This window comes from Nothoprocta perdicaria, unplaced genomic scaffold, assembly GCF_003342845.1.
Source record: "Nothoprocta perdicaria isolate Ctin4 unplaced genomic scaffold, notPer1 scaffold_51, whole genome shotgun sequence".
In the NCBI taxonomy this organism is placed as follows: Eukaryota; Metazoa; Chordata; class Aves; order Tinamiformes; family Tinamidae; genus Nothoprocta; species Nothoprocta perdicaria.
This window is the reverse complement of record NW_020455766.1, coordinates 839,752-911,840: the sequence shown is the minus strand read 5'-3', so window position 1 is coordinate 911,840 and position 72,089 is coordinate 839,752.

Here is a 72,089-nt window from a genome sequence, read left to right as displayed (position 1 = left end):
TTCTTTTTTAGTTGAAGCTTGCCTTAACTTCTCTCAGAAACAAAACTGCCTAGGTGCTCCAGAAAAGTTTAAGGGGAAAAATATATGGATTTTAGGTAGCATAGAGTTTAGTTTGCATTGCACTGCAGTGTAGCCTATACACCAGGGGAGAGGAGAAAAGGAGAAAGAGAGTTAAGACTTCTCAGGTGGGAACCACCCACAACTGAGAAACTAAAAAGCACTTTTTCTTCATCGGAATTTAATAACTAACCTGTGACCAGCCCCTGCCAAGGGAACAGCATGGCATTAAATACAAAATGGGAAAACAGTGAATGATACATACATTTTGCAGGAGTCGGTCTCACAGTTGTTGCCTACTATTTATTGGCTTATTGTGTGCATGCTTTGCTTCCAAACAATAAGTCTAATTCTACATTCGGCCTCACGAGGACATCCGGAAAATGTGGCACATTTTCTGCCTCTCAGAGCAGTCTCGCAGGGAGCCTTAATGGCAGTGTCTGTGTAGGCTCTGGCACAGACCGTGTCTGGGAAGCTTTAATGACACAAGCACTGTTTTGCTTGCTGCTAGTGCTGCTGCGAATGAGGAAAAACAAATTTAACAGGTTTCAATTACATATATTAGGCCTCAAAAGTTGGTGATTTATTTGGTGCAAACTCTTATTTCCCGACAAAATTACGTTGCAAAGCATCCTTATTATGACAGCTTGCAGCCCAGAACTGCCACATAATTATAGCCACGTCTGCAGTATATCTTTTGACACAGCCCTATACGATAATTTTGCTTTCTCTACGACCACTTTCTCCCAGGACATTTTGATTACATTCACTGGGACAGCTGCCTTTTGAATAATTTGACAGGCTCACAGCCAAGCCAACGCGTAGCTCTCAACACTGAAGTCTTCCAAGGAATCTAGTGCTCCAGCTACCTTAGCTGGAGGTGGTCGTTTTTTTCTTTACTAAAGAGCCCTGAGAGATGAGAAGAGTAAATTACCCTTCTAGATTACGGTGAATCTGAATAGCACATGGGTCTCTCCCTTACCACATTCCTCAGCATTTCCATACCAGGAATCACTTTTTTGCTTTGGGGTTACAAAACTCTTCCTATTAAATCTGGTCCTAGTTAGATACCAATCCAGAAACTCATGTATTTCAGAGATGCTCTGGACAAGCCCTGGGAAGGCCCTCGTGGGAGATTTTATTGGCCATACATAGAATATCAACTGTACTACCTATCAAACATAGGATTTTTTGTCCTACCTTTTGCAGGGGCATCTCTGTGCTTTCCTCAAAGCCACATGGCATCACTGAAAGCAAATTCACTTTCCTGAAGAAAGGCTCCTTTCTCTTTTATAAAAAGCAAAGAGAAAGTGTCATTAAACAGAAGCTCATTCTCCTGTGGATAAGGGAGAAGGGAACCAGGCGCAAGGACTGAAAGCAGCACCTGAGCTATATAGCACATATACCACAGACAGGAGTCCAAACCACAGGGAGATGCTATTTAACTTGAGCAGAATGCCTTGTCAACACTGAATAAATACTGCACAGCTGCCAACCTCTGCTATTGACATACTAACAGACACAACCAGTTTTTCCAGAAGATGATCCCAAGCAGTGCTGAAGAGCTGCCTTCACAATCCTGCACGTTCCTTCAGCAGAGCACAAGTTCCAAGAGGGAGGTAACGACTGCTAATTTAAGAGGAGGCGAGGAGAACGACACAGGAGGTTTAACACCACTCTGAGGCTCTGCACTGACCAGCTCTTCAGCACCCTTTGGGCCCTGCTCAATGACTGCAGCAAGACCTGGCTCTGGTGGACCCTGCATACCCAGTTGCTGCCTTCCTCCAAGCAAAGCTTCTTTTATGGAAAGCTACTTATTCTGAAGAGAAAGAAAGGGAGAGGAGGCGGAGGAGAACATGTCTGGATCAACACATCCGGTCTCCCCAGGAAATCTGCATCACAATAAACCAGAGTTGGCACCTGTTGTTAAAAACAGGCAGACAAAGCAGATGTTATTCCCTACAATGTAATCAAATGTAGATTTTCCAGATTCTCACCCAAAGAAATTTTTAACAACTTCTACATCCATCATAAATGTTGGCATATCCTGTCACTACCACTGAGGATGTCAATTAAGAGCCAACTATATGAGGAACCATCTGGCTTTTTCTACTACATAATTTAAAACATTTGAACTAAGATCATCATTATCTGGTTTTTAAACCAGAAGGCTCAAGCTGACCAATTTTGTTCAGTACACGAGCCTGAGGTATATCTTTGTCACCATTGAATTTACAAAATAGCTCAAACAGTTTTTATCTGCCAACTAATACTACATGAGAAATGTAGGTGCAGTGCTTCTCTAAGCAGACATTTACATTACTGTTTTAAGTAGTACCCTCACCAGAACAGCTGCCCTGGAGATGAAACACAATGGCAGAGAAGTTCTTTGGCTTATGATGAATGCATATCATAGCCTAAGTATGGGTATTTCACCAAATTGTCCATCTTGATGGCAAAAGGGAACACCAGCAGTTCTGTATTCACAAGCTAAGAACGGCAGCACGCGATACAAACACAAACAGCACAACAGATCTTTCCACAATAAGGTTATATACTCGTAACCTGCTTCATATGTACCTGCAGGCAGAAGTAACCTCAGGAAGAAGAGCCAGTGAGGAAGCCCTTTTCCATTCCTCCCTTGAGAAAAAGGCCAGTGCAAGCAAAATGAAGAAGTTGTTTTCACCTCCAGGTCCATCATAGATGTTTCGAGGGCTTTTGCCTCACCTCTGAGCCACATCTCAATGGTGCAGAGGTACATTTGCCCCCTACAGCCTGACCACACACATAGTTCTGTCTCGAAAGCCCTTCCTATGGTGCCAAGGCCTCCTGCCCCTGGTACACGCTGCCCCCTCAGCCCCTGTGCCAGGCTCTACCCTGTGTCCCAACACATGCAGCGAGTGGAACAGGTAGGGATTTTCTGAATGCTCTTATATGAAAGCACTCCCATTTTATACCCAATATGGGTCTTTTATAATTAAATTACCACCACAGCATTTGAAAGGCAGTAACTGATATTTCCTGCTTTTTAATATTTCAAAGTCACTGGCATTTTATCAAAGCATTTTCTAACATGCCTATAGGAGCTCAAAAGAGCTGCAGGAAATTTGACATATGTGAAGTTTTCTCCATAAAATTCTTTCCTCAATAATCCAGCAATGATCCTAAATGTTTACTTCATACAGCCTACTACTGTCATTGTTAGTTCATGACCTAAAAAAGGACAACACATCCAAGGATAAAATACAATCCTTCTCAATCAAGTTCATCCCTATATATTGAGAAGGAAGGAAACACATTACTGAAAAATTCCAACTCACTCTGACATATTCAATAGCAGATATTCATCTTCTCCAGAATATATCAGGAGATGCCACACTGCCATAGTGCCAGAGGAAAAGCAGCACATCTTCCCATGCAGGCTGCTTTCATCTCAAACCATTTGCTCTGCTGTTATGAAAGAGATGGTATGTGTGTCCAAAGGTAGCAGGGCTTGAAAAGCTGCACTGGAATAAAAATGCCACTCACAAACTGAACCTTATACAAAAAAGGAAGGGAAAAAGGGAAGAGGAAAGAAGGAACAGGAAAATAAAAGAGTTTAATTAAAGCTATTTTTGTTTTTGTTCACAGTGAGTACCTATTCTTTATACAAGCTGCCCTTCATTTCAGAAATTCCTACTGTGACCTTCTGTACTTCCCGTACATCATTCAGTACCAGTGAGATGCTATTAGACATACTGAGGTACATCTAATGCAGCTCTAACGTGGATGCACTGACAATAGCTATCTATCTATTCCACAAGCTTATAATTCCAGAAGAGAGACCTTCTGGCATGAAGTCAACAAATGTATTTTTACTTTAAAACAGGCTGTACGACTCTCCTGCACCAGATTGTCTTGGCTTGGGACCTAAAACTGCACATATTCATGGGCTCAGACCTTTCTAGCTCCACCATCAGAGGGACAGAGATATCTACAGCTTGTGTTTTGCTTGCATGGCATAAAGGCTAGTGGGTCTCAGCAGTAGGTTTGAAGTATCTGCTAAGAGTTGAGCCCCTGGCCCATTTTTACAGCACCTGCAAGTTCAGTGCGAGAACCCAGCACCCATTTCTGCAACCTGCTCTCTAAAGCAGCACTACTGAAGCGTGTTCATGGTGAATGAAAGTCACCATCAGTGAGCACACTGGAGCAACAGGCCTCGATTTGCACACAAAATATTCATGTGCACACAATTTTGCACAACCACCCTTAAAGTCGCCTTTTATTTCCTGTTGCAAATACTACAGCGCTTAATCAGCACTCACACAGATGGAGCTTTCACATTAGTGATGCCCTGTTATTACTTCTCTAAAATCCTTTTTAACATGTAGTAGGATCCATTAAAGCAAAAGTGAATTCTTGAAATAGTCTATCTAGTCCAAGTCAGCTTTCCCAGCTAGCTGCCACTTTCAAAATAAATTAGTCCCCGCAGGGATTACCACCAGCACAGGCAACAGGCAGCTGCCCACACAACACAGTCAGCTGTTACAATTTTAATTCATTAGTCTCTTCAGCTAGGTTAGAAGTTATTACAACTTCTTCAGGGGGAAAAAAAAAAAGGAAAAAAAAGGCTAGATGACCTCCTAACCCATTTTAAAAACTGTAACTCAGCCTTTAAAAACACAACAACTATTTCTTAACAATAGGGATTAGAAACAATTTATATGAGCATAACATTCAAACCAGCCTTAAAGTCTTTGAAAGAGCTATTTGAATAGCGGCTCGAATGCATAATAAATCTGAAAACTGCAAACTATTTAGATTCTTCAAAGCTAGCCTCAAAACAAGTTACAATGATGCTTGTAAAAATTGCCAGTAAATGAAAATTAACAGTGCCTGAAATGTCTTAAATTACATTCTGCTTCAGTGTGATGTTCAAACTGAGATGATATTAATTACTACTGCTGCTGCTGTATTTTCAGTTTCTACAATTAAAAGAACTATTTTTGGAATAGTCTCTCTCAGTGAGAGAACGCTCCTTAATAAACGTTGAGTTTTCTAAGTCTACCATTCTTAATCTAAGACAGGAGAAATTTATTTTGGACAAAATTAGACAAGGCAAGATTTGGAGTGCTTCATTTACCTAAATCATAATAACGGCCTTATTAAGTTAGAGCTCAAATCTGTCATTTTAATCCAATATTTTTCATCTTTCTCTTGAAAAAGCTAGTAGTAGATGCACTGAAGGAAAAAAAAACACAAATCAAAACCAAAACTCATCCTAAGAATGGGAATCAGTACAAGGCAATCCTTCCCTCCGGATACTCTCCCAGTCTAGGAGAAGGCCTCCCATATGGTAATTTAACTTCTTTAACAGCTTCTAGGGAGTTCAAACATTTTAAAAATACTAAGTTTATCAGATTTCAAGAATTATCTTCTTACCAAAGAAAACCCAAGACACATGGGAGGCATCATTCCAAAAGCTGCTCTGATTCCTTCCCGTTCTATATTTGCTCACTGCATACAAATTTTACCCTTGGTCAAACTCCACAGCCACGTTGGGTAGAGAAGTCACACTGAGAACTCCAGAGCTCCCGGCCACCTTGGAGCCCTGGTGGCAGCACAACCTGGCTACCTTCTCATGGTCCCTTGAGCTTCTCGGCCACTCAAAGCAAGGAGCTGCCCTCCAGCGACCTCCTCGTGGGGCAGGCATCAAAGGGCTGAAGGGCTCCTCATTTCACTGAAACGATTAACCTCAACTCTGACTACCTCTAACCAAGAGACTAGCTCCTGACATTGAGGGCAAGGAATGGGATACAAGAGGACTAGCTAGGGATAGCGATAGGACTAGCACCAATCTCTCAGTCCTCTAGAGGAAGACACACCAAGCAGAGCCCAGGCTGTAAAACTCCTGGCTCGGTTTCATGCAACTTGAACAACTTGTTCTTTTTTTTTTTCCTCCCACAGGGCCTGCTGCCTTTAGAGTCCCTCTCCTCACTCATGGTACCACCTTCCCCTTACATCAGCAGTGCCCATCTTCTCCCCTTTTTTACAGGGTGGGTGAGTTGGCACGAGGGCAGTCAAGTACTGGAGATTTGGCTCAACAGCTACCGGAGCCAGTACGACGCTCTGCTCACTTCCTTTGAAATGAAGCTCATTTTAGGCAGAGCTTCTCCATCCAGAATCCAGACACAGAGTTAAAGTATTTCCTCCCTGAAGCACACTGACATCACACCAAGGTAATAAAAGTTTAAGTGCTGCAAACCATACAATAAAGGCATAAAAGAAGGTCAGTCAGAATCTAACTCTTTCCAGCCCTTAAATCAAGGCTTAAGGAAAAACAGAGCAATCTTTGTCAAAGCGTCTATTTTCTACCATTGGACCATACAGCTTCACTCAAAACCTGTTCGTCGTTGAATTAAAATCAGCTGCAGAAAAAGATAAATCTGACAGCAGTTGTCTGATCCTCACAAAGGAATTTGACTGTGACAAGAAAAGCCAGAAAGAGAAATAAAACGCTGCAGCAACAAAGGAAGGAAAAAAAAAAAAAAAAAAAGAAATAAACAGGGAGCCCATGCAGTAAATTCAGAAAATGGGATGCTTCCGAAGCATAAACTATCCAAGTGCTTTTAGCTGTTGGCAGTGTGCTGGCATTAATGCCTTTCCTGCTCAGACCTGTCTGAGACCTAAGCAATCTTCTCTGTTTGCAGGGCCTGTCCCATATGGCAGAACCAAACAGGGAGCTGAAAGCTCCCGCTGTAAACAAAGCTTCAGTGGAGGGTCAATAGAAATCTCAACATGAAACAAATGTGCTGATGATGAGACAGTTACTGCAGATCATATCTTGCAGGATATGATCTGCAGGAAAGGAGGTAAATGCATTCCCCTCCAATGCACTTCTTCTGTGTGCCTGATCTTCGGCTATGCGGGAATGTATGAAAAATGTGTGTTTGAAAATTGAAAAACTTGAAAAATGTCAAAGCAGCAAAAATTAAATTTCTCACTAATGGATAAGTTAGTTCTCAAAAGTAAGCTTAACTAAGTCAAATGGCACATCAGGAAATCAGCCCTCATCTATCATCTCCTAAAAATATGATCATCAGAATGCAAGAAAATCAGCTAGCTCCACAAGACTAAATTTGCTCACTTTGCGAGTAAGCAGAAGTCATTCACCAATTCCAAATTCCATACTTGTCTATATATCTGCATGCACAGGCTCACGGGCAAATAGAAACATCTAAAAAGAGATCAAACTTACCTACTCAAGTCAAATTGTTGAGCATCTTGCTAGCTCTGCAGTTGGTGCAATTCTACTAGTTCTACTGTGGTTGAAACAATAAAATCTCTTTCTGGTACTTGAAATCTATGTTCAAAAAGCTTTCTGTAGGCTACACAGTGCTGCAAAAGCAGAGGCCAAGGCACACCAGGCAGAGATCAGCTTTGTAGCTTTGAAAGACCAGGAAGCACTTCTGTCTCAACTGTGATCAGTTACAACACAACTGAAAACTTACTGGAATCAGCCTTTGTTTTGGGCCCTGGTGCCTGTTCCTGTCACCTGTTTGTCACTCTCACATCAGCAGCGACCTACACATGCAACTGAACACCGTCTGCAGGTGCAATATGCTTTTATGGGGTCATCACTTAAATATATCATTCAGTTCTTATATAAGGGGCAGAAAATGTATTGCTGAATGACGTGCTACTCTGAACTTCCAAACATAATACTGAATTACGTGGCCTGAATCGACTGGGAATGATTAAGACTTAACTGCATGCTCAGCACCTGGATAAGGAAATTCAGGAATCTCTTAATTAGGAGATTCCCATTAGATGCATAATAGACAATAGCAATGAATGCTTACTTGATATACTGCAAAGAAATATTTCATTGCTTTAAATTAAAGCTACTCAGTTACTTGCATTACCACATACCTCTTTAATAATCATCTTAAGCCCTAATTTTTCCAATCTATCAGAAAGCCCCAAAGAGGAAACCTGATGGACACATCCCGTTGGCTCTGACTGGTCAGCTGTGGTCAGCAAATGCCAAAAGGGGCTCAGGATCCCGAGAATGCCTTAAATACCAAGATTTCCATGAACGTCCTCTGACCTGTCTTGAGCATCTGTGGTGAGACAGCATCAGCCTTGGAGACTTGCCTGTTTCTCCACACTGCCAGAAAAATTAACACACATTTAGGCATCTTTCCGATACCTAGGGTAGACTAAATGAATGCCAAGCTCTTGATAAGGTCACTACTTACCCTTCAAGCTTCAAATGAACATCATCATGTAATATCAACATCAATATCTTTTTAAATACTCAATCCCCATCAGCATCATATGTAGCCACACTGACTGATTACCAGAAGGATATTTTTCACAGTCCTCATTCACATGGTCTCTCTCTCTCTGCCCGTCTCTCTCTCTCTTTTTCCAGTACATTCCTAAGATTTGACTTCAACTGAAGAGACAGACAAATTTAAAACTCATTAGTCAACCCTTTTTGATTGACAGCCTGATCAGTCTTTGGCTATGCTGACTTTCACATCACTGCAGTATGTAATACTATCTATAAACTGATACCCGTATTTCCAGTAGCTATATATTAATGAAACCAGAACTGAAATTTGTGATTTTGTACATCTGTGATTCTTTCTATTCAAATTTTAAATAGGGCAAAACTTCACAATGGATAAATTATGGGGTTTAATTTGAAGTTTTAAATCTTTATACGATTTGATAATTTAACTTGCATAAAACAAGTAGAAACTAATGACATAATAACTAAACTAAAAGAAAGGGAAAATAAAAGAATGAAATAGGCCCTAATGAAAAACAATTAAATATATAACAATATCAAAGAAAAAAATCCAGTGCTAATTTTGAACAACATTAGCCTGCTCTAGAGATGAAGACAGAGAATAAATAATTGTTTTTACTGACAAGGCTATGCAGCCATGGCTGTGTGTGTGTATATATATATTATATAAAAATGATTTAATTATTAGCACAATACCATTTGCAGATATCTGACATTTCAATCTAAGTGAGAAATAAAAATACAAAAGTGTCAAAGGGATCATACACTTTTCCCTATAACCATTTTCGTGACAAACACATCAGCAATCAACAGGAAAACTGAAAGTAGTGGTGTTCATTCCCTGGGAAACTTATTTCATTCCTTTTCATGAGAAAATCTGTAATGTAGTAAGAAGAAAGGACAGACAAACTGAAAAGAATCCCCTGACCTAAGCGCTATCTGTTTGTGAAAAGGAACAGAAAGATGGTCTAGCTTCATATCTAAATCCACATACCCTGTTATACCTCAGCAGGGCTGCAGAAAAGATTCTCTCCTTCCAAAATTTTTATAGGGTTTAGTTTTGGGTGGAAATGATGGAAGGGACAGGTTTCAGGGAAACATCAGTAAAGCAGAAGCAGGGCAAGCAAAGATATTTGTTTATGGACTTAGAAAATATATTTACTGGATTTTTAGTACTTGGAAACAAAAATCAATCACATTAGTAATTCATAAATAGAGTTTTTCTGTGACGAGGGACCGACTAACTATTTCACATTTACATATTCTATAGAGATGCAATCGCTGGTGCTAAATCTCTTCTTCCTCCTGGTGGTTACAAGAGTTATAGTGAAAATTGCTATGAGAGATCAATTATTGTCGGACTACGTTCATCTTCACAGCAATTTCAGGTATTTCTCATTTGGATTACAATTATTCTATGACTTTAACTGTGAGTTTCTCATACTACAAAATACAGCCAATGAATCCTGTAATGTTTTATTTCAATTGTCTTGGCAAACACATGTATGCAAACTTCTGCTCAAAATATTCTCAAAGAATTCAGGATGCCTCCGCACCCCCTCATCCACACACAGTCTTCAACATCCCAAACAGAATTACACTTTTTTCATTCAAAGAACAGAATTACAATGACACAGTAACATTCCCCTACAAATTTCACTTAAACTGTGGATAAATTTTATTTCTATACCACAATTTAAATGAAGATTATAAGCTAAAATGCTGGTAGTGTAGAAAACTTTAAATACGAATATATTTGAAAATCACTTTGTTTCCCTTATACTTTAAAAAGGTGGAAAAATTCTTTATTATCTCTGATGAAAATGTATGAAGTGTCAGAGATTTTATTTAAGCAAATTTAGCAGTCCTTTCACATTCATTTGTACTATGAGTTATAAATTAAATTTGAGTTCCTTAACTATGTTTCCTATATAAATAAGTATGGATTAGTCAATTCAGTCAGGATAAGCTTTTTCTATTATAGCTGTATTTGTCTGATATTGTAGCTGCATTCTTTATTTCCCTACAATAAATTTCATTTTTTACTTAATTGTTCATTTCAGAGTTTATGCATGTAGTCAGGGCTGACTGCAATATTTTGTAGCTGATTTTTTCTTCATTTTTAATACAACTTTATTTATAAGTTACTGAAAAATATTCTAAATATTTGTAATTCAAATGGACTCAAAATAATTTGTTTGGAAGAAAACTGAGATGAAAATAATAAAAACTGGTGTTTAAAATCCCAGCAATTGCTTATTTTCCTGCACTAGTGAAGAACTCACTCGTTCCATTAAGCAGATGGCTGTGCGAGCGTCACGCCCACTTCCTTCAGCCCTGTTATTTGGGAATACCATCCATTTGTGCTCATAAATGCCTCCTACTGAACAGGAAGCTGCAGATGCATTTACAGATTGTACCTTCAAGTGATAGCTTTGCAGGCAAACAACACATTTGGGGATCAACAGATACTTAGGGCTGCACCACCAACTCAAATCTCACCACCTCCACTGCTGCAAGCACACGAGCATCTTGCCTTCGGTTCTTACATACAAAATTGGAAGGGAGGAGTGCGGGAGAAACTGGGAATTGCCTCAGGGCAAAACAGGTCACAGAGTGTAGGAGGATCCACTCCGTCTCTCCCATCTTCTCACGTCTACACTAATGGAAATATCCCATGCCAAGTGGTTCACAGATGGAGAGTTGGAATGAACAAGTGTGCCAAGAAGCAGAAAGTAGAAGTGCCATGTTCAACAGCTACCTTTTGCTTTTCTTATAAGATCCCACCACTAAAGTCTCATCATTAAGTCAGAACTGTGGATAGCCACCTTACAACACTGTCCAGAAACCTTTTCAGCCCTTTATCAATAAATGGAAGGAAACCTCTAAACGTTATCTTCTGCTGTGTTCTCTCATGGGAAACTGGAAGACAGTTTCACAGAATGATTGTTTTACTTGTGAAGTATAATCCCTTTTCTTTCTTTTTTTCCCCCTCATGTGTTCTTTGATTATAAGATTTCCAGAAAAAGTGCTGTCATCTATCTGAAATATTTCTAGAATCCTGCATCTACTACCCAAAATAAAAAGATATCAGTCTTCTGAAAAACTTCTATATCCTTCAGTCTCTTAGGAATTAAGAGAAAGCATCACCTTCCTTCCTTCAGTTTGGTATGTGGAAAAAATGCAAGATACATGTGGCTTTAAATAAAACATTAATAGGTACATAGGATTTCCTCCATCTTTACAACCTTACTTAGACGTCTTAGATTAAGATGCGAACCAAAATTGAAGTTTTCTTCCAAGGAAAAGAGATAATTTAGCTGCTGTAAGACATTTATGTAATTATTTTGTTAAATCTGGTCAACAATTTTCTGCATCATTTCATGCTAATTACTGCAACCACAATTTTGTAACAGGAAGCTAGAAAGCTAATCACAGACATGTTTAAATCAAAGGATCAGATCACACATTTTCTATTTACACAAAACTTGAGAGAAGCCAAGGTGATGGTTAAGCACTATTTCCACTCATGATGACCTTATTAACTGATATCACTGAGGTTTTTAACCATGTTCTTTCATAATCAAAATAGAGCTAGCGTCAGTCCATGTAAGTGTAACCCAGCTTATTATCTTTCATCATACAGCACTGCAACTGGCAAGTCATCAGAGTTTCCATGTTTAAAGGCAAAATCATACACACAATCCTGCCCCTTCATTTAAACCCTTCCATTAAGGTAAGGTAATGTAAAATACTACCTTTTATCAAGTCTGGTACTAGCAATCTAGCCTGAGTAGTCTGATTCTCCACAGGAAGGGATGAACAGAGTGGGAAAATTAGAAAGATTTAGAGCCACATCATTGTTCCTCCATGTCCAAGCTCTCCTTGGATGAAATGAATTCCCACTGTATTTTACATACGCCCCTATGAAAATATTAGAAATACACAATTATGGGGCTGCTAATTACTGGCCCCATCTGCTTTCTTCTTCCATTTGTCTTGAGCTTGACACTGAGAGCCCCTCCTTGTTGCCATGACGTGTCTCATGGTCTCCACTAGATATTAAAATCCTACCTTTCTCCTTTCATGAAGGAAAAATGCATTAGCATTCTTCCCTAACAAACACTCTAAGAGTCCCTAGAACAGAAGAGAACAGGGAGTTCTGTATTTCATCATTCTTTCTGAATCCAGCAAGCGAAACAACCGTACAGAGCACAGAAAGCAAATGCATTTCAGCAATGTCTACGGAGTACACGGATCAATAATGTTTATGGCACAGGGTCTGTCTAAAACAACAGCAAAAACAACAACCAGCATCTCAAAATGTCAAAAATGATCAAAAAACTTCCAAAATGTTGCAGAGGTGAGGAGGAAAGTGTGCCAATTAAGGTATACATGTTTCCAAAATACTTGTTTGGCGGGGAAAAATTTCATTCCTTGCAATAATAAGCAGTATCCTAGTGCCCAACTCTGGGAACGAGGCAGATAAGAACAGAGAAAGAGTGATGCCTCTGTATCCCAGGCTAAAGAGTAGCAAACCATTCAGTGAGACTTTTCTACATAGCTTTATTAAGGCATTAATAAAGGCAGGAAGGGTAAAAAAACCCTACAAGCTAAAACAAAATCTTAATTAGGATTGTGATATTTTATTGCTTTCTCTTTATATAATTTTAGTCACTTTTAGGTATGCAGACATGCTTATCCTTGCATCATGCTCCAGTTACCTTGGAGCGAGCGTACAAACCATGTCCTGAAAGCAGGAATACTGAAAACCATGGCACCACAACCCACTTGTTCCACCTCCGGCCCTACAACACACTGGTAAGAACAGGCACCTACTTAACTTTCACAGCCCATCTGAACACTAGTAACATGGGAGTGCAGGAGGGAGAAGCTCATGTCATGGGGCACATGTGAGCTCAGTAGTCCCAAAGGACCTTGTAACGCTGTGCAAGAGTGCTAGAAAAGTCAAGTTCAACTGAACGCCAAAACATGTATGTACCAGTCATATGCCTTTCGAAGAAAGCAGCTCTCAAACTGTGCAGGGTCTTGCACATCACAGCTAGTGCTTGAAAGAAACTGCCCTCATACCTTGTTCACCAAAGGGCAATAAAAAATTCTGTGACATGTTCTACAGTTCCATAGCATTTCTTTAAAACTTTCTAAAGCCATTATATCCTTTTATTAGGATATGTTAACAGATTTTATCAGTGTTTCTTTAGTGAGATTATTTTTGGGTGAGCAGTCATTTCACAGATTTAATAAGTTCTACACTTATGGTATATTAACTAAGCTGAATTGCTACTGGGGAGTTAAACATATTGCAGAAGATGCTTTGCACATTGAAACAGCAGTAAAAAGAAGCTATTTTATTGAGAAGATTCATTTCACAGAAACATATTCAAGTATGTAGAGCATATAAAAGTGTTGAGATTTCATATAGGATAGTTTCAATTTGAGATAAAGAACCCTATTTCTTAAGCCTCTTCTCAAACAGAAGTATATACTAAAATGCAAAAAAAAATAAAAAAACCACAAGACTAACAACAATCTGAAGGGCACCAAGTTCCTTTCAGCCAACACCTGCTCTTCAGAACTAGTGCCAAGTCATCATGGTAGCTGCCATAAAGAGCCTCTGAGAAATACAGAGCAGCTTTGCAGAAGGTATCAACAGTATATATATCCGTTTATATTTATATTCAAGTCATGGTCCAGTTTTGGAGCTCATCAGCTAACAGCATGATTTGTAATTGGCAGCACCCTAGAATTGCCCATATTATACAAGTCCTCTTTGAACACTATGGAGTGCACAAAACTTGCTCCTCTTTCAAAGATAACCAACTAGTAACTTAAAAATGCAACCTACTTCCTTACAGAGAACAGAGACCTAAATCCAACTTTACCTTCATAATATTCAAAGTGTCAGGTGTCTAAAGGGAAAGTTTTGGACGGAAAGATTTACATATAATATTTCTGTAGCTTGTTAGTCAACTCTAATTATTTTGATCCTAATTTTCATAGTTAGAGGATGCTCTAAGTCAATATGCCAACCTACAAGTTGTTACCTTTGAAGAAGCCAAAATCCCCACTCTCTTAAAAGGCACCAAAACCAAAGCACATAATCCTAACTTCCCTGCAAGCTTCTGCAATGGTGCAGCTCAAGGGCATAAGGTTCAGCCCAGCATCTTACTACACTTAACATCAACTGGGATGCACATGAATTTCCTTGTTTATGACTTAGACTAGCCCACATTTCCATTCTCTCTGGCCCCAGGAGCAGCATAAAGTAAAGAACAAACAGATACAAGATTGGGAAGAATCCATTATAGCCTTGCTGAACACCTCGCACACCACAAGAACGAAGAGCACACAATCTTCTTTTAGTAACTAAAAAACACTTAAAAATGGAACAAAGCGTCACTGTTTACTTGAATAGCTTTGGGTATTTAACACGATCCCTTCATCGGCCTCTTTTCAATGCAATAATGTAAGATACTTTCAAAGATAACACACACAAGCAATATTTTCGGTTCACTCCTAAGCTGCCAAGTTCTGTTTTTCACTTTAGGTAGCTACGGATTGCTCCTGTCTTCTGTCAGTCAGGCTCAATCTAGAATCCTAGTGGTTATGTGACAAATTTCCTTATCCTGCAACTGTTCTGCAGGTTCAGTTCATCTGGAGGATTTTCCCTCAAGGGTGCTGTCTCTAAGCTTTGCAGTTTAACAATCATTACACTTTACATCCATTTCCATTAGCTGTGTTCAGTGAGTTTCAAAAGTAGAGTTGTCATAGAGCAGAAAGCCTGCTATCTAGTAGTATAAAACCCATTAGGGCAACTTAGACCTAAGCTATAGAGTATCAGCTTTCTAGAGGCACTGAACTAATTCTTCTTTTCAGAGTGGAAAGCATCTGTCTCTGACAGACATATTATAGTTAAAAAGGCAGCCTCTTCAGCAATTTATCGGAAGGGGAAAGGAAAGGACAAGGTGGCAGGAAGAGGGAAGTTAAGCGAGTTGCTTTATATAAAACATGGTACATATTCCACGTATTCAGCTGTTTGCTAGCTTCATTGATACACTTGCCATTTTTCTCCATACTTATTCTTTTGCAGTTTTCTATGGCATTTATTATATAATATGAAAAACTGCTACACAAACAGTGCTTCTTTACCAGTTTATCTTCTGGTAGCTTCATTTTACCATGCCATTTATGCACCTTACATCTTCACACTGTTCCAGGAATTCCCAGCATAAGTACCCCAGAACTACTCCAGAAGTCACTAATTGCTACGATACTGATAGGAGGCTTACTAGCAAGTAAAGTCTTAGGCTTGCCCACCTATTTAAGGAACTATCAAGTTACGCAGAGCTTTCTAGTTCTATCTTTTAATCAACAAAGCCTGTACCAAATAAAATAACAAAACAGAAATGATGGAATACTGTGTATTTTCATCCCTCTTCCCAAGACGCTTACTGTATGATTCTTCGCATCAAATCATTTTAAAAATTATAATCAAGTGAACTAGAGCAAGGTAAAGCTGAGTACTACAGGTCAGAATTTTGATTTTCATCACTAGAAATTCATGTTTATCAATATGGCTCCTCTATGCCAAAAAGGGGTTTTGGTGGTGTGCATTTGTTTTTTTCTCTTTCCCCAGTAAATTTTAAACACAAAAGCTATACTTATGCTTGCGTACTCAAGGTTCCTTTCCTAATTAAAAACCAAGCAATGACATGCCTTGTCATAAAAACAGCTCTACTATGACTTCTGGATTAAAGAGAGCTAAAAAACTGTTCCTGAAAGGACTTCTCGCTCTATTTTGGGAAAAAACAACAGCGACAAATTATTAACATCAAGACATACTAGTTCTGGAGCACCCAGACAGTTTCTTGACTCTAGTCCAAGTCTACAGACCAATGCCCATCAGACCCTGGCTTCCATAATTTTTTTCCATATTGGAAGGGCACTACTTTGCAACACGACTGGAAATCATTTTGTCTTTAAATGGCAGAAACGAGAGACATTCACAGGTTTGCCAGCTTCCCCAGAAGTCACCTGCAGGTCAAGCAGCTCATGCCAGCCTCTGAGATACCTCAGGGGCTATGGTGAAACAACGGGCAGCCCAGAAATAAAATAAATCTCACAAAAACTACGTTCACTATGAATATCAAAAGAGGCCATACCAGAAAGTTCCAAGCAACAAGTATTTTCCTATTAAGAGCCATATTATATTTATCCATTTATGATGTTACTCCACATTACTACAAGAAGCATTTACAAACAGCACAAGCTTCCTACTGCGAAGGACCCTTTTTGCTGATGAATTCCTTTGGTGAATCAGGGTGAGGGGAAATATTTGCAGATCTGCTTCATTCCGGGTAAGCAGCAATTCACAGGGCAAGCAGGTAGAGAATCGAGTACAGCGCTCCGTAGCTATGCAAAGCTGTTGTCTTGAGAGCCTCCTTGGGCTTTTTTGAATTCCTTTTCACAGCCACCAGTAGTCTCATTTTGGAAGTGCAGTGATATATGAAGAGCCTCCCTACAGAGGCTTGGACTGCATTTCACTAATACTGCGCTACAGCTCCAAACAGACACTGCCAGGTGAGCACACAGGCACAAAATAGATGGCAAATCATACACAAGCTAGAGAGCACAATAAATCAACATATGTTCCAACCCAAAGCCCAAGTGCTTGTCCTTCGACTGTCATACTGATGTGCCAGACTTCCAAAGAGCAGACAAGCCCCCCTTGCTGTGTCATTAACGCATTGCCAGGTGTGCCTTTTCCATAGCATAACCATCAAAAACATGTTCAAGCACTATATACAAAATATGCCACGCACAAAGCCACAGTCCACATCCCATATTCCACAGACAACCTCAGCAGCAAAGCCCATGCCCCACCACTTGCCCATGAACAAGCATGATGTGACTCCACGGTGTAGGCAGGAGCTGCTAACGCAAAACCAGCATTTACAAACCTGCATATGGCAACAAGTCAGAGACCCTCCTGAAGGGCAAAACAGCCATCTCTGTCTAGCAAGGGAAAACAGGTAGCCCAAAGCACCACAGTCTCTTTCCTTCCTCCCAATCTCATTCCCCAGGGGTAGGAGGCAGCCCTGCTCTGCACCTACAAAGAACTCCTCAAAATATGGCATTCAAGTCTCCATTGCTTCCCTATTATACAGTATCTGGAGCAAGTGTAATAGTTTATCCATATCTCTATGGCAAACAGACATAATAAACAAAAATACATTTAGGTGAATGCATCTCTATTCTAAATGAATATCTCTGCCTCTAAACACCACAAATAGCCTGCTGCAAACAGTCATTAATTAAAAAGATGTACATCTTGGGCATATACCTGGATTTAAGCCTGCACTTTTTATTCTGGTGTTTAAAATAAAATATTTTGCAGTTTACTGCCATACTCATTATATATCCCGATACAATAAAATTCCCAATGAACTCACACTCCGACACCTCCACATGTGCTGAGTTTGCAGGCTACCAAACGTGGCAGGAAGAAGTGGGAAACTGCAGAGCCTGCAATGAGAAATACAGATTTGCATGTGCTGGAGGGGAGCAGAGCAGGTTCTTCCAGAAAGAGCACGTTCATGTGGAGGCTCAAAAGGAGATGGTGAGAAATAAGGAGAGGTGCCTGAAGCTGCAGAGGGAGCTCCAGTGTGGCGCTATTTCAACCCAGGAAATCACAGACATGGATTTTTCTTCACAACTGTAAGTGAAAGCAAAACCAGAAGGAAGGAGCAACCTTCAAGGACCCACTGCAGAAGAGGAAAATTTGCTTTCAGACTGTCTTATTCAAATTGGCCTGACTCGACAGACCCGAGTATGCTATTTAAAAATATTCCACTTGCTCTAGTATATTAGCTTGTTTCCAATCCAATAAAACAAGGATGAGAGGCAGGGAGCCCTTTGAGCCCTTTGGCACATCTGCCACCCACAAGAGGAGAGACAAACCTGCCCAGAGGCCCTGGCTGACTCAGGGTCCTGCAGAAATGCCTTGTTAAGTAACCATTTCTCTTTTTTTCTTTTTTTTTTTTTTTCTTTTTTTTTTTCCCCTTCAGATAAAAACTGGCTGATCCAAATCAATAGCTGGGGCTGACAATAGCCGCAGAGCAGCTGTGATTTTTAACAATGCGCTCAGCAAAACGCGCCTTCCCAAACCTGCAGCTGCGGGGCCAAAAACGACAGCGGAGGGGAAGGATGCCAACCCACGCGGCTGGGTCACAGCCCCGCCGTGCCAAAACCCCAAGGAGAAGGCTATATTTTAAACAATTGAGGGTTTTGTGGGGTTTTTGTTTGTTTGTTTTTTTACCCCCAAAGGTATTCTGTATGGAGCAGTAAGGAGCCATGGAGCCATCACATTTAATCTCAAAGTAATCCTCCTTAGGCTTAAAGTGCTTATGTCCCTCCAAGTGCAGCACCACGTGTGTGCACTGTAAGGAGAAGAGGAGGCAGCGACACCAGGCAGAGGAACCTTCAGGCAGGGCCGTGTTTTCAGCAGAGAGCTCCTCAGACAGGTATCAGTGTCCGCTCCCTGGCAGCCGTCCATTACAGGCCTCCCAAGGACTCTATTTTGTACGGATGGCTGGAATCCAGAGATGGCACAAGCCAACGCATACTTCTACTGTACAAAAAAATGGGGACACATACTGAATTATTGGTCTCTGTGCTATGAGAGGAGCTATCACACAAGAGAGTTGCAATAATCTTCCCTTTCCTTTGGTCTAAGAGTTGCCATCGTAATTCAGCATTCCCTTGAGCTTTCCCCACCAATATTTCAAATCTCCAGATTTTTAAACCAGGGCCCCCATCCTCCTCTCAGCAGCATCTGTGAACTTTGCCAGCACATTGCAACTACTGCAAATAAACATGCCAGTTTAGAAAGGGCTGGATTATGCAGTTCTAGGTAGGACAGCATAATAATAGACATCAAAAGGAGCAATCACTGTTATTCCTACTTGATGAGGACAGGATCCAAACTTTAAAATGAACCAGACACTTAAAGAATAAAGCTTTTGTCAACAAAGGTCGTGCTCTCCAGAGCTTAAATACCAGCTAGAAGGAAGGCAAAGCACCTGCTTAGATGTAATAGCTGAAAAGCCTTTACCCATACTCCGTTAATACCTTTGCCAAAGCCTGCTGAAGTCAATATGAGTTTTCTAATTGATTTCAGCGGGGTTTAGAATACGCCCTTAAACCATACTTTTCCGTAATATTGTTCAGCACTTACTATTTGCTTCTAAAAACTTACTTGGAACAGGGAATACTAATAAAATTATCAAGTTTAAAAATAATAATGCCTTGCTATGAATAAACGTCTTGTTTTGCAGAAAGCAGACCTCGAGACTAAACTTGCAAGCCTGAGACTGACCGGAGAGCCGCTCCAGCCTTTTCCCTGCAGGAGGCAGGTGCCCAGTCCTGCAAACAGCCGCCTGCAGTGGCCGAGGGAGCAACCAGGGCATGGGACACATCCTTGCACCAGCAGCTCCGGAGACAGTCACAAGCTGAGGAGCAGTCCCGGGATATTGAGCAGCACACACGGCTGTTCCCTTCCCAACAAGCTGCTCCTCCCCAGTTCCTGGATTTACCCCTGTATCGGGAAGGGTGCGTGAAACTCTCCTCAAAGCCCAGCCTTGCCAGGGCTGACTCAGATCAATCCATCATTCCCTTCAAGAGGCTTTAAAGCAGAGGCGGCTGGGACGAGGACGATACGAGTTTTAGATTTTCACACATAGATTAACCTCTTTTAAAATATATTAGCACACTTTGGACTACACATGACTGTTACATTTACCTATAATCTCTGTTGGCTTTATGGATAATACAGGTGGACATGGAGCTCAGAAAAATAAACCAATCTGAGCGCAAGGTCAAACAGGATCTCCATTAGTTGGAATGAAAGGCTTTTCACAGAATATTCAGGGTTGGAAGGGACCTCTACAGATCATCTAGTCCAACCTTCCTGCTCAAGCAGGCACACCTACAGCATGTGGCACAGGGTGGCATCCAGGTGGGTTTTGAAGACCTCCAGGAGACTCCACAACCTCCCTGGGCAGCCTGTGCCAGGACTCTGTCACCCCCACAGTAAAGAAGTTCCTCCTCACCTGGAGACGGAACTTCCTGTGCTCCAGCTTGTGGCCATTACCCCTCGTCCTATCCCTCGCCACCAGTGAAAACAGTTTATCCCCTTCATCCCTGCATTCTCCCTTCCTGAACTTATACATATTAATCATATCCCCTCTGAGCCTTCTCTTCTCCAGAGAAAACAGGCCCAGTTCACTCAGTCTCTCCTCGTACAAGAGATCCCTTAATCATCTTAACTGCTCTTCTCTGGACCCTCTCAAGAAGCTCCACGTTCCTCCTATACTGGGGTGCCCAGAACTGCACACAGTACTCCAGGTGCGGCCTCACCAGAGCTGAGTAGAGGGGCAGAATCACCTCCCTTGACCTGCTGGCAACACTCCTCCTGATGCAGGCCAGGATCCCATTGGCCTTCTTGGCCACGAGGGCACACTGCTCACTCATGGTTAACTTCGTGTCAACCAGGACTCCCAGGTCCCTCTCCGTGGAGGTGCTTTCCAGCAGGTCGACCCCTAATCTGTACTGATGCCTGGGATTATTCCTCCCCAGGTGCAGGACCCTGCACTTGTCCTTATTGAACCTCATGAGGTTCCCCTCTGCCCAAATTTAATGAATTTTAATTCAACTCAGATGATCTGTTTTCCAATACTGATTTCAAAATATTCTTTCATTAATAAAGGAAGTAGTGCTTAATCCCACAACAGTACTCAAATACACATTTTAAGAGTAGGATTGTAACAGCAACATAAGATAGTATTAATTCTTAGCATGGTTAGATCCTTCCATGAGACACAGCACGAGCTTAAGGAAACCTCAGAATGATCCTTGTAAGCATCAGCAAAGGAGAATTTGGGAAAAAGAGAATAAGAGTACTTAGAAAACGTCATAATTTTATCAACTGCATCACTGTACATGGAATGTTGGATCTCTTGCCATGATATTGAAAAGTTCAATGAAGTCTCTGATGTGACCTTTATAGCATAAAATACTAATAATATCTATGCTTTAACACGCTAAAATGATATCATTTTTTCTCCCTCAGTGCTCTCTTTTATGCAGGGAGGAAAAAAAGAAAAAAGTGTTTTCTAATGCTGATTTAGCCCAGAAGATTACATGACCATTTATATAAAACACAATAGCTAAGAGCAACCTAAACGAGGATATATTTTCTACTCAAGCTCACCCTTGCAATTTATGATTTAAAAAAACAGTTTTAATATAAAAATATACATCAAGTATATTTATGCCTGCCTCTAGGAAAGTGATCTTCAAATACTATCTGCCTTCATGTTTGTTTTAGATATATGCATGCACACATTTACATATACATACAATGCATACATTTATATATAATGTATGCACACATACACAACTGTAAACTTCCCTTGAAAATTAGTCATTCATCTCAGTTGAACCAGCAATTTTTTCAGCCAAGCTGAAAACCTGCTGCTGCAGTCCAGCCCTTGGGAAAAGAAGCCATCCACTTTGTGATAAAACTCATGCAATTTCCTCCAGTTCAGTGGGAAACATTTTTCCAGAAGGTCATTCCAAGACAAGAAATCCCTAGCCATGATTAGCACTAAACTTCACCTCCTAGTCTGTTTGAAATGCTCATCCTTAGCTATTCCTCTAACCTAAATACAAAACGCTATCCATGTAAAAGCAAGCAAATAACTACCGTAAAGATCACTGTAACAAGAGGATACAAAAACAAACAAAAAACAACACGCAAACAAAACATTTGCAGGAGTTTCTATCAGCCTCTTACCATAGGTAGCAGAGCTTAAGATGACCTATACCTGTGTCCGTTCTACATGTATATCAGGCTACTAAAAGATGAGGACAGTGGTAGAGATACCAGCACCCACAGCCCAGTGTCCCACATGAAATATCACGTCTTCACCTTATGCTTTCCAGCACCTGATTCAGCCAATGCAGCCTTCCCAGCTGTAACTGCAGGAAAGCAGATACTGGTACCTACAAAAACCCTGCGGGACTATCTCGGAGCATCAGAAAGCCACAGACATTTTTAATCAGCAGCTACAGACTCAACCAAGGTGACCGAGTCCACTGAGAGACCAAGATTTTCACAGTCAAAAATGAAAACAAATTTCATCCCTGAATCATAGCCCTGAAGAACACAAATTCCCTATCAATGACTCCTCAGAGAAACTGCCATCAGGGTGAATTAATTCACCCAGACAAGCCCTTGTGGTGTTTTGTTCATTAACTTCTAAAACGGTGCTTATCCTCATTGAGCAGGAACATCCTACTCCTTAGCATCTTAAGCTGCTGCTTTAGGGAAAAACACATAAACTTCGGTTAAGTGCATTTCTTTTCTCTATACATACTTCTATTGCAAATTCTTTTCAAAATGAAAACCCTCCTGTGAACAGGCTCCAGTGAAAGACCATGATAAAAGTAACTGTACAAACATGGTTAAAACCTTCTTGTAAGCATAGCTGGAAGTGACCAACAGTAGCAGATATCAATCCCACTGAATAACCTGAATAAAACTTAAGCAGAATGTACTTCCTTCCTAGCATTTTATTCTGCATTATTCCCTTTTTTGATTAGAAGAATTGGCAGCATCTATCTTTTCCCTGCTTCGCTTAGCCCTGCTTTTGAGTAAGCTATAAAGCGACATATATGGAGAGAAAAACACTCTTTATGGGATCCTGCCTTTGCAGGACAGTTTTATTATATCCACAGCGCACAACTAAAGGGAGTTCATTGTCAACAGTCGATTGGGTTTTAAAGCAGTGGATAATCAGTTGGGTAAATTACCATTTATTGCCATTAGGACTTATGTTCTTGGGGAACGCAAGAGCACCAGTGACCTGGGTACTACCCTGCTGCCTACCTGCTCCAGCAACGAGCCTCTCCCTGGGGCTCAGTGGGGCAGAGCTATGGACCCTGAGGAAAGCAAATGAGTATTGACCCACAGTGATGGAGATGACACGGCTCAGGAGGAGCTCTGATATTAGCACAAGATGGAAACTGAGAAGTAATGGCACCAGAAGCACGCTGCAAATAAAATGCAGCTGCGAGTTGTCAGGAGAGAACTGAAAACGTTGCTAAGTGGGAGGGTACCCGCGTAGCACCCTTAATAGAAGGGGAAAACTGAGTTCTTTCTCTATGAAATTTCTCCAGCTAGGCACAGTAAAAAATATGTATATATACACACACACATACATATAGTATTGAAATAAGTTTCAGATGAGACTTCAACATATATAATCTTGCAACTATTGAGAAATCAATATAAAACCTCAAAGCGATACCCGGGAAGACAGAAGAGTGCAGCATTTGGCGCTGCGTTCACTAATCTTCCCAAGAATTTCAGAAGCAGTTTGAGACTGCAATGACCCTTTGTAAAACAAATAAAAACACCATATGCATAAAAGTATTTGCTTCTATTCAAAACACCTATTAATAAGTTTAATGGAAAAATAAAGAGAATGTGCTGGACTTCATGACCTTTGCAAGCATCTATTCCAATAATTTGCAAATACTTTTAATTTTCCCTCTTTTTTTTTTCCCCCTCCACTTTTTCCGTGACTTAGTTTTTGGTTAGATCACACTTATATCTGCAAGCTGAGGCCCAGGCCTGGTGCTAATCCTCAGGTGAAAATTGAGCACAGATTTACATTAGCGCATAAATGCAGAAGCAAGGTCTTTATATTTATTTGGCCTTTTAAGTCAAAGGCTTTTGCATGCTGTTATTCCAAAGCCAGAAGAGCATCAACAGCCTTGAGAGTTGCAGAAACAGAGATTTCCCTAGTTGGGCATCTTGGCATCTTTCTCTAATGTGATTCTCTATTGTCTAGTGGACAGAAATCACCAAGGAACACTAGGGCTTTCTTCAGGACACTGCAGTTCAACATTTGCTCTTTTTATATTCTATTTCCCCTCTCCTTTCAAAAGGGAAACAACATGGACAATGGAACCCCTGTAACCAGTTAACATCTGAGCGATGTCAAAGCTGCTTTAAGCCTGGTTATGCTGAACAGAGGCAGGTAACTTCAGGGAAAGCATTTTGTATTTGACTGACAGTTACTTTTTCTTCTTCTGTTTGCTTTTTCACATTTAACTTGTTTCATTTTGTATGCACATGCAAGTAAAGCAGTTCCAGCTATATTTACTTGCCTTGTTAAAAGTCATCAGGTCTCTAAAGAGCAAACATGATATCTAAGTTTAGCAGGAATCCTGGAGTTAGAGATTAAAAAAACTAAACTGCAAAGGTATCCAAAGAAATGGTTAAGAAAGCAATATGCTAAGCATCTAGAAGATCACAAGACATTATAAAGAAGAGATGGATTTGTCAAGAATAATTTGTATCAATCCTGATCATATCCTCTCTCTGACAAGCCTACAGAAAGAATAGAAATAGATGCAGTATTTCTTGACTTTAATGCAGCTTTTGACACAGCATAAGTCACATTACGTAACCAACTAGGTAAAATCAATATAGATCAGTCGGGTTTTTCAATTTTTTTTTTGGTCTGCAGATCCATAACAACCTTGGAGAAGAGATATGAGCACTCTGTGAAGTTTCACATACAAAAAAAAAAAGCAGATTTACATTGTATTTTGCAAACCTTTTAGAAGCAAAAGCTGCCGTCCCTCCGAGTGCTTCATTGATCTCTACTGAGGAATGACATTACTGCTGTCTGCACAGACACCGTGCAGGCATGAGTACCAACAGGTTTATGTCAGATCAGGATGTTCTCCCAGCCTGGGAACATGCTCTAGGCTTGCTTCTATTCAAAACGCCTATTAATAACCTGGATGGTGAAATAAAGAGACTCTGTGTTTGACACTATGATCTTTGCAAGGAACGGAACGACAGGCTCAGAATTCTAAGCGATTTTGATAGAGCAGAAGGCTGAAATCAATAAAATGAGAAGCAAAACTATAAAAAAGCAAGCCAGTCCACATGAGGGGATAAAGGGGGAAAAAAGAAGCAAAAATAGTAAGAAATGGAATAATTACTCAAAAATATCTGAAAGAAGAGTGGATTAATAGTTGTCTGCAAACTGAATTCAGATCCACAGTGTGCTACTCTTCCAAGAAAAACAAAACTTGTCTGAAACACACTGGCAGGCTCATTGCACCATTATGCCCATTTATGGGTTTCTGTTTTGTTTTTTTTCCTCCTCACTCTATTTGTATATCACCTTTCCACCTTATGTCTAACCTGCTTTGACATAATAAAGATCCCCTCCTCTCTATTCAAAATCTGCTCTGCAGCTCAGGGTAGAAATCTGTCATTTTCCTCAGAGAGCTCCAGTCTGGACTGATCAGCTTTCTACCTCCAGTTCAGAGCGCTATATTTGTACCCCCCGCATCAGCAAGGAAATCGATGCCACATTTAATTTTTTTGTTTATTCACAGCCTGCTTTGGGAGCAAGGTCTGCAGGAGAGGGGCAGGCAACAAGTTCCTGTTCTGATGATATTTTTTGCTATTGTCATGGTACCACTTCCCGCATCAGTGCCTCACGTTGGTGTCAAAAAGCAAACGTGGGAACAAGCAACGGGCCCATAGGCTGCTTAGCGAAAACAAGGTTATTCTGTGCTCACTTTTCAAGTGTTTTATGCAATCTCTAGAGTCAGGTTTATGCACAGGTTGGTGACTACATTCCAGGAAGATATGATTCCAAAATAAACCATTGAAAGAGACTCTAAACAATCATTTATTTCATGCTCCTTCAAACAGGACATATGTATTTTTTTTCCTCTCAGGAAACTATACAAAAGACGACTGACTTCTTGCCACCATTTGATTTAAAGTAGATAGACTGTGCATAAGAGCACAGCCTGGCTTACACAAATAGACTTTTTCTCCAGAGTTTTATTATGACAAGAGAAATTACCTGCTGCTGAGGCCTCTGCCACAGTTTCCAGGAGGAGCTGCTAGAAGGGCAAAGAGAAATGAGAGGTGCAAGGAGAATGGCTGAGGCCTCTCTCATGCGGTCGTGTTTGATGGAGCATCAGAGTAGAAATACTTGCTATCTGTATCTTTTTGTACTTGTCCAGGTTGTCATCATTAAAAAGTGAGGCTTCAACACTATTGTTAAACCTTGGATAAAGCTCAGATGTAAATATTTCATGCTGTAAATTTATATGTCATTGTCAGATCTGCTGTGTATATAAATCACCTAGCAGTGTCACGGAGGAAGAGCTGTCATCTTTTTCATAGTCACGTTAAAGATTCCCTGCATGTTCCTGCAAGACTGATCGAGAAACATCCCTCTGCTATAAGACTAGTTTCTGTGCTTCCCTTTAAAATATACAGAAAAATCAGACTTCTACAGCCAAAGCCCTTTCGTTGAATTGTAGCATATATCCACTTGGCCACCCACCACCCCTTCCTTCAATGCATCCTCTAACACGGTACATCTACCTCAGCCTGTACTTCAAAGGTCTTTGGCTGGAAAGTATAGCAAATGGATGCATTTTTTTTCCTATTAAAAAGTCTTATAAATATTATTTTAAGGATTACAGATAAAACAAAAACAATTAAGACTTCCCCCAAAACTCTAATCACAGATATTTAATATATAACATACCCTCATCACTTCTTGCTTTCAGGGCCTCAGAAAAATAGAACTAGCAGACACTTTTTTATTGGTAACGATTTTTTTTCCTAGTTGAAGATGTTTAAATACTACATTTTCCCAAAATTAAATTCCTGGTCTTAATTCACCCATTCCCCTGCCTTCACCACCTTTTGCTAAAGGACATGCTGATACCATTCTGAAGTTTGACTTGCTCACATTTCCCTCATTACAAGTGTTTTGAAAGTCTTGTAATTTTCCAAGGAAAACAAAGTATTAAAAATTACTCAGGATATTTAAGGATGCAACTCTTGGCTACCAGAAAGTTTTGACAAAACATGTAAAAAATCTGGGGTTTTCTTTGTTTGCTTGTTTGTTTTTTCTGTTTAGCTAAAAAGAGATGTAATTCAGTCTACCAAAACAGAACTCCAAAATACATGGGCACAGATACACACACACAGGTGCAATGAGCAGTTTTGCTTCTGAAATAAATTAAAAATTTCCAGTATGAAATTAAATGCTATTTAACAGTCAGATTTAAATGAGTTTTACCCCACATAAAGCCTTGTTTCAGAAAGGCAAGGAAGTTTTAAAAAGAACTGACCCAGATTGAGAAATCATTAAATTCTTCCAAAAATTAATTTTTGGCCAAGTTATCACTCACGAAAAGTCCGTAACGCTTAGGTTGAACAGTTCCATCTGCAAAATGTCAAGGCAAAACCAAGACAGAAGTTCCTTCCCAACTAGTCTAAAAAGCACAAAGTTTCTGGAGAAACCATTTCCATCCTGTCGCAATAGCTCAGTAACAAATTTAATTTTACTTTTTGCCCACTATGAATATTCCCACTGTTTAATTGACAATTTCTAGAAATTATATAAACTCCAGAAACATTGAAAAGCATAATTTAGTAATTAATCATTCAAACATTTATCTATTTTTCTTTCCTAAAACAAATGAGTTTGAAACTTCATAAAGACCAGCTATCTTATCACCATCTCCCTTTTATACCAACCACATTCTACTGAAGAGTATCTTGAGTAAGTTATCTTTAAAGACACTTCTCCCTGACTGCTTTTCCCAAAGACTTTGTTGACAAGCCCCGATAAAGCATCCTGTGAACAGCAAAAGCGCAACGTCTGATGAACCGATACCAGAGAAAATGCTGCTAAGCTTCCTATTTCTGCAAATCAATAGATCAAAGGCATTTCAATCACTTACCCTTCTGCTGTCACCATCATCTACACCCCACAGCATTATAAAGTGCAGGTGTAAATACAGCTGAAGTCACAGAAACATAAGTAAAGCTGCATGCAAAGTGTTCAAAGTCTTCCATTTAAAAGATATTTTCATAGCAGTTCACAGAGGTATCTGGTCAGGCCCTGTTTTGGATTACTGCAATAAATATGGTTATTCTCAGCCTGAGCAAGTATTCATCTAGTTCAGCAGAGCCAACAGCAAACCAAGTGAATTGTATAAGAATAGAGCAAACATGGAGAAACCTACCCCACGAGAGTCTTCTGGGTTCATGCAGCTTGCAGACAAGGAAATTTCCAAATCAGCAATTGTATCTTATTTGATATAAATCTTTTTCATGCCATTGATTTTTTTTTTTTTTTAAATAGCCCAGAATCTTGTGTCAAGCAGTGACACAGCCCAACTACATGTTGAGAAGAGCCCATGATAGTCTATAAGCCAAATATATCCATTAGGAATTCTATGATACCACTCAGATCTTGTATGGGGACAACCAATTATTTAGTTACAACCCCTCTCATAAATTATTAAAGCCTTTACTGAAGGCCGCTTCTCTCTAAACCAGTCTCCCACCTCAATTTCTTCCTATAGAAGCCTTTCGTCATCCTTCTGATTACTTCTGTTACCCTTTTTGAACCTATTATGATAATATAATATCCATTTTGAGATGGAAGAATGAGAATGCAAGACAAGATTTAAGATGCAGGTGAACACAGTTTTATACAGTGATCTAACAGTGTTCCCTGTTCTGTCCCCATTCCGTCCCTAATAATTTCCAAGTTCAACTTGGTTTTTGGACTGAAACAAAATAGTAGGTCTGTATCATCACAAAGGGTAACCCCAATATCTTCTTCTCAAGAGGTAACTGGGAGATCAGATCCCATCATTTTAAGAGCCGTGCCCCCCCCCCGCCCAGATTCATCTCTTTACATTTATCTATATTGAATTTCATCTGCCCATTTATCTCTCACTTGAGGTCAATCTGCCTCTGCTAGAAATGCCTCGCAAGCTCCCATCTCACTAAGCTTTGCAGATTGTCCCCACGAGCATGGATATATTCTCGGTACTTTGGTTGGGTAGACCAGTGCCAAGGCACAGGATGGGAAGGCCGCAGCACCACCGTGGGAGACAACACAGTTCTGAAGAGCTCGGTCCCTAAAGGTGATCAGGGAAATGCCACCTCATCCACTAAAACTTTCAAGAGGTTAAGCTGAGGGTGATATGGATTTATGTCAAGTTAGACTGAAGCAATGTTTTCTCCTCTATAAGAGGTCTTCATTGTGATTCAGGTTGAAAGCAAATTTTGAATTGCTGTCAGTTCCATCCTGCAGGATGCAAACTGCAGTTCTTCAGCAGCTATATTAACAGTCCTGGGATCAATTATGAACACACAGAGCCATACGCACAACACGGGGTCTGAGACTGCCACAAATCTTCATACAGGGAGTAGAAGGTAAATATTTACTCAGTCTTTGTCCACACACAGTCAGAAATTGTTTTTCTTTACCCCAGCATAAAACCCAATCTAGCACTACTGGTCAAAGACACTAGAGACGACTGTAGTCAGAGCACTGGCCTGCAAAAATCTGTACTAGAGTATTATTGCTCTGCTATGCAGCCTTAAGCAAACTACTTTAGCAGACTTGTAGAGAAACTTCCTTAAAATTTTTCTCCAGATATATTGTAATGCTTATTCAAGAAGTACATTATAAATATAAATGATTAAGTTTTACATTGATTTCTCTCTCCAGAAATCCAACTGTAATCAGTAGAACCGCACCAGTGCAATTTCAAATGAGATTTTTTTCCACAGTGTGTTTTTATTCTAAAGTAATAATTCTAGATATAGTAGTTGCCATATATTTTAAAAGCATCTCCAAAGGAAAAACAAAAAAAAAACAACACATTCATGAGTAGCTTTAGATGGTCTTCACTATATGTGTATATATATAAAATGAAATTAATTCACTATATATAATATAATGAAATTAATAGGGACAGGGAGGTTTTTGGGTGGACTCCATTACAAGGAGATTGCCCCTCTCAAGTCTCTATCCTACAACTGCTACTTTGCAGGTTCCTGAACAAGTTCCTCATATTGACATTTATGTATAAATGTCAATACATTTGTCAATGTATACATAAATGTCAATACATTTGCTGTACATTTGTACAGCAAACCTCATTCTTTACTCCCAAGAAAAGCCTTATTTAGGAAAAACCATTGCACCACAAAAGAACTTTTCAGCTCCTTGGACAGGTAGCTTTAGAATTTGCAATAGCTCCAATCCACTACTCAAAGCCAAGAGAACAGTCTCAAGTGCTACAATAACTACAGAATGAAATTCATTTGCAGTAAATCGTCCAAAATGACCACAAGATGCAACCTGAGAAGCTGGATACGGTTCCAACATGCAGATTGCAGCCCTACTGCATAGGCAGTGCACACTGAAATGTGTTAACTGCCATGGTAAATTAGGACAACGACCTTCTCTTATACTTAACTGCTCCTCGAGCAAGAACTTGTTTCCTGAAATAAATTAACATGTGTAGCATTCATAAGAATGGCTAGCTCAGGTAATAATGAAATGAACACTGGCAGGGAGCAGTGATTAAAATGTATTTTTGGACAGTGATCTTTTTCTCCCCAAGCTTGAGCTGAGCAGAATTGTTGATGATACAAGTCATTTCCCAGCTGACCCGTGCCAAGCGTGGAGGCCGTCAGAGACACGACCACTGGTTTCTAGAGTGTGTGGTACTGACTTCAGTCTGCCCCTGCTCATGTCACCATAGAGCTCATTGACTTAAAAGGTAATAAAAGTCATAACCAGGGCGGCCCTTTTACCCAGAACACTTAGAAGATGACAAGTTAATCTAGCGGCGATGCTTAGTCTGCTGCATTCGCTTGCTGAGCTTTAACTTGCTGCTCAAAACAGAGACAGACACGTGGAAACATTAAGGAAAATGAACGTTAATTAGGACACACATTGAACTATCCCCTGTAAGTAACATAGCTGCAAGACTGCAATTTTGGTTACCAGAAAATGCAAGACACGGGATGGAACCCTCGGAAAACCGGAGATGTCCGTACCTCTGGCAGTCCCCTGCCCCTGCTCACTTTCTCCATACTGCAAAGCTGCAGATTGCAGGACTCAAGGAAAGCCACACACATATCTGCACACCATAAACACAAATGCAAAAGCCACATCTTAATTTCTTCAGAGCTTGCGCCCTGCTCAGGGCTGATTCTACAGTTCTATATAGATCCATTTTAAATGTCAGGTGCAGCACAACAGCACTGGGCAGCATTGCCTCTTTTGGGGATCCCTAAAGCACATATGCGTTGTTCAAGTTTCAGCAAGTTAAGATCCTGTATCTCTTAATTTTCACATGTTGCATCCCGACGTGAGCTGTAAGTTTCCTCTGCGTTTTACATGCACTAAGGAACAAACCAGAAGGAGGTAGGGCACAAAAATGTTAACGTCACTCATACCTTAGGGGCTCATGAGCTCAAGCATTTACTAGCTAATTAATAACACTGATTATACTTCTAATGCTTATTTAATTCACATGACAGTTTTCTTTAAGGCATTGGAGAAATATTCTGCATAGCCAGCAATTCAAGCAGCCAGGGAAAAAATTTTTGTTCCCAGGATGAAATATTCACTATCCATTTTTCATAGCTTTTCATTCCAAAATTTAGAATTAATTTAACTGGTGGGCAATTTTTCATCTAAGACACTAGGTACCTTTTGCTTCCTAATCAAATAGTGACAACTTCTGAGGACAAGAAAAAAAAGTACCTCATAACAAAGCCTAAATAGCAAATGCTGCAGGTCATGTATGAATGCAGATATTCACATTCTGTTGCTGACATTTCTTAATCAGCGTAGGAAAACAAAGACAAAGCATTCACATCAGTAGCTGCAAACAGAAATTGAAAACGGGATAAGGTTAATGGTACCAGTGTTCCACAATGCAAATGAGTGTTCAAAGAAAACAGCCTCCGTGTTTTGCCGATAGACAAAAATCCTTCTGGCACTTAAATGGGGACAAGAATTTGGATCCAAGTTTTAATCATTCTAGTTCCTTCATGGAGTTGCATAGTATTTGATATTGAATTTAGAATGTAAATTCTAATATTTCCAATTAAGTCTGCAATAATTTTACATAAAGACACTGAAAACTAACATGCATGTACTTGGGTACCTGTATGAAATTTTAGGACATTTGCATGTATCAAATGGTTATTTTTAGTATAATTATATAAATAGCCTTTGAGCCTTCTCCTAGTGCACCAAAAAATAAAACATGCTTTCACGTATGACGTTGGGCACAAGTTCCAGCTATCTGCACTTATTCATTGCTGCTGACCAAAAGTATAAGGGATTTTCTAGAGCAGGACTTGCTCGGTTTTAGATCACCTTTAATATAGCTAGCTAAAAATCTATTTAATCCTGATGAATTAAGCAATCCTAGAAAAATCAAGTTCAGTGCCCAGTAAGCAAAGTGAATGATCTGTGAAGTTATGAGGCTTGTCCACAGGAGTATTATCAAAATATAGGGGTGTATACATTTATGCTGCTATGAATATTGTTTCAACGGCTGGATAAACAGCAGCCATTTCTCACTGGAAAAATTCAAAGGATACTAAAAGAGCACTGTGGACTAACCCGAGAACCATTCCTCATATTTAATCTGTAAATAGCCCCAACAGTACAGAACTATTTGAGCAAGTAATAAATTGGTGGCAGCTCGTAGAGGGCAGGCCCATACATTCACATTCAGGGACTGCGCGTTTGCAGACGGTGTGATCTACAAACATGTCATGTGCTAAGTGACAGACCATATGCTTCGCCTAGAATAGGAACTTGGGCTTGCACAAAGGACGTGAATTAATGCATCAAGTAGGTGACAAGCTTTTAAACTGATGTACGCATCAAGCTTCTCATAACCAGACTGTCAGCCTCAATTAGGCCTCGCGGAAACGTCCCCCACACAAACATAACTGTTTATTAAGCTCAATGCACAGGCTGCAGCCTGCTGCAGCAAAATGCCTCTCTGTTTTTGAATGTATTTCCATAAAACACAATAGAAGGTAATTTAGATCCCTGTTACTGGCAAGATCTGTAAGCAGACAGAGATAAATGCTTAAGACGGTGCATGAAAACCTGCATTAACCACAGAGCCACAGCATCAGAACAGTTTTCTCAACATCAGTGTTGAAACAAACTGTTTGCTAAAGATTGAAATGCTGATTAGGAGACTACTTCTTGAGCTAGAGAAAGATTTACTTGCTTACACTATTCACACCATAAAAGGGATGCTGGAAATGAAACTGTGGAGCAGCTGACCCCAAACAAAATGCTCAGTGGAGAGAACCAGTAGTACAGTTTAGACCATAAGCTACAGTTGACATACAGAGAAGCCAGGACCTCTTCTGGTCCTACACAGGCTTTCTGAAAAGACCAAGGATAGGTACTCCCAAAATCTGTAATAAGTGCAAGCCATCTAGAAATGTACCTACTATTTGTGTCAAAATCCTCTGACTGATAAAGAGTCACAAGCTCACAGAAAATAGGTGTTGTGTGTAGTAAGTATGGTGAGGACTCCAGTGCAGGTCAGAAAAATTCTTTGGGATATTTGGATAAAAGCAGATGTAGTGTCAAAAACACTGTTATTCTGCTCAGCCAGATTTGCTGTCTTCAAAAAGACTAGACAAAGCCCTGCTTTCCAATTCTTTTCCAGTTCGGAGGTGTGCATGGAAAAGCGTTAACTTTACTGAAGTGAAAGCATGCTAAGAAAGGGTCTTAATGTGTTTGTGTGGTTGAGTGCTTTGATGTTGGTGGGTAAAAATCTGGAGACAAACGTGTTGTGTGAAGTGCTACCCTCCACACTTAAGTTTTTGTATCACAAGGAAATACAATTGTTCACCCTCTAAATTGAATACCTCAGGACAAAAGTGTCTGCCGCGTGCAGACGATTTCTATGTATTCTAAAAGACTATTTTCAGGTTGAGATTTTCCCCATTCCTTTTAGTAGACTTAAAAAGAGACGCACTGAATTTAATTAATCTTCCTTGAGAGCCTGAGAGCTTGATTATCTATTTTTAATAAGAGAATGCTCACCTATTAGATTATACGTGAGAATTCACTTAACTTATAGAAGGAGAAAAGAAAAAAGATAAGGTTCCTATTGTCTGTCTGAATCTACAATCTCAAGGTCATTCTGTAAAATACACAATTGAAACACCTTCCCCCTCCCCACCCCCCAAAAGAGAAAGTTTCATCAAAATAGAAATAATAAACTGCTGCCAGCCTTCAGATGGTATTAGCATAGATTTTGTCTTTTAAAAAAAAAGTTTAAGGAGCTTAGCAATTAGGCTCCCTTATCATGGTGATTAGAGCATTGAATCGCTATAATGACCTGTGCCTGTACAAAACACACATTAATAGAAATGGCAATTTACTGCTGTCTCCGCAACCTAAATGAAATACTACCAGCCACCAGCTACAACAGACAACTTAAAGGATAGGGATAGCCTTAGCAGAAACTAAGAATTACTTAGCCAAACCCTGCTCAAAGGATGGCAACAACCCCACGCAAGAGAGGGTTCCTCAGCAAGCTGGGACAAGATGAACATGGCCCCTCTGCACACCACCATGGCCAGTGCCACTTCCCTGAGGTGTCTTCCAGGCCAGTGTATCGCTGCTGTCAAGCTCATGTTTCTCCAAGTGACACACACCATATGCATTCCAAATTATGACTCAATGGATGAAGGTCCCACCATAGAGCAGTACTTTTTAACACATAACTTCAAATTATCTCGAGGAAGATTTGCACACTGAGCATATTAAACAGAACACTCCTAAAATCTGTGCTATTTGGTGCAGCTATGTATGAAAGGACCAGCTTTCAACAAAAGCAGTGCCACAAGTAGAGAACATTAACAGTGATCCTTCAGAGGCATGAAGCCACAGAAAACACCTTCATGACATAAACCTGACTATAAGACAAGTCTTCACACTAGCTTACTCTTCAGTTGACTCTTCTCTTCCAAGCAGGTTGCCTCCTAGCTCATAAATACATGTAAAGCCTCACCCAGCCTGAGCTCACATCCCTGTTCTAGCTGGGAACCACGCTGCAGTCCAGCTCGGCCACCTATGGTTTTTACATCAAGACAAAAAGTTCTTGCACTGCTGTAAATATGAGAAGAGACCCGGAGGTAAGACAGGAGAAGTCAAAGAAGGAGAAGTCAAATCTGTCATCACTGAATATCTGACATACACTAACCAAATAAAAAGGAAAAGGCAGGGAGAGGGAATGAAAAACACTTAAAACTTCCCTGGTGCTCAATATGACCTCAAAGCCATTTTAGCCACCTTGAGCAGATTTTCTTGTGGTTGGAGAGATCTTCTCCTGCCACAGTGGTCAATATTGGAGCTTTTATTGGAGCTGTTTTTGTAACAAGAGGAAAGGGAGGACATCTCTGCAGGGAGCAGCACAGGCATTTAGCATTTACTGTCATAGACCAGACCTGCAGTTCACTTTAACACACTGCAAAAACGCTTTCGGAGTGCCAGACAAAACAGCAAGGCAAAAAAAAGAAAATAGCTGTAGATTGATACTGCTTTGAGACATCCATAAGATGCCACTAGATCATGATCTTTATCCTTCTGCTCAGCCAAAAGAGGAGGTATCATTTCTATGGTTCCTACAAGTGCCTCACCACCACCACACACAGTTCTAAAGGGGACCAGAATATTTTTGATTTTATACACTTTGCCTCCCCGTAGAGGGAGATGGAAAGGGGATTTACTTGAAAAACACAAACTGATGAAATAACAATCACCCTCACAACATGTATTTCTTAATTATCAAGAACTGTCATTCCAAATAGGAACAGCAAGTTGTCTTTTTTTGCCAACCACATTAAAAAAAAAAATAGGTTACATTTGGTTTTGGAGTTTTGTTTGTCTTTTTAAACAACTCATTTCTACCTTCACTGGTATTAACAAAGTGCCTTGAAAACTTGCAAGGTCACTCTGTTATTTGAATATTCACATTCTCCATGAAACAAAAGAATATACTATAAGAAATAAGAGGTAACATGCATGCTAGGCATAGACGGATCAAGAATATACAAAAAGTATTGCAAACAACCAAGTTCTAAGGTAAGCAGATAAAGGAAAGTCACTGAAAACCACTTGTATACTCCCAGAAGGTCATGCTCAACAGTCTTGGAACTTCACTCAAATTAAGTTAAGTCATGCTTGCTGAGAAAACAATCTAATCCCAAATTTAAAATGAAAGACCTCCATTCTTTATTGAATAGGGACTCAAGCCTTAATCCTAGAGTGACCCCCAAATGATATCTCCTTTCCTGTATTCAGCTCCAATCAACCAATAACTTGCTAAAAGTTGCAATGCAGGATTCTTTCGTCCTTTGACTATCCCAGCATTAAAGGACACTGGAAAGCTTTTTGACTCCTATTTCTTTCCTCTGATGTTGGGGAAGGAGGTGGGCAAAATCCACACCTGAGAAAGTGAACATCAGACCAACCTCCTCGAAAGGAGATGAGTGCTAGCAAGGTATAATATTTACAGAAGAAGAGGATGAGCTGCAGAACCTGTGTTGTTTCTGAATTTATATTGACAGACCTTCACTTTTCATTCTTTATCCAAAATCTCTCCCCAAACAACTCCTTCTGTCCAGTCCCCATCTTTTCTTTTACATTCCCTTAGCTGTAAGTGCCTGTAAAAGCTACTTCACATAATCCTGCCTATGAGCCTCAGACTTAATTAAGAGGAATATTTAACTTATTTCAAGGCCTATTCACTCCTGCCAACAGCAGCAGGATTGTTTGCAGAGAGCACCTGTGTGTTTGATTGGTTTTGTTTGCATGAATAATGCTTAATCATTTAGGGATTATAATTCCCATTTTATTTCATCCTTAAGAAGTCCAACCTGTTCTCTTGGTAACAAGAAAAGGAAGAAAAGTAAAAGGGGACTGGACAGAAGAAGATGAGTCCACAGGAGCAAGCGTGAAGCCTCCTGGGCAAACAGATGCTCCTCTGAATTTTGTGTTCTCAAGCACGTGCAGCCTCCAAGAGAGAAGAGGCTTGGAAAACAGCAGCCCCTCCTCAATCTGCACCTATGGTCATGACAGGGAGATGGATTCCCTGTTAGGCATGTAAAGGATTTGGCTCCTCACGACACACACACTTCGTTTGACAGGATAAGGCAGTATTTCCTCTGTTGGTCTCACTTGACTTCCAAAGAGCTTGCAGGCAAGTCTAACCACTGCTCTGTCTTCTGCAAAGTGAAAAACTAGTAGAGGAGGGAGGGAAGACATGACGGTATATTATCATAAATGGTAGTTAATTATCTTCTAATTAATGTTACAGGTCTCAATTTTCAGTTTTAATTGTATCTTGCCCTACTCGCACGCCAACCTTCATGTTACCACAGTGTGCAAATATGCCTGCAATAACTGCAACAGATCAATCGAGAATCACCTGCAGAAAGTAGACCCTGACGCCTATTAATCAGGTAATTGCTGCTGCATATTCTTGTGAAGACTCTCAAATGGGATTAACACCTCTCCCAGAGATAGAAACCTCTCATGACACCGAGACTACTGCTTTACTCTTATGTATTTAGTCTCTAATTACATTTTAATTGCTAAAATTATCATTGCAAACAAAAATATACATTTACCAGGATAAGCACTGATGCTTCCGAAAGTGGATTCATTCATTCTCCTAATTGGCCAATCTAGGAGGCAGATTTTCCCTGGTGTTTACACAGAGTAGGAAGCATAAGGGAAAGAAAGTTGCAAATAGCATAAACAAAGTCTTTCCCTAATCACTTTCTCTGTGCAATTCATGGGGGTCAAGGAAAACTAAAACAGCCACCTTGTACTCACCTGGGTAGAGCACTTCAAAATCGCAGAAGAGACAAGGGAAGCTGAAACACAAAACTGAGCTTTTAGGTCCCAAAGGATATAGGGTCCCTCTATATTTGCTCATATTTACAAACCTGTATCCACTCAGCTCACTGAGGTAACTAACTTCATTACTGTTTGTATTCTCTCACAAGTGCATTCAACAAATTGCTTTGCCATTCAAACACATGCAATATGAAACTCAAAGTCATCTCTACAGTGAGGGAAGTATAAAGATATTCACAGTGGCCTTTCTAAGAATAAATGAAGGAGTTAAAGCAATGTCTTGACTGATATTAAGATATTGCATCCAACAACTGCCTAAGGGATCTAAGAAGGTCTCCCTTATGGTCACAAAGTTTGAAAGAACTTCAGGAAGAGACTTACAGCTCACCTAGCCTTCCTTCCTGTTACTATAATGCCTAAAGTAACCTATGACCTAAAGCAACTTTTAGGCCCATGTAGCCTCAAGTATATATATTTTCTTGGCCCCTCCTGGGTTTGCACAGGCTGTGAGAGCAGTACCAACACCCCACGGGAGAACAACGTCCCACAAGTTCAGCTAACCTGCCAGCAAGTCATCTCCTCCCATGCTAAGTCAGCAGCTCTCCACTGCACTGAGTGCATTTTACTCTCCTCTTTTCACATTATTGTTTTCCACTGCTGAGGATACTTAAACATCAATCTTTTCTTCCTATTGCTTTCCTTAAATGAGATGAGAAAATAAAGTCAATCAATAAAAATATATAGAATATAATAAATTCTTTAGGGGAAACGCAGCATTAGGAGGAATGCACATATTTCAGAAGAGTTCATCCATTCAGGAGTGTAATGCAGTGTTCAAAGAGCTACTGTAAATGCTACATGTCAGGCAAAATTAGAGCATGTGTCAGGAGAACCATCAGGAACTGCCAGCTCTAAGCGTATGCTTAACTTAAGCATTTTTCTCTAGTTTTAACATGTTTCCCAATATATACTCACCATCAAAAAAGTCGCAGCTGAGTGAAATACAATGGTCATTCTCAAATAGAGGGCAAGATTTTTTCCTATGTGTTTTATTTCACATTCTCCAAAGGCCAGAACAGTAGATACCATTGTCACAGATCCCGATACCAGCTTCCCCAGTTCACCTTCTTTATTCCCAGCTCCCCAGCTTATCTTTTGCTGCACAAACTCCAGAAATAAGCACAGTCAGTCAGTCACCTTGCCTGCTGGCCTGGCCCAAGCACAGCATCGGACCCAAGCTCCCCATCCAGAGCAGGGACATGGCAAGGACACCACGTGGGCACAGCCAGGCTCGCTACTCTCCCTCCTGCTTCCATGTCCCTGGGAGCTACCTGGCTTTCCATTGTGTTTCAATTGTCCTGATGTAGCTTGGACCCAATTTAGTACTGCAAGATAACAGTGTTATAGCCATGCAGTCCCTGTGAAGAGCTATTACCTACAGTAAAAGCAGGCAGCTCCATATGGCTTTTACTACTGCCTAACTCCACTTAACACATACATCCTGCAAGAGAACAGCAATGTGTACATTAGACAAGCATGCTGCACAGCATATATCTACATATATTTCCAAGCCCTCGGTCCTGCTCTGGTATGCCATTGCACTACTTCCCCAAACCTGGAATATACGTATTCTTCTATTGGGTTTAGGTCCACAGGTAAATGCGATTTAAAAACCACTGCCCATAACTACTTTCAGACAATGCTTTTTCTTTTGCAGGTTGACTTTCCGGATTTATTTACAATCCTACTGAGAAACCTATTTGCTAATAAGAAATTATCTACATTGTACTGCTAACTAAAGTTTCAAACTGAACTGGGCAAAGCCATAAAAACATACAGTAAGCAAAAATCATTATTGCCAGAAGCAAAGATGACAGAAACAGTCTTTTTCACTGTCTAAAGCTCGTGATTCATTATTAAATTGTGATATTTGAGGATGAACGTCAGCTCAGTTAATATCACCTATTTCCAGAGTCCAACTGAGAGCAGCATTTACTGCATGCAAACTTCATTTCCCCCATGCACACACATGCAAATACACCAGGAGAAGAATATCCCATACACTATTACTAGAATTTATTTCTTAGTAAGGCAGGAGCAACCTCGTAACGGAACGTTCCTATTTTGCACTGCAATGGGCAGTTCCTATTAACAGAGCCCTGGTGGGGGCACTGACCATACAGTCAGCTGGTAACATGAGTACCCTGAAAGAGCTTTTGCTTTTTCCCTGGGAAAGCTGAAATAAGAAAGTAGCCAGGCTAGGCACTATCAAAGCTAATGAACCATGCAGGGACACGCACGTGCTAAGCAGAGGGGACTATTACAGCATCCTGGTAGGCCTGTCCCAGCTCTGCTACATGTCCTTCCACACCTTGCTGCACCAAGAGGGGCCCTCTGGGCATTCCTGGCTGCAGAAGATAAGTCATCGATGCAGCGAGACACCACCTTAGAGCCTGCATCAAAAATGTGCTAACCCCTAACTAGCCATTGCTAGTACTTATCCCCACCTGGCTTTTCCAGGCTTCCAACTCTTCCACAGGTGAGTGCATTTGTGAATTTTTAGGTAAGAAAGAGTATAAATTATAGTTCATTCATCTCGCTGCATTACAAACAGCAATCTCATTTTGACAGGTTAGCAAGAGCACCTCAGAACAGAATTCCTGATGCTTTTGCTCACCTTATGCAATAACACAGCAAAGCGAGCACAGATTTGCAAGGGTGAGAATTTGTCACAGAAGCTGTCCAAGGAGATAAAATTATTCCGCTGGCTCTTGGAGAAAAACTAATGTATCCACGTTCCATCCTACACCATTTTCTAAAATGTGTGCATGCATCTATACTATCAGGCTGAATAATTTATATTATAGGTAAATGTATGCAGTGACTTCATCTGCATTCTAAGTAAGAATATCTAATACTCCTTCAGGGATTTGGAGGATCTGGGCTTTTTTTGGTTCTTTGCTGGCAATTCCATGAATCCTCATTAGAAGTACATACGTTCATATCTATATACAACACAGAAACGGTACTTCAACAGAACACTGTCTTGCAGATTTAGACACTTAATTTAAGTCATTCTAGAGTTAAGGTTCCATATGCAACTAATTTGCCATCTTTATATGCACATACACTTAATAAACAGCACATTATCCTTCCATCAGAACAACCCCTAGGATCTCTAGGATAGGGTAGTCCATCAAGAACCATTCTGTGGTTGTTTCCTGAAAGGCAGCCTGGACTTGCACATCTCATGTGCAGGGACCCTGGTCACCCAACAGGGAGCTCTCTGGCCATGGTTCAGAGACAGAGGCATTTGCAAAGCAGAGTATCACGCCAATATCAGTGATGCTAGAAGTTCATGAAAACTGCACTCTGCTCTCCAGCAAAATTTCCTTGCTAGCCCTTGTTTACCGAGTGTTATAGACCTGTATTAATTTTCCAGTAAGTGCTACTGAGCATGTTGAAGAAATTTGTCCCAATTTTAATTTAGTTAAATATTCCCACTAGAAACACCGCCTAATTAGAGCATCCATTTGAAGTTCATAATGATAAGTTAATGGAATAATTCTACCAGAACTGGTTTAAATTGTTGCTGTTAATAATCGGTGAAAAGCTGTAAAATTAGCATTTAAGTATATCCTTAGCAAAGTCCATGCAAGGTCATTGCCTCAAACGGGACATGTAAATTACAGGTTTAAGCTTTTGTTCTGTGCAAAGACATGGGAGCTTGAAATACCTGTTTGATAACTAGATTTGCTGTGAGCTTTGACATAGGGACATCAAGGAAAACAACCTGCTTTCAGTAACCACCACAATTTTGCTGCAGATTCAGAACAATTAGTTTTGCTGTTTGCTGCAAGATCCTTCTGGGTTTTGTTCCCTCCAAACTGATTTTCACTGCCTGGTCTCAGTCAAGAGGCAGCAATATCTGCATTTATTAAAACCATCTACTGTTCTGTCAATTTATGAGTGGATAAGATAAGGGTAGGTGGAAAACGACCCATCCCACTTGGAAGTCATTCACAAACAAGGGAGAAAACGTTTATCCAAGCAAACTAAAGAATTAAGAGGTCAGTACAGTAGCTGGCACCTGATCAGCCAGAGCAATATCTGGATTTCTCAAATGACACCCATAATTGAATGGAAATAGTTCAAAGCTTCAAGGAGAAACTCTGAATATACACAGAATTCAGGGACCTTGAGACTATGTGGTTAGAAGGGTTCTGTATGATTGCATGTTTAAGCTTTTACATACAATCTTAATGCAACCAGACTGTTTCTCTCTCACTTGTCTTCTATAAACACTGGTAACTACATGATATAACAAGGATGTTGGCACCAAGACTTCATGGTATCAAGAAGGAATATCAACGCATGCAATTTTATATTCATGCCAATCTAGCCCTGTACAACAGGACTTCTCCAAAGAACCCAACCAGGAAGAGGGCATCTGTAAGGACTATGTTGTTTTTCTCCATTTGAAAGCCGAAGTAACATAGGCAAGAAGCTTCTCCTGTTGATGAGCTACAAGGGAACAAACTTGTAATGGCATAACATGCCATTAGGAATCTATTCTGCAACACATTACTTACTAGCAACACTAATATTCAGTTGTGGATATTGCACTATTTACAATGCACATCTTTCCAACGTGCAGTTAACACTAGAAGTATAACAATATGAAAAATGAATCCACAAATACTCTGCTCTCTAGGCTTATAGAAAACACTTCACTATTTCTTTCTTTCTCTTATCACTAATGTACATCTTTTCCTTCCCACACTGCAGGCATCACATCGTTTTGCAAGAACGAGGCAGATTTTTGACCTGGCTTCTGCCCCACTTGGCTGTTAAATGTTTTAACATGAAAACCTTATTGCTGTACTCTGCTGCCAACCAGAACCTGGCCCAGTCGTCAGATTCACTGCAGCCATCAAGGAGCGGAAAGAAAGATAACAAAATTTCATACAAAATTTAGGAAATCAAAGTATCAAGCACTGGTATACACACACACACACACACATATAAGGTTTATATATATAAGGGGTGTGTGTGTGTGTGTGTGTGTGTGTGTGTGTGTGTGTGTATATATATATACATACACACCTCAAAAAAAGTCTCAGTTTTTTTTTTTCCAGAGCAAGTCATCCCTAACTAACATCCCTTTGGTTACTATACACCAAAATCACCTCGATGACTTAGCTCAGAAACAGGGAAAACGGGACATTTCATATTTCTGCGGGAGCTGAGTCAGGCCTTCTGAAGTCAATTGTTGCTATAGCAACATGTGAATCCGGGAGAAGATAACATGTCTGAATGCAGGGAATTAATTTACCTAAGATGATCCAGTTGCTCTTTGATAGGATGCACATTCCTACTCGGAAGGGAGGAACTAGCACACTTTAATTACCATGCATCACTTTTAATAACATTGAAAAAAATAAAAATAACCACTGTATAAAGAGCAGAAGCTAAAAGGCATATTACCCAAGGCGCATTACCCTTGCACTTAGGGTGGTTTCATTTTTTATTCCATCACTTTCCAGTGACAGAACCCTGGTAAATGTAACACCTTTTCACATATTCTCTTTCTCTCTCTGCCATCAAGATTCACAATTAGATCCGTATGTTAAGAATTTAAATAAGTCTACACCAAAGCACATTGCAATAAACCTAATTACTGTGCAATGGTTTAGAAGCTTAACCATGGCTGTCAAGAAGTTGTTCAGGGGTAAGAAATCCTTATTTTAAAGCATTTTTATATAACAGAAAAATGGTATTTGCCATGGAATTGAAAGTATCTGGAAACATTTGTTAAAAGCACACTAGGAAAAAAAGAAAATGTAAGCCAAAGACAAGTAGGAACCTATATATTTGTAGATTTAAAATCATATTCTACCAAAGCAGGAGTCAATATTTTCAGCATATGAAATGCCCGTTGCATTGACAACATAACCTGTAGTTTTCAGTCAAATTATCCACCTCTCAGAGCATGTTTGTGCCGCTGAAGGCAGTACTGAAGGTTCCCATCCATTCAAATATAGCTCCAAAACACATTCCCAAACAGGACACTCCATCCACGTGCTTCACAGCATGTAGGGTCACACAAGAGCCTGACATGTCACCAGAGAAACATCTGCGTAAGTGATCTTAAACGCAAGAAAAACACGCAGAAGAGACTGTGCTCGCTGCTGAGCACAGGCCGCACATCTCAAAGGTCACTCGTGAAATGAGATGCTGCAATCCCCAAGGAGAGACACCTGTGAGCAGATTATCCATCAGAGGAGAGAATCAAGCACAGGACGAGTACGCAGGGGAGATGAAAAGCATTTGTAAATGATACTCGGAAGTCCAAAGAGCATGAAGTCTCGTTTAAGTCCCCATTAAAAAGATGGGGATGTTAGCGCAGTTAATACCACCAGGAAAAACATAATTACTCTGGAAGATTGCAACAGGAAATTATTAGAAGTTGTTTAGGTTCGTTAAGTTCCTTCATATCAGCTGGGTTTCATATACTTCATCTGACTCCTTAAGGAATAAGGTGGATGTGTTTCAGAATTGCAAAAGTGTATTAGGAGGAAAAATTAGTTTCTAGTAAGGGAAAAAAATCATATTCTACCTTATAAAAGAGGCATATAAATGGGAGTTGTAGATCAGCCAGTTTAATTATATTGTGTGAAAACAAGAACACAAGAGAAGTCAGAACAAGATACTCAAGGAGTTGCTTTCGAGCACTAAGAAAATGCAGTGGGGGCAGGGACCAGATCCTGCTCTCCCGAAGGAATCACCAGCTCCCAAATTACAGGATCCAAAGCCAAACTACTAATCGGACAGAAAATCGAAGGGCTCTTTTAACCACAAAACAGGCAGAGGGAAACCCTCCGCATCTGTGTTTTATTTTGGAGTTTTGCTGTGATGTGCACAATCCACTTCCCTTTTACCAGGAACAGCAATAAATGCTGCCCAGGCTAAGCCTAAAGCCACATCAGTTTCAGATGCCAAGATGCCTTCTGGCAAATTACAAAAGCAATTATTAGTTCATATTGTATAGGTGTAAATGGTTGTGAGAGGAGCTTCCGAACTACACATTTTCAGTGTGTGTGAAGGGCAGTATCTGGTGTTGGCTTTGGTCCAGCAGAGCCACCCTACAAATGTGAGGCCAAGCACTGCCTTAGATGAGGGAGAATTTGTCAAGCTTGAGACCTTTCAGTTAAATGTTTCTGGCTCAAAAACAGTCACTGCTGAACATTTGTTTCAGTGGAAGTTTGCAGTATAAGCTACTCTGTTAAGATGTACCATCATGCAGTGGTAGGCAAAGTCAAATTTCAGGTTAGCTGAAATTCAGAACTGAAATAAGCACAAACACAGGAGCACAAAATGCCACCTTTTTGCTGCTTAGAGAATGTTGCCAGTGGCTGGCAAGCAGTGACACAGCTAACACAACAGAGGCCAAAGTTAAGGTACGAATAATACTGTACAATCTTGCACCATAGGCAAATTGAAGCTCCTCCAGATGCATCCACCACAGACGCCTACAGTGATGTGGCCAGGTGCGCTAAGGCACCAGAGGGATGGTCAAAACTACACCTGACTAGAACTCACAAACCCAGCTTAACATTTAGTAAAGGCCCATTATATTGGCACAGTAGTACGCTACATATTGTGTAGATCTTAAACAAAAAAAACCTTGCTACAGACCTCCAAGACTGCATGCAACTGCCACATCTACGCTCTGAGAAAACACATACAAAATTAGCCATACTGCAGCTTTAAAAGCTGGTGTTCCCTTCTATTGACCTGTTAGCAGTCAATCTACAATATCTGAAGTTCATTCATTATTTAAACCCTGAGCACTCAGCCAATGATCCAGATTTTACATTTTACATTTGCATCACATCACTCTCAATGTCAAGAACACCATCAAGAACTGCTGCAGCAGATGAAGAGGGAAAGGCAGGACGTGAGGGTTTCCCACCACACTCCCAGTTTTTATTGCAAATAGGTCAGAATTTGCTAGTCAGAAATCAGATAAAGTCTTCACATCTTTTTGCTTGTTTACAACAATCCTGAGATAATAATGCTGTGTCATCAAATGCAATAGCATATTGCTACTTAATACAGCTTATCCCTGCACCCTTTAGTGTCCAGGGTCTAAATTTTTGTCTAAATTTTGCTGCTGTTGTAAGAAGTTATTCTATACTTGTAGACACTTCACTACAAGGCCTTTCAATTATTTGCTGTACCCTGGAAAAATTAATACTGTAGATTTATTTGATTGTTTTCATTCCCCCTCTCCCCTTCCACCCCCACCAGTTTTGCTGCAAAAAGTCAGTTGCCAAATGGGGAAATTTTCATTCAGGGAAAGAAGTGACCCACACATTTTGGGAAGATTTTTCCAGGAAAATACAAAGTTTTCCCTAAGAAATGCTGCAATCTAATAGGACTGAAAATATATTTTATACTAGGAAAAAGTTTCATGGAAAGATTTCAGCCATTTCTAGCCAAAATATCTCAAATCAGCTATACCAAGTTCTTCAAGACCTCTTTAGGTCAACTAGTTACCAGTCTGATGTTCTTCAGTCAAACCCCAAAAAGCAGAAGGAGAAGCCTCCTGCTTCTCTCATGCCATCCTAGCATCCATATACTCATTTTGCTTTATTCATGTACTACTACTAATCTCTGAATATACATCCTGACAATCTGATATTTTAAAATAAAACAATATTCTTCGGAGCTCTGGAGAATTACCCACAGTATTGGGATACTTGCTCAAATCCATCTGCAAATAAAGCTACTCCACTGGAGCACTGAATCATACCAGCTACAACACATTCCTTCTGACTTTATTCTTTTAATTAAAATTTTACATTATAACAGCAGAGAACTGTCACAAACTACAGGGCACGAGAGATGAAAGTTAAGCAAGATACCATATATTACAATGCTCCAAGTAGCTAACGCTGCTTAGCTGGCACGGGAAATAATACACTTGTGTTATTAACGTGCTGTAGGCAACCCATGATGTCCTAGGATGCAGGAAAATAAATACCCTTGTAGACAGTGTGCTCTGGCCCAGCTCTAAAAGGCAGAATGATCCTTGTCTCTCCTTGCTGCTTTAATAGCGACTCCTGTAAGTCTGTCACAGCACCACGTGGTATCACAAGGTGATGCAAGGGCAGGTGCATTTGGACATAGGGGGGTTTAAATATTATCCATCTCTATTGGGCTAAGTAGGACTTCTGACAAGTACCAAGCAAAACAGAACCTGCTTCTTCATTTCCCTATACTCAAAAAAATATAAAGCTTACATGAAGGCTGCAAGCCATTCTACCCTCATTTACATCCATTACACAACAACTAGCAATAAATGAAGTCAGCAAGAAAGCAGAAACTTAAACCTCAACAGGTTACGAGCCTGCTCATAAATGTCCCTTTCCCCATGGGAAACTACAGTACAGTGCCAGCTAGACAGCTGCTCCGATGGTAACACTGTCGTTACTTCTAATGAGTGACAGGACAGTAACCGTGTGGCTCAATGCTATATTTAACCGGAGTAAAAAAATAATAATGTACTAACAGCAACCAACAGTTGGCAGTTCATTGACTATGTCACTTATTACGATCCATAGCAGTTATTACATTGCACTTAAATTACAGGGATGTCTTATGAAATATCCTAAACAATTAAACTTTCCAAATCAGTGACTAATTTGTGACAACGGCAAGGCAGTTTTATTTGCAGCAAAATTGTCAGCGTTCATGGAAACTTGATCAGAAACCTCACTTGCCAAGGTGAAAACAACAAATAAGGAAAGCAAATCTAATAAGAACATAAAAGCAAATAAAGAAACAGAAACAAAGCTCTCCACATACACACTCGGAAGACGATAGACAAGTATTTTGCGTCATCCAATTGTAATGGCAGGGCTTGCTTTCCATGCGGCAAAGCCAAGGGGCTCGAACACTGGTAAGAGGGCCCATCCTGACCCTTGTGACTCATCAGGAGGGGGTCTCCTCCACACTTCCATCTCACACTGCACATCCATAGAATAAATAACCAAACAAACTTGGCTACTGGCTCTTATTAGATCACCGTCTTATTTACACATGAATTCCGTTAAATCCTTCTCCTACCTCAGTTAAAACACTGCTACTTCTCTCTTACAGGGAAGCACATCACTCCTCACGCATCTGCAATAGCTACTTCTAGATTTGGGCTCTGGCCATTATCTGTTTCCCTTCTGAAGAACTAGGGGTGTTTATTGTTACATTTTTTACTGTGAAAGTCTTAACTATCACATCATAAACTCAAAGTTGGCACCTGGGAGATGTGGCAGATTGCCCCCCAGCACTCCTAAAGAGCATCTCAAAAAGCGCCATGGACAAGAGCATGGACAAATCCAGGGGAGCTTCCCACTGGGGAGCTCCATAGTTCATCTCTCTGGTGAGAGCATAGCACTGAAGAGCCGTCAAGTCCACAGCTTCCTTGGGGCAGAAATGACTGGCAAAGGAGAAAAGTTTCCTATTCCTCTATTCCCTTCATCAGCCTACTAGTCATGGCTTTAATCGCCCACTGTTTTCTCCAAGGAGAGCAGAAACGCTCTCACGAAGAAAAGCCTTTCTGGTTTACCACAATGCAACACAATCAGTGCTAGCTGGCACTGCTCCATAATCCCCATCTATATTTAGTGAAACCAAATCCTATTTGTGGATTCAAATATGTATATGCACTGAGCAAACTAAAGAACCAATTACATCCACAATGTCATTATCACAGTGACAGGATAATCCAAAGAGCAGTAACAGCCTCTCATTGATGAACTAACGAGATGCATTTCAAGCTGTTTGGTTATCATAAACAAGAAAGAAAACACACCTGAACTCTTAAATCTTTTCTTTGTTAATAACTCTTTATAACTATGCTTGCAGCTTTACAGCTTCAGTTCATACTTCAGCCTTGTTCTCAAGAACCGGATGATGCTGCTTGCAGCTGCTAACGCATGACACGATGAGCATTAATCTCGCACGGGGCTGTCAGGTGGTCACTGACATTTTTCCATCTACAATCTTAGTGCTGTATTTAGAGACTAAGTTAATATCAGGAGATGTTGTTATTGGAAACAGGAACACTTTTAATTGCCTTTCTCCCCCTCCCCCTGACCAGAACATAAGAAAACAGGGCACAAAAAGTCACAGCACTCAATCATCCTTCAATCCTGGTCAGAATCAATAAGCAGCTACGAATGACCACTGTTGTGACAGGGCGGCCTTTAAAAAACAAACAAAAAAGGAAGAAGCAGAAACAAAAAACCTACACAGACAGAAACCACTAATCACAGTAAATCAATAGAGTAATGAAATTTTCCTCCATTAGAAATAACAAGGGCACTTCATTTAATCATAATTTGCCACAGTCTAGACTCTCTTTCCACCCCAATTCACATATATAGATACAGAGAAAAAGCAGCAATTCGCACCAGCACCACATCCATCTTACACGTGAGGGGCAGTGGGCATCTTCTCTCAAGAATATTGCTGAAGACAGACCCAAGGCAACATAGGAGATACCCAGCTCCCGCAGCTAAGTTACTTGTCTTACTCGTCCTATCAAGAGCTGTAATTTGGGCTTTACTCCTAATAAACCTGGATTCTAACACCAACCATTTCTGTATAAAGGATATGATGTTTTTAGAAAACAAATTTTAGCCCTGCCATCTCAGTCCTTCCCCTCCTCCCTCAAAAAAGTCTACCAAAAAAAAAAAAAAAAAAACCAATAAAACAAAACAAAAGGTAAGGAATAAGGGCAAGAACTAAAGCAATATTTCTCTGGCACCCTTATAGCCATCATTAGTTACATTGACTCAAGAAAAGAACACATACACCTATTTCTCATCTGCTGCAAAAACTGCATTTTTTTGAAGAACTGAGAAAGCACAAAGTCCTACACTCTAAAAGACTGATGTAAAATTTCCAGGTGCATTTGAAGGCTTTGAAGATGCACAGATGCCAAGATCCATGTTGAGCACCACGACACGTCACACACGGTAACAGAACGACACTGCTCTTAGCCAGCTGAAACACAACTTCTGCTGCAGTGTCCTAGCTGCATGGTATAACCGGGATGGGGAAGCTCGCTCTGACTGGTTTAGACTGAACTAGTTGAACTGCAAGTCTCCTCCTGCTTGCTGCAATCCACCACTTCAGTAATACACTCTTTGCAGCCAGACCTCTTTGAAATCAGGCGTGAGCAGAGGCCACGTGCCGGCCTACTGAGGCCATGCAACAAGAGAAATCCACACTTATCTGATTGCCCTTAGAGGCCAAAAGATTGTTTTCAAATTGTAGGAATCTGTTTTTCAATGAAGCCAGGTGAACCGAGTTCCCAGGGGAACAGATAAAAGGACAAGGCCTGAAGTAAACCAAACTCTACCAATACCATGACAACATTACGAGCACAAGAGGAACTTCTCAGTGAGGATACAGGCAAGTGAGGATACAGTGAGGATACAAGAGCAGGCAGGCCAAGCTCACCCCTTCCCATTATTCCAGTTGTATTTGCTTACAGTAAACGCCTCTTAAATCAGAGCAACCATTACAGTGTTGTTCTCAAATACTCCACCTAATTCTTCCAAACATGATAAGGTGCCCAAACACACATCCTGTGAAGTCAAACTCCTCCGAATCCATGCAAGCAATTTTTACAATTTAAACACTACTGTTCAACTGGGTGACTAACACAACCACAATTTAGAAGTGTTCAGTGGCCAGCGACACATTCAGTGAGACTTCCATGTGTTTTAAAGCAAGAGGGTACTTCCCGTGCTGCAGTGTCACATCAGTTATGGGGCAAAGGAGAGGAAGAGCAGCCACAAGCAGGACTGCAGGAAGTGTGAAAAGATCAAGTATTTGAAGAAAGGACAGAGAAAATGGAAACAAAGAGAAGACAATTCTGCCAAGAAAGTAATCTAAGCAGGAGGAACATATATATATGTATGTATGTATACTTCCCTTACTCTTCCTTTTTTAAGAGTCATTTTAACTCACTATTCCCACACTACCAAGCTAGGGTTACCACCACTTTTTAATATTCTTATTTGACAGACATACTTGACTGAACTGCTATTTATCCAGCCATCTTCCACACAGAAGCCTAACAAGGCCACTTGGGAGCAAGCTGAACTTTTTCCCTGCTACCACAGCCTGACCAGGGTGTTTCTACCAGCCTAGGAAATTGAGATTAGCCCCCTACCAAAACAAGACACCACATTGTTGTTGACCACTTCTCAGCTGCAAAAAGAAAAACTCACCTGCTCTTACTCCAGCTAGTTCTCATTTAGAGCTCAGTTCCTCTAGATAAAGCCAGGATGTAGTAGCAGGAGCCAAACAAATTGAGAAATGCTGCATTAGAACTTCATGTCCATCTTAAGTTTTAGTAAACACTGCTATGAAGACTCTAAGATCTGTCATTCAGACAGTTTCTGTCTTCTCAGGGCTTTCTTCAGGAAATGCATTTCTATTTGATTCATTCAAAAAACACCATTGCTTGTTTATAAATGGTGTCATGCAGAAGTCACAGAGTCACACTGGAATGACATGTGGTTGCAATTCAACAGATCATATAACCCTTTAGAAAAGGTTGCCTTGTACTGTCTTAAGTCAATGATGCTCAACTCTTCAACACTATTACCTTATTACAAAAGTCTTGTAACCCCCATTTCTTCCCAAGAAGAAAGCAGAAAGCAGCCACAAACTCATCCAGCTTCTCAGGTTTGAAGGATTTGAAAACACATCTTTAGAGCAAGCCATTAGTGGAAAAAGATACCGGAATTAAAACTCTACTTTATCTGACCCCATTTTCCTGAGGGTTCCCTCTGAGGTGAGGAATGCATCTGTTAACATGATCAAACACAGAAAGGGGTGTAGGCCACATTCAGGCTACTTCTATAGCAAATTCCTAGTATAGGCGTACGTAACAGCAGTAAAAATAATTAACTCTTGCTAGTATTTATCAGTGAGCATTGCTTTTTATTTGCGTGCTTGGAGATCTCTTTACCACATGTCCTCAAGCCGTGCTGAATAGAGCAGGCCACTCCAGAATCAATTAATTGCATTAGGAACTTAGGCAGACCTTGAGCAACATTGTCATTGCCGTGACAAATCGTTCTTAGCGCGCATTCAGAAACAATGAGCTACAGCCCAGAGATCAGAGCTGCACAACTGAGCTTTGTCACAAGTATTTTCTGTCATGAGACGCTGCTTGCCCTGGACCTTATTATCCATATGCAATGTCCCAAACGGCCAGCAATTGCTGTGCTGCATTACCAACTGATACTTGCACAATACTGTGTTCTTCATTAAGCGGCAGCTCCTGAGATCACACAGCTTCATAGCACGTTTTAAAAAACGTGTTTAGAAAACATCGTAGAAATATCTGCTCCTGAGACCTTCAGAGGAAAGCTTGGGAATATAAATTCTCTCAACCCATAAAACAGAGGAAGAAAAAGAGAAAAACAATGTAATTTAAAGTTTGTTACCCTTTGGGTATCAACATAACCTAGCACTTTTCCCCACTAATTTAGACAGAACACTATTTGCAGCCACTGCAGGAGAGACATCAGCTGCAGAGGAGAGCGGGGGTATTGCACAACTGCATCCATGGGAAGGGCACCAAGCAGGGGGGCAATCAGCGACTCCATCACTGGTGCCCAGCACAGCAGGTTGAAGTGGCAGTTCTCCACAGGTAGCACCACAGTGGCCCTGCACCTCTGCAGGACAGAACTGCTGCTTCTGCACGGAGATCACAGCAGCCTCGGGGCTTTCAGGACAGCAGCAGGCTGGTGCACGGCTGCTGTGGGTGGGTAAAGCAGCACAGCAGCTGCACATACACACACCACTGAGCCCCAACCATACGGGCATTTGGGGGATACACCATCTTGTCCACAGCAGGCAAAGCTCCAGTGTCTTGCATATTACACTAAGAAAATATTATCACTGCAGTTGTATTGGAAATTATATGCCAAAGCCTACGTGTGCACGTTTGGTATGAGTTTCAAGTAATACTGAATACAAAGTCTATAGCAGTTTGTCCAGTGAAAGACCAAACCACAAACACTCATGCTTACCTTAAAAACAGGTACTGTTGTATTATTTTTTGCAAAAATATATTCCAGGAGATTTCCGAGGTAAACCCAGCTATTCCAGTGTTCTGCTAAAACACTGCCCAAGAAAGGAATCCCACAGCTATGCCCTGAGCTTCATTTCTGTGTCAATACTTTCTCTTACCAATTGTTAAAACAAGGAAGTGATCTAAGCATGTGCTAGACACAGACAAAGCCTTACTGCCCAGTGGGGTGGGAGAGAAAAAGAGACACAGACACGGGGGGAGAAAACATGTAAAAGATGTTATTGTGCTGGAAACCAGGCTGCAGACCTGCCAGACACGATCTATCTGTACATACATACATATATATTTATCGAGGGAATGAGTCAGGTTATGAAGGCAGACTGAAGTACATTTCTTCATGAAGAAAATGTTCTCAAAGACTGAAGTCATCAGCAGGGCTAAGTCGGCGCGCTCCTCCCTGTGCAACCAGACAGGCTACGCTGATGTGTGCGAGGCAAAGGTCTCGCCCCCGGCTCCCACCCAGCTCGGAGGAGGAAGAGGAGGAGGAGGAGGGTTGGTTACCTGCAACCATTTCAAATGGGAGCAAGGATAAAAGCAAACAACAAAAATGTAGCAATCCTTCCAGTGGAATGCCTTACAGCATTTTAAAAACAATGCATTTAGAATGTACTTTCAAAATACATGATTTGTACCTGTGCGTGACACTGATGTACATATTGCACCATATGGTCAAAAAACCACAGAGCTGATTCTTCCCAGAAATAAGAGCCAGGGCAAATAATTATACTTCTAGTTGCTTACAAGAATATCAGCTCACAAGGACATACTATACATAAGGTATTCAGTTAGACAAAATAAAGTATCATCTTCAGCATGGATGACTCACACAAGCTGCCTTCTCCTCAACTAACTCACCAGAAGCTGTGAAGTTAATGCATCTTGCACGGATACCTTTGGGCCCCAGAAGACAGTTAATTTGCTACTACATTTTTAAAAGACACCTGTCTATAATTTTTAAATATATATATATATACACACACACACCCCTTTTTATTTTCCTCAGCTGTAAAAAAAGGAAAAGAAAAACTATAAACTATCAAACCAAACCTACAATGGTATTTGGGAGGGGGAAGTACACCATTTCCTATTAGAATTACCTAATCCTCAGCATCCTGTCAGAAAGATCCAAGGGCAGCATAGAAAGTGACTTTTTAATATTCAAAAACAGAAGCATACAGCACCACCACACACACACCTGGGCACCCAGACTCTTCTAATTTGGGGTAGGGTTTTTTTGGAGGAGGAGGAGGGAGATGTCAGCAGGGAACACCACCAGCTGGCAGCAGTCCTCATTGGTGGGATCAAAGACCTTTACAACTTGGAAACCAGTCACTTTGATTTTTCTAAATCCCAGACAAGTCCTGTAGGCACTTGAGGGCTGCTACTAGATCAAAGAACCATGTTGACCTGGGCTTTTTTTTTGTTGATCTTATGCCTTTTCTTTATTCATTTGCTCCTCATCTACCAGAGTTGCTTCTCCCTTTCAAATGCACACAAACGTAACTGCAGAATGCTGCTCAGGGGAGCTAAAAATGAGGAAGAGCTAACAGAAAACTCCATTCTTTTAACAGATTCCAACATAGTAGCCTGCACAAACTCAGACCACGCTTCTAGACTCCACAATTTGCAGAAAATTCAAACTACTTGCAGCTTTTCTTACCAAGTTTAATACACCTACTCCAAGAATTTTAACAAGTGAAAAACTGTCAGCATTCTGCACAACTAGAGCTGACACCTAATATTCTGAATTCAGGGAGAAACTGTTTCTGAAGACTATTTAATTTCAAAGAAAATTCCCACCAATGTCAATGAGATTGTGTAGGGCAAGTTTAAGGACTATAAAGCAGTACAACAGCCGTTAGTTCATGAGGTAACGGAGAATTTTACATTTTTAGCTCCGTACTTGCAACAAAAGCTAAAATTAACAAAAAACCTCACAGGAGTTTAGATTTCTTTTCAATTTGAAATAAGTTTCAAAGAGGTTCTTGAGGCATATCAAACTTTAAAGCAATCCTAGGCTTATTCTTTGTAAGCAACACCCAAAACCAGTTCATAGCTGTGCATAAAAATAATTGAGAGAAAACTAATGGCTTCTACTTCTTTCTGCTGTTTTGACCAAGCTGTACTTTGTTCGGAGAGATCAAAAGAAAAATCAAAGATCATATGAATTGCTATAATCTATTGGTAGTATTTCACCTACACAGGCATCCTAGAGGCAACCCGAGGTGCTTCAGAGAAGACTGAAAGAAGTGGGCTATTCAGTGACTATTTGGAGCAAGACTTACAAACTCTGCTTCAATTAATGACCAAGCTGTAATTAGTGAAGTAAAACGTAAGGATGGCATAAGCCATCTATCTGATCTAACAGCATCTCCCTTCAGAAACCTGGTGGTTCACAACCAGGGATACCTTTGTTCCAAACCCACGAGGAAGCTTGTACCTCAAACATGGAAATCTGAACTCCTAAAGCCTCTCCTTCACTGTAGGGCTCAATTCTAGCAGGTCTGGGTGTGTTACCAAGTTATTAGCTGCAGAAAGAGTATTTCTTGATGTCTGCTGCTTGGCTGTTTCAGGTGGCTACGCAGGGCAGGGAGGCATCTTCACTGCAAGCTTTTAACATCTTCAAAAACATCTTAAATTGAGAACGTCTAGTCTAGCTTCTATAAAAACTTTCTTTTATGTCTATCATCTTTTCACAGCTGTTCTTTAATTCTCCTATCCTTACAGGAATGATCATCTCTTTCATTACATACTTTGAGACCACAGAATAGTTTATTCCTTGCTGTATTAGCAGATGCAATAAAACATTATTGGTACATTTTTTATTCATTATTCTTTATGCGTCATCATCATCATTCACCTGCCTGTCTTCAAATCAGATGCACACAGAAAGAAGATCCCCCAAAGAAGAAAAAATGGATTTTTAAACAAGTTAATTCAGAGCAACAAAAAAAGAATTGCTTACCCTTCCCCTCACACTCTTCATATTTCTTAATTTCACTTAGTATGAGGTTGCCTCTTCACCTAGTTTGATTCATACTGAAATTACTCAGTCTCCTCTTGATTTTGATTAACCAGTTATCACGTGCTGTGGTCAGATTTTCCAATATTATTTATATCTTAGAAAAAAAGGTTGAGAGTAAAGAACCACTATACACCACTTAGTCAATAGAGAATATTGACCTTTAATGAAGTATTTTCCTCCCTCTCTTCCGAGTTTTTTATCTAAGCAATGTCTTATCCATAACAGCACTATTTCTCTCATTAGGGCAATTGGTGTCTGTGGTACTTTTCTGTGAAGGACCACGCGTGGAGGTGCATAAATCTCTGCATCCTTCACACAGCTCAAGCTACAGCAGCTGCGAGCATGCCGTGGTCACGGCCCTCTTTGGTGCTTGTAGGAGGAAATACAGATTTGAAGCCTTCCACTCTGAACTCAGGTGCCCAGCCTCCTAACACTGCAGTGATCTGCTGCATTCAAAGCAGTTCATTGATGTTCAGGCACCAGCGTTGAGAGCATCACAGAAACGCACAGTGAAGCCAGCGGCTGAGGCCTCCTAAAACCACCATGAACTACCCCTGCTCCCAGAGCCAAGCGCTCCCCTAGCCCAGAGGCATTTGTGCCGCCCCATGCAACATCCTCAGGATGCCAAAGCTGCAACACACCACGTGCCTCAGTAAGGAACAGCTCGCTTCTTCCCCATGTTATTCTTCTACCCATTCGCTTTCCCCAGAAGCATCCAAAACTCTCATCTCCCCTCCATTAACAGAACTTCTCTGGGGTATCAAACTCACGAGCTAATCAAAATAATCTTCTTTTCCTGATGTAAAAACAGCATTTTTTTCCCCTCCAAGCTTTTCTCATGAATAATGTAACAGTCATTCTTTAAAAACATGTCAGTAATCTAGAACCAGATCTTCAGAAGACAGTTCAGTATAAGAAGTGTGCAGACAATGGACTGATTTTCCTTGTGGAGAAAATCATCCATGGATTTTGGCCCATTTCCTCATAGATGGGACCTTGTTACGTGAGAAGGTTATGTTAAAGGTATGCGAGAAGGTCACATAACCTTATTGCACAGTCATGTATTGCAAATGTATTGCCACATCATCTGGACCTCCCCCTCAAGGGAGGGGATTCACAAATGCTATTTACTCAATATCAAACACATTGCACTCAAGGTTTGGATCTAACCTCATCACCCAGCTGAGCAGCATAGGCACTTACTACTGTACCTGGAATGAAATACCATATCATTATTCTATTATTGGAATAGTAAAATATCAGTCTCACTTCTCAACTTAAACATTTTCTGGACTATCAGCTCCTCTATTTTAGCTTTTTAACTGCATTAACAACTGCTATGCTGCTTAAAATTCCATTAATTTGACAGAAAATACAATAATTGAAACTGGCCAAGACTAATGATTTTTTGTGAAGCAGCAGCACAGCAAAGCAAAACAGATTCCTAGTCCTTACTAGTTTCTGGTATGCACGAACTGCAGTGACTGATCAACGCTAAAAAGATAATTGGAATATGGAACAAAGGCTATTTTTAGTTCAGATGTATGATAGCATAGAAGAGTTAATGCTGGAACTTCTGAGAGGCTATTACAAATCTGAGAAATGTCACAACTTCTTTACAATCTGCAGAAAAAGTCCTTTTTCCTTCTGAGGCAACGTTATGCTTCAACAGGCATCAAAAACTTGAAAGCAATGGAATTGGATCATCAGTTCTTTCGGGAAGCTTTGCTTTATGCCTCTGAGAAATTAATCTTTTTATATTAAACACTACTTTAAATAAAGCATCCCTCTCGATAAAACTCAGCATTTCACGTTTAGTATATTCTTATATTTACACACGTGAAGAATATCTACTCTAGTCAAGATACCTATTTGTAAAAAGGAAAGGGAAAAGTTTTTATCCTACCTATAGTTTAATCCTCCCAATTTTAAAAGAGGACTTAATTCCTTGGTTAATAAGGCTATGCACATGTCATTTGCCTTACTCAAGCTATCAGACTGCGCTCAGTTTAGGTACTATATTTCCTTTGCTTTGAGGACCATATCAAACACGTAATTTAAAAACTCCAGGCACATCCAAGACTTAACAGAGCTCTCATTATAGGCATTGTCGATGGACCTGTAACCCCTAAACACATCTGAAATGAGACATCCTCCATCAAGGACAGAATCAAGGCTCCAGCAAGTTAGGAAAACCTGCCAGAAGAACACACCAAAGCACTGAATACTAGAAGTCCACACCATTAATTAGGCCTTGCAATGACTCCACCAAATACTTACGCTATGGCATCTACCATATATGATACTGGAAGCTTTTTGTTAATTGTTAATTCCCAGAGTGGAAATACCCTGAACATTCAGTAAATACTTTTTGCAACTATTTGGTTTTGCTAAAAGTGGCAAGGAAATAACAAAAAGGATAATGAAAAATTCTTCAACATATGTAGTGAACCACTTATAAAAGGTGCAACTCCAAACACTATTAAACACTCTTCTGAAGTTCTCCTTCAAAAAAGCAAGCTTATCTACTTCTGGAGCAGCATTTAAACAACATTCTGAAACAGCAAACAGGACTGCAGAGGATCCCACACAAATCTGCAGGAAGGGAATTTACACAGGCCAGACTTAGAAACTCGCATCTTGAGAATAAGGCCCTCATTCACTTGCTTGCTGCTAATAACTTGTGGACTTTGTGTCATAAATTTTTATACATATAAACACTTTTCTCCTCACTGCTTAACAACGTGCTTCTTGCAACACTGTTTAGCACTTGCTTCTTTCAGACCAATCACTTGGTTCTTTTTTTGTTTGTTTTCCAGTTGGTCTTTCCAAGGCCAGTGTCAGACTGACCTATCAAACCAATACCAATTTTTCTTTTTTTATTTTCTCACAATGATGAAAGCCCAGAACCCCCAAGCTTTTCAGAGTACAAAATTCTGCCCTGAGTGACCGGCAGAGCATCTACTCTCCTCGTTGCTGTTCAGCCTTTCAGGAAAAATAGGGTTTACTCAAAGATCTCTCCTGGGACTCTGAGGTTAGTCTCCTTCTCGACTAGCCAGGAGCTGATTATTTCTTTCTGAAAGTTTGGTCCACTAAGGAGCCCTTTTCATCAAGGCAGCAGGAGAATTTCTGATGGGGAAATCTTGCCTATGAAGAGGATGCTTTGTGGCTGCTTGTCCATCTTTTCATTCTGTCATTCTGTTAATAGGAAGCATCCAAAAGCACCACCACAGATTGTACAAATGATCTCATGTATTTAAGATGTATTTGTCTCCATAATAAAAAAAGCAGTCTGGGATCATAAGGTTCTCACAACTTCAAGAGGATCCTGTACTAGTTTATCCCAAGGTTGGTTCCCAGTTCCCAAGTGATTAGCTCAAAGAGCTCAAAGAGAAGGCAGTTATCAGAAATTTAATCTGGTCCTCAAACATCAACCTTAAACATCCCCAATCAGCTACATCTGCCCACAAATCATTTTATGCAACTAAGCAGATATACTCAAATTTATGCTGAAAAGGTCCATTAATTGATGATCCTTTTTGTCATTTGAATTCACCTAACAGCTTTTACTCCATAATCTCAGAGTTCCTCTCAAGCATGGATTGTCACAGGGGTATGAGATGTGAAATTGCTAGATTCACTTAGTCTCAACTATTTAGATTAAAATTAACTTTAATTATTTGATTAAAACCAGCCAATGATTAATAGCAGAATCAGGCAGAGAACACTTGAAATTCCAGGTCTCAGTACCCCCACTTAACTGCCAGAGATTTAGTTCTCTCCTTTTTTTCCAGCATCTATGTTTACAAACTACTCTTTAAGGCAAAACAAAATAACTGCTGACATTCCTTTATTGGCCTATCTTGGCATTGCTTTCTACAAACTTTTACTTATTCTCTCATACCCAAGATGTTTTGGTTTTAAATACCAAAGATCCAGAACATGTGGGCGAGCGCAATCCAAAAGAGATAAATGAGGCAGACTGCTCACTTATAGATTAAATTCTTACTCCTCTGATGGAAAAATGCAGAGACAGATGAGACTAGATTTGTTAAGATGACACCATGGAAGCTTAAATTAACAAAAATCCTACAAGAGTGCAGAAATACCATTGAGAACACCAGAACTGACAGATACGTCACCATAGGTGAGTGTTATGTATGTGCCATGTTGCCCAGCTGTGGCTGGAAAGACAGTAAGTGCTTGGGACTCCCTCAGAGGCGATGCCAGAATTGGGAAAAGTCCTCTTATTGTCAGGATTTCCCTGCAGATTTCAATCAAATTGTTCCATCAATAAAGAGCTGTACATGAAACACCGCTCCATCACTTCGCAGCTAAGCCTGAACAAATATTTACGCAGTGCTTTGCATTCCCAGCTAGTAAATATAAACCATATAGCAAGAAGCTCAGCATTTAAAACTCACAACTTCATGTAAGAAATCATCCTCACTCTTAGCTGACTATCGCCAGCATAAGATTTATTTCTATTATGTAGAAAGTTTCTCTATAAAAAGAATATTGTAAATGCATAAATTACCTATTATCATTCCAGTTCTGTTTGAATGTAAATGGCAATCCCATTTATTTAAAGAGCTGATCTTAAAGGTATCAATACAGAATGAGTTTTATTGCAAAACTGTTTTTCTTCTTACTCATGAATCATCACCTATGTCACTACTGACTAGTGATTTAAAGCCTGCGATTATTTAAATGAGGAGATCAAAGCATATTCTTTATCATTAGTACACAAGATCATTGATTCATATTCTGAATAAATACTTGGATAAAAATGTCTTAGTAAAAATAAAATAAAGGAAGCACATTTAAATATAGGGAAGGGGCCAGAAAGTCTGAATGTAGTTTACAGGAGTAACTAGCACAAAACTGCTAAGTAGTGCTCGTGGTAGAGCAGCTTTTTTGTGAGGCTTCAGAGAGAGGCATCACCAGTTTAATTTAGGAATAGATCAAAGTAATTTGGGAGTGAAATCTCAGAGTGTGTGGGAGGAAAAATACACAACTGTTTCTGTATTTCTACGGGGTAAGGACAGGGCCAAGAGGTGCCAAGCACTATTGTCACCGGGCCAAAGCCACCCAAACAAGCAGCAGCGGGAGATACAACAGAGCTGCTGAGAGCACATGCAAGTGTTTCCCACCACTAGAATGGACCTTGGTGACAATTTCCCACACTAGGGCATAGTCAGGACCAAGGTGAGAAACCCTAGAACAGACTGACAGGATCTGGCTCCAACAGATCTGTTTTTCAGCCCTTTTATGTAGGTATTGGACATAACAGAGTAATATAGAAAAAAATGGTTGCTGAGCAGAAAAGCTTTGACACCTTTCTACTTTGTCTGGAGAATGGCATATAGTGTTCCAGAATAACACTTTCAAATAGAGAATGACTTTGAGAATTTATAAATAAATGACTCACGAATTAGAATAGTTAGGTGGGTCTTCAAATCCAGGTACATGTAATACAAGACTATATTTGTTATCTTCCAAATAATGTATATAAGAGAGCAGACATGAAGTAAGTGCGTGTTTTCCTGGGGAGGGTTAATACAATTTTAAGGACTGTTTTTTCTTCATCCTCCATAAACAAAAGCTTAATATTCTGCATCTAGACCAAAGAGTAATCATCAGGCTAAAAGAACAATCACATGAATCTTCACCTTTCAGAAGGGATGTCATCTCATTATTTTCTTAAAGGGATTTGAGGTCACAGGCTGCCTTAGCAAAAATGGCAAAGCAAAAAAAAAAAAAAACTAAATAAAAATAAATAAAAAAAGAAAGAAAATCCCAGCCAAGCAAAAATGGCCATTCACTTGAAGCCGCTCCCCAACAAGGCCATAGCACAAGGGACACAACTCCCTGAAGGGAGAAACAGTTTGTCAAGTAGCTCAGGAATTAGTATCTTGAATCCCTAAGCCATAGTAGGCTAAGGACAAAAATATGGAGAAAGTTTTCCAGACCACACATACACCAGAGTACTCAAAGGCATCTACCTGCAAAGGAGATCCCCCTCCTCACCTTCATTTTGCCTACAGCCTTAAAATATTAGAGAGAAACAGGTAGCCAGGCAAACAGATTGATGCAAAAGAGCATGTGTGTGCACAGTGGACACATGCTCCCATATTCTTCTACTCTAAAACCACTGGCAATTATTTTTCATACTTAAAATGTGAATAAACTTAAGTAATGTGTCAAAAAAGTTATAACTAGTAGAACAAAACAGAGCTGCTTATGTGCTATTAACTACAGCAGCTGCAACAGCTATCCCGGTCTACCAAACCGATACATGTAGTAGGAAACCTGGTTTCAAAGACATGGAACTGAAGTCTATTCAAGTTTTATCCTATTAACTGATACACAGCAGTGAAACGGAAAACCCAGGATGTCTGACCGCACCTAAATCAATCGTCCCTACACTACAAAATACTCAAGAGTATCTGAATATGTAAAATAAATATAAAATGAATTTCTGAATTTCATTTCACTGATGCAAATGCACAATTTAATATCATTTAGATCATACCTGCTGGAATTATGTAAAAATTGTCAGGCCAGTAAAACAGAATTCAATATTCTTTAAATGTTCAGATATTCACTTTTTAATCTAACACCCAAGATGTTTGATTTCAATCTTAAAACTTCTTAAAAGGCTTAGGAGAGGTGCTTTCACTGCCCAACTAGAGCTTTAGGGACTTTAGACAAGACACAGTGCTTTAATATATATTAAGATATTAAAACTGGTGTCAGTTTTGGATAGTATTCCTGGAATTGTCAGCTGCAACTCAACGCTTTTGGTACAGATGCAGAACCAATGTTATGGGGTACTTCATGCCAGATGCTGCAGAAGCTGCTTTCAGAGCTATGCCACGCTGCTGGGTCCCCTGCTTCTCCTGCCTTGCTCCCACAGGGAAAAGCTCTCCCTCACACACGGTGAATCCAGGAATCCAGTTTGAGCCTCAGGAACAGCGTAGTCCAGCTTCCCATCACATCAGGAAAGGTTCCTGTATCCTACAGACAGTTCTCTCTGCTCTGACTTCCAAACACAGAGTCAGATTTGGAAAAGGCTGGATGGGATCAGTGTATTCCTATTTGTGGACCTCCCTTAGGTCTAACTCTTCCCCCATGCACACTGAGCACTTACCAAGGATACTTGAACATTAAGTTACAGCAAGAGTGAGGTAATAATTCTATTATATGGGAAATAGCCTAAATGCAACTGATACTTTTTCCTAGGCCACCACGTCCGAGGTTCTACTTCAAATATCCATGGGACCACAGAACAGATAATTAACATGCCATGTAGCTTCAGCTGCCCTACTATAGCATGACTCTACCTTGCATCATAGACATTCCCATTCTCTTCTCCGTTCCTCTCTCCTTTACGCTGTAACAAGAGTGACAACAAAGAGGAGGGAAATAAAAAGACATCCTTGTTTCAAATAGAAAAATACACCTATCCCTTGCATAGGACAAGGACAAGACTCAAACTTAATTACTCATTTTGTACACTTGATTTTACACATATAAGTTTATACAAAGCACAGCGTGACGGTGGCATTACTATCCATCAATCCAGTTTTCTACTTCTTAGCTTAAGTGAAACTTAGGAAATTATGACAACTTACATGTCAGAGATCACATTTTTCTTCACAAAGCCCATCCCAAGCCATAAGGAGCCCCCCCAAATAGATTATTTCAACTAAATTCAGAGGACAGAAATAGGCTTGAACTTTAGAGACACTAAAGGTTACTGTCTTATTCAGTTGAAATAACTTAGCACCACTGGTGAAGTTTCACACAAAGAATGGCTACTACACTGGGGCAAGATTGAATAAACAGAAAAGTTTCACAAAAAGTAATTTGTCTAATTTTCTGCATCCCTATTGTCTTTTCTAACTACAGAAAGCTTTAGACTCAAGAACATCTCCCTCCTGGTCCAGGTCTGCTTTGTTCCTTATTCTGCACTGAATTTTGAACATGGAGTTAATGACACCACTTCCACTGCCAAAGAATACCTGTAATCTCCGAAACATCAATTAAGACAACTTCATTACAAAACCCAGACGGGAACGCAGAAGGAAATTTTTTTTTTCATACAGAAGCCTTGTCATTGTGATAATTAGTACAAACCGCAATTATTTTAAAAATGTGGTAGGGACACAAGTTTGTATTTAAATACAATACATAGTGCGCCGTGGGACTTATTTATCTAGATTCTTAATATCCAGAGCCTCCTATCAGGTAAAATTGGGTTATATCCCCTGATGTGCATCATTTCCATTGAAGAGTCCCCTGCATCTGAAAACTCATTTAACCAAACAAATTCCACATCCCCATTCTACTCAGGGAAGCATAATTCTCCTCCATACTCAAATTCTCAGAGTACCTACTTTAAAACATTATAGAATGAAATTGCAGTATTTGACTGCATAACATACCTCTGTATTTCTGTAAACCTTCTCACTTGCATTAAAGAAACCTGTCAAGCACAGCTAAAGCTAAATACTTTGACTACTCCTCAGAATTGCATTAGAATGAACAACTGGTTAAAGTCAAGTAATCCTACCACACCTACAGTACTGCAGCAGTGCAGCTCTACAGTATCACCTCATTTGCAGGCTGCACTGGACAATATCCAATAATGAGAAGAGACAAAGATCTTTCCCTAAGAGTTATGATCAACCCTCGAATGTCCTGTACTTGACCTAACAGCTACAGCATGCGCAAATGCAAATTCTGTTACTGTAAAACCATTTAATAGCTCCTGAAAATTTAATGGCACACTGAAGGCTTCATTATAGAATACTTAAAGTTTGAGGAAAAATAATGTATTTCTGCATGGCATTCCAGGTAATAAAAGCATTAAGCAACAATAGAAAAAAGTAATGCCTATACTGATAAACATTAAAGAGATCACCAAGACAGAGCTTACTTGTGATTTCCTACTCACACCTACACTCTCTAGCATTTTATTGATAGGGTAATAAAGTAATAATTTGCAAATATTATCAGTTCATCATGGTGAACATGTAATGATTTATTTTTTAATTAGTGAGCAGTTCCCAATGCTGAAATAGTTTGTTTTTTTTAAATCAAGAAAAAAAGTCATTGTCTTCTCCCTTTAAGCTGAACCCTTAAAGGGCATAACGAACTACAAGGCTGACATTTCAATAATTAAACTCTGACTAAAAATATAAAATAGAGTTTGTTTTACCTAGAGACTCAGGTAACCTGACAGTTTGCCAGTATTGTTTTCAGTTGTACTACAGGTTGGGTTTTACAATCAGCAAGAACAAGCAACGAGGTCCAAATGGAGCACCACAGAGTGGTAAGAGGAAAAAAAGCAAGGTAATTTAAACAATATCACAATTATCTGCTGAGATCTGTAGAATTAAGTTCTCTCCTCTACGTACAAAATATGAAGACAGAGGAAGAGGAGGGAACTAGCCTGCCTGAGGCTGCCTTTGAGAGAAGCCAAGTTAACATCCCCATGGCCATATCAGAAGTTGGACACGGACAAACAAAAGGATGGCTCTGCAGAGGGAGTCAGCTTCTTGGCAGGGTAAGACACTAAATTTGCAAATTAGAAAGAGGTGGCTCAACCAGAGTACCAAGTTTCTAGAAGAGTCTTCCAATAGGAGAAATAAGGCCTAGAAAGTTGTTTTTAAGGGATATCTATTATCACAGGGATTACATGGGATTGCAGGAGGTGACAGACAAGTTTGGTGACCTCCACTATCTTATGTTTCCATTGGGAACCAAAAGGGAGCTATAATTTCAATGTGAAAGATCGACAGCAAGTTGTCTTAAGTTGTCCCCTTTGGCTTTTATGGGCTGAGACATTAAGAAATGAAAATGAGGCCCTTTCAGACCATTATATTTTAAAATATAATTTTTTAAAAAAAGTAAATAAAGTGGAGACAGACACACAGAAAGCATTATGGTGCTGCCAGAACACAGCAAGGATAGGACGCACAAAGGGAAGAGAAGATGAACTTCCAGGTGAAAAATCCGCACTAGCTTTTATGCAGATAGAGCTGTTTCTTGTTTGTAGGGCCCTACAGAACCATTTCCCTAACGATCACGTAAAAACTCGAGCGATGGGCATGGTGAGGCCGGTGCTGCCGGCCATGGCAGCCGAGCCCCGTCACCCACCAGCGACTGGAGCAGCGCGTTGCCAAGCGGAGCTGGTGCTGGTTGCTATGGACACCACCCAACGCAGGCGGCAGCGCGACGCCAGCACGGGCCTTCTCCGGAATCAAAATTAGTCTCATTTCATGTGCAGAGACTGAGATTCCTCTTCAGGATTTCCCACCATTAGTTACGTTCTTCTCTACAGTTAAACAGCCCTTTTTCCCTCACCATCAAGATTAATCACCACAGAAGTGCAGCCAGGATGGGAAAAACCTCTGCCTGGGAGATAAAACCTCGGGATGTTTTTACACTTGGCCTAGGGAATATCAGGCAAACTCTCCCCCCACCACTAACTATATTAAAAAAAAAAAAAAAAAAAAAAAAAAAAAAAAAAACACAGAATAATTATTCTCTGTAAATAAATATACACACCAATGAACACCATTTTCTGTTTCAGTATTTTACAACAAATTGTGTTTGTTTAGAATGACTTGAGCCATGCTGTATCCAGAGGTATATTCCGGACACAATACAAATATTTCTCTTCTCCTCGCCCATCACTCTTATTTCCCAGCTTACAGGCATGCCCTGTTTCGCACTGCTAGACGAGGCTTCCTCTTTCTGGCACAGAGCTGCAACTGCTGTCCTGCCAAGTGCTTTTTCAAGAGAGGACCATAAGGCCTCTGGTTTACACATTACTTGTTTCTTTCCCCCAAAACTGAAGTCAAGGATCCCCCACACCCACCCTACTCCCAGTGGGAGGGTCTCAGTGCATGACCATGCCCCAGACACCCCACACTTTCATAGCTAAGGTTGATTACCTACTGGTATGACAGTTTATTGACCGCTCTGGAGAGCATTTTGAGATGTATCGATGAAAATAGCTAGAAGCCAGTTATTACAGGGAGGTAATCACATATTTAGGGTAAATAAAGTTCCATATTTATTCAATCAGAGGAATCATCTGCTTTCTCCTCTTCCTTGCCTCCATATAAATCTGCCCACATAAAAAAGCGTTCTTCTTCCTCCAATTCTCCAATTGCCTCCATCTCATGACTTCTAAAAAAACCATCAAAATTCACACACACGTGCCCAATATGAACTAAATTCAGTTCTGCCCCACTACTTTTAATAAGCACAAACCAAGCATGAACAGGTACAAGGTGACCAAAGCCATAACTGGTCTTCAGATATGGGGACCTTGTCACCAGCTACTAGCACAGGACACGCTCTTCAGTTGGATGCATTTCTCTAACAATTATATTTCTAATCTATGTACACTATTCATAAACAGAAGGCAGTAATTTGAGCTTTGCAGAGATAAATACCCCTAGCATTCAAGCGGAGCCAGTTTAAAATAGGCAGCAGTAGGAGCAGTTCCAGAAATTACAGCTCGGCCTGTACAAACCTCACATTTCCTGCTCCTGATGGGAGTAAGGATGATAGACTATAGGCAAATATCTGATAGTATTTTTCATTAATTATGCACCGATTTCTAAAATTACTTAGAGCAGGCTGGACAAGCTTTGATGGATTTCAAAGGCCAGCATATGCCTGTGTACTAAATAGCCACATTTATTAAAATCCAGTTTTCGGCTCTACGGAGCACGCATTGCAACTCCAATAATTTTACATAAATTGGGGGTATTGGAAATGTAGATTAATCAAGGCAATGCAACAGCAGCTACAGGAAGGAAATTAGATATTCCCTTTCATAATCCTCTTCTCTTGAACTTTCAGTTTTTGCAGTGGTGGACGATTCCCCCAAATAAGCGAGCAAGGGAATATAACCTCAAACAGCATTTATTAAATCCAATGGCAGATTTGGTAAATGGTTGCATACAGACTTGACTTTGCCACATGCCATTTTGAAAGTGCCAAATAAATACGTGGCTGTGGTCGGGCACTTCTCTTGTGAAAATGAAATAGGAAAGAACCTAGCATAGTTTGGCTTGTGAACTTTTGCTGGTAAACACAGATCATGTGTGGATCACTGTTTTTGTTTCCTGAGAATTTAAAACAAACAAAAGCCCTCAGGCTGTTTAATTTCCTTAATATACTTGGATGCTTTCAGTGTATATTGGCATTATGTGGACCATTATGTGGAGTAGATTTAGAGTCACTGTCAGACCCCTGAACTCTGGAAAGGAAATAAAACTGCTGGAGGGTCCCTCCCATGTTTAGAAAAGCAACACTGCACAGAATAATTAAGTTGCCTGTTCTTATCTCCCACTACCAGCAATACACCCATCAGAAACCTTTCACTGAAGACTATCTCTTCCCATTTCTCTTCTCCACCCCACAAACTCAGCCAAAGTTCAGTGTTCAGAAGGAAACAAGAAAAGAAGAAAACACAAATACTTTAGCTGGGCACATCTCGCGCTCTGCCTCTTGCAGCCATCCCCATTTTCTTCATACAGACATTTAGCTACAACGACAGGAAAACCTCTGGGATTCCAGCCCTTTTGAAGAGCTGGACATACTCCTGCAGCTCCCGAAGCACAAAGAACACATTCCCCTATACTTTCCTTCGCCCACAAAGGTAAGTGACAGCACTTACCATTCAGAAAATGCACAGCTAATAAAACTGCACCAGCTTAGTTACAGAATTAAGAAAATCAATAAGAACAGCAAAAGAAAACATCAGTATTTTCAGTAGAATCAGTAACATCAGTAGAATCAGTATTTTCAGTTCAAACACGAAGAAACCACTGAGCTCCCAATTTAAATTTGAAAAATAAGCCTCACCTTATGTATTTTTCTACAGCACTTTCTAATGCTCTTCAATTCAGCTGTCTCTACATGGTCTTTAAATAAGTTGCAACTTTTGTTCTTGCTGTTATTGAAAATAGTAGTTGTAATTGTCTGGAGCAGATAATTTACTCTTTTACCTGGATAGCTGTTACAGCTGTTTAGTTTGTGCTGCAACTTACATAGCCTCTTCAGAATGGAATTACACTTTAAATATACACAATTAAATAAGTCAGAGGGGGTTTCCTACCTGCCAGTAAGAAGTATGAGCAAGGCAGTCCAGGCAGTCCCAGGAGGGAAGGAGAAGCAGGAACTGAGGGCAGTCACACAGGCTGGGCAACCACCTTGCTACCAAAGTGCAGTCCCCAGGGCAGGAACGGCAACAGGGCCCCCTCACAGTTCAAGCAAAACCAAGGCAATAGGTCAAGTCCAAACTCAACGCAAGAGATACAGCTAATTTAGGAAGGGCACTAGAAGCAATCACACCTACAGCAAGAGCCAGGAAAAACAGAAAAGGGGCCAGAGCTGGGCTTAAATAGAGCTGCTGCAATCAGAGCAAAGGGGTCTCAGGTGTGGCCCCAGGTGAGGTTCATTAGGGCAATTAAGGCCTCTTAGTGCTCTCTGGGCCACAGCACTGAGATGTGCTTGAATAAGCCTTAATGAGCAAGCTCTCTTTAAGTTCTTATTGTAGCAGGTGGATATTACATTGTAAGATGTGCCAATCGATTGCTTGCTTAAGCTAATTAGTAATAGGCTATAGATCAAAGTAAATCTGTCCCATCTCACTCTGAAATCAGTACACGGTGTGTAAACGTGAAACCCATAGGAAAGCTACATTGGGAAATATCAAATTATAGTTAATAAACAGTGTTCCAAAAGTATGTGCTCTGATCTGTCTATTTCTTGGTCTGATTTCATGACATTTTGCTTCTGAAAATGGCCTCTGAGATCAGCTCTTCTGCCAGAATTTTACCCTCACAGATGACATCCAAAGCCAAATCTGAAAGATGAAATAACACGACAGCAGTGGTGGTTGCAATAAAGCCCTTTTTATTTTGAGCAACACAAACTGAGGAGAGTATCTAGATAGCTGATACCAAGCATTAAAACTGTAACATAGTCAGTGTTCAGGCAGTCACCCTAACAAGGAGGGATGCCTGCGTGCACAAAGATTTGCCCTTGTGTGTAACTGCAGGCAGTGCAACCCACCTGAACCAGCAACCAGTACATTAGAAGGAATGAGCTCTTCTCCCCCACTTCTTTCTTTTATGCTTCATATATTCTCTTATGCTTCATATAATGCTGTTGAATCAACAGCAAAATTGGAAAATTCATCCACAGAAACAGAAGACGCTTCTAAGTGCTCCCATAAACAAAACCAAGCACAAAACAAAGGCAAAGGAACAAAAATGAATATCCCAAGCAAAAAAACACTTCCTATTAATATTTCTATATCACTGTCAAGTTGTAGAATCATTTTCTGTGGGTATTTTTCCCCCCTGTTGTTTTCATCTGCCAGGAACACCCACTGAGGGCAGCCAGCTAGCTAGTGCTTTTGGCAAAGAACAGCTACACTACAAAACTTGCAGTTTACATTTCTCAAGAGCTCTGCTCAGCTGCTGTAATATTTGATGGGTGAAAATACTATTTCCACATCCATACCTTTTTTCTGACAACTTCAGACATTTTTCTGACCTTCTCATGCAGTGAAAGAAACACCACAGTCTCAGCTCTAAATCAGAGCAGAAAGACAAGAAAAAAACAAATAAATTCTCACGTTTTGGGGTGCTCCTTCCTTCACTAATTTGCTTCTCTAACAATTCAAATATTTTCCTTGTTTTGACAGCAGCCATGATGAAGGCCTTGATGTGAATAAGCTTTATATTTGTTTCACAGAAAGAGACAGATATGGGTGTTCGTTGTGCCCCAATTCATTAAAAAGGGCATAAACAGAAATTTATGAGCTCCTCTCAGCTCCAGAATAATGACTGCCCATCTTTTAAGGAAAATCAAGGCACATACCATCATAGTATTTGTCCTCATCCATTGACCAGGCTTCTCCAAATTCAAGTAAAGGCCACCCGTGAGTTCCCAGGGCTAAACAGTCTGAGACAGCTGCACGCCCTGCATTTCGGACCCAGCACCAGGGCTTCCTCATCCCCAGAGACTCACTGCAGCCTCGTGCAGCACTGCCAGAATCCAAGCAGGCATGTGGGATTGCCAAAATAAAATGCAAGAGCAAATAAAAGCTCTGATCCCAACTTGCATAGGTAGAGTCTGTCCTACACTGTTGTGGGTTCAGTGACTGTGGCTGCCCTGAGAGGGGAGACCCAGGGAAAGGCTGTGGGATAAGTCATTGTTGGGATCCCCCAGAATCTGCACAGGAAGAAAATGACAGAAATATCCTAACAGGGAAATCCTCACCGTTTGTTAGAGCCTACAATGTTAAAGCATTGGACACACATTCATAGAACATCAGGCTTCATTTGCTCTAGTGCTCCCAGAATAAGGCATTTAGCACTATTTTCTGGGATGGCTTTTAATTTTCATATTATTTGCTAATTTATGCTTTGTATTCTTTGTGTTTGGTAACTCTATAAGATAAATCCAAACTATAAACAGCAAGCACTCCTTAAGACATCAGCGCTGAACTGGCTTTGACAGACAGTCCTTTTGAACAAGCAAGTGCCTTGCTAACGTGCTTGTTTATTCTCACTCCTCATCCACATCACACCCATCTTGCTCTATAAA